Source organism: Ammodytes marinus, assembly GCF_949987685.1.
Source record: "Ammodytes marinus genome assembly, chromosome: 11".
Lineage (NCBI taxonomy): Eukaryota > Metazoa > Chordata > Actinopteri > Uranoscopiformes > Ammodytidae > Ammodytes > Ammodytes marinus.
In genome coordinates this window covers 30,482,343-30,554,431 of record NC_137215.1, presented here as the reverse complement: position 1 = coordinate 30,554,431, position 72,089 = coordinate 30,482,343, and the positions used below count along the sequence as shown (strand labels likewise).

Below are 72,089 nucleotides of genomic sequence, written 5' to 3'. Positions count from 1 at the left end.
CTTGGACTTAAAAGGTCAGCAAAACTACCCCAACAAGTAGCACTTACTGCATTCAACAGGTAAGTCAATGCTGCTGTTTGGGTGATTTTAGTGACTATCATATGCATTTAGCTAGGAACACAAAGATGTTGATTCATATCTGTGTTGAACATGTCATAATTAAGACAACCCCAAAGAGAAGCACTTATGAACTAAACAATCATCAGTGGCTCCATTTGAGGTGATCTGAATTGGATTCAAACTAAAAATGAGTCCACCGATATGCTCCTTGGTCGTAAAAGGTCAGCAAAACTACCCCAACAAGTAGCACTTACTACATTCAAACGGTAAGTCAATGCTGCTGTTTGGGTGATTTTAGTGACTATCATATGCATTTAGCTAGGAACACAAAGATGTTGATTCATATCTGTGTTGAACAAGTCATAATTAAGACAACCCCAAAGAGAAGCACTTATGAACTAAACAATCATCAGTGGCTCCATTTGAGGTGATCTGAATTTGATTCCAACTAAAAATGAGTCCACCAATATGCTCCTTGGTCGTAAAAGGTCAGCAAAACTACCCCAACAAGTAGCACTTACTACATTCAAACGGTAAGTCAATGCTGCTGTTTGGGTGATTTTAGTGACTATCATATGCATTTAGCTAGGAACACAAAGATGTTGATTCATATCTGTGTTGAACAAGTCATAATTAAGACAACCCCAAAGAGAAGCACTTATGAACTAAACAATCATCAGTGGCTCCATTTGAGGTGATCTGAATTTGATTCCAACTAAAAATGAGTCCACCGATATGCTCCTTGGTCGTAAAAGGTCAGCAAAACTACCCCAACAAGTAGCACTTACTACATTCAAACGGTAAGTCAATGCTGCTGTTTGGGTGATTTTAGTGACTATCATATGCATTTAGCTAGGAACACAAAGATGTTGATTCATATCTGTGTTGAACAAGTCATAATTAAGACAACCCCAAAGAGAAGCACTTATGAACTAAACAATCATCAGTAGCTCCATTTGGCGTGATCTGAATTGGATTCAAACTACATGTGTTTTCAGCTACAGTCTGTAGAAATTGTCATACAACACTGCCCCAACAAGTAGCACTTACTGAATTCTAGAGACAAGTTAGTACTAAAGTCAGGGGAATACAGATGACATATATGAAAATAAAAGAACATTCTTAAGACAGTTATGTATAAAATGGTTCTCAATGAGTCCACCCATATGCCCCTTGGACTTAAAAGGTCAGCAAAACTACCCCAACAAGTAGCACTTACTGCATTCAACAGGTAAGTCAATGCTGCTGTTTGGGTGATTTTAGTGACTATCATATGCATTTAGCTAGGAACACAAAGATGTTGATTCATATCTGTGTTGAACAAGTCATAATTAAGACAACTCCAAAGAGAAGCACTTATGAACTAAACAATCATCAGTGGCTCCATTTGAGGTGATCTGAATTTGATTCCAACTAAAAATGAGTCCACCAATATGCTCCTTGGTTGTAAAAGGTCAGCAAAACTACCCCAACAAGTAGCACTTACTACATTCAAACGGTAAGTCAATGCTGCTGTTTGGGTGATTTTAGTGACTATCATATGCATTTAGCTAGGAACACAAAGATGTTGATTCATATCTGTGTTGAACAAGTCATAATTAAGACAACCCCAAAGAGAAGCACTTATGAACTAAACAATCATCAGTGGCTCCATTTGAGGTGATCTGAATTTGATTCCAACTACATCGGTTTTCAGGTTCATTTTGCAGCACATTTCAAGTACGCCTACAAAGACAAATAGCACCTACAGAGAGAAAACACAGGTTAGTGCTGTAGTTGTGCTAATATCAAAAACATGCAAAGAGAAATCTTCTTTCTTGTGGAGAGCCTCTGTCACCAGATGTACTGTATCTCTCAAGGAACTTCTGCCATGTGTCCTAATAGCAGAAGATATGCTGTTCCTGGCATATATTTGCCCATCTTAAATACAGAGTCCAGCCATTTCCACCAAACTCCGCCTTCTTTTCAGTATCAATGGTCTGGAAAAGGGTGATGGACAATAGCTCCAGTTGTACTTGATGATGCCCATCTTCTTGAATTCATGCATACCATTAGTAGAAGTGGTCAATCAGACAGCAGTAAGTGTTCTTGATGAGCTGATTTAGCTTGGCAGGAAATACTGATGTGAAGAAAAACATAAAACTACATTATTCAGCCAGTTGCTCATAGTATAGAATGTATTTGCTAATAAATTCATCCAGATATTAATTTGTCTTAAAGGTCAACTAAAACTACCCCAACAAGTAGCACTTACTGCTTTCACAACTAAAGTCAGTTCATTTGTTAGGGTGATTTGAGTGACAAACGTATGAATTAGTTAGGCACACAAAAATAAGTTGATTCATATCTGTGTTGAAGAAGTCAAAATTAAGAATACCCCAAAGAGAAGCACTTATGAACTAAACAATCATCAGTGGCTCCATTTGAGGTGATCTGAATTTGATTCCAACTAAAAATGAGTCCACCAATATGCTCCTTGGTTGTAAAAGGTCAGCAAAACTACCCCAACAAGTAGCACTTACTACATTCAAACGGTAAGTCAATGCTGCTGTTTGGGTGATTTTAGTGACTATCATATGCATTTAGCTAGGAACACAAAGATGTTGATTCATATCTGTGTTGAACAAGTCATAATTAAGACAACCCCAAAGAGAAGCACTTATGAACTAAACAATAATCAGTGGCTCCATTTGAGGTGATCTGAATTGGATTCAAACTAAAAATGAGTCCACCGATATGCTCCTTGGTCGTAAAAGGTCAGCAAAACTACCCCAACAAGTAGCACTTACTACATTCCAACGGTAAGTCAATGCTGCTGTTTGGGTGATTTTAGTGACTATCATATGCATTTAGCTAGGAACACAAAGATGTTGATTCATATCTGTGTTGAACAAGTCATAATTAAGACAACCCCAAAGAGAAGCACTTATGAACTAAACAATCATCAGTGGCTCCATTTGAGGTGATCTGAATTTGATTCCAACTAAAAATGAGTCCACCGATATGCTCCTTGGTCGTAAAAGGTCAGCAAAACTACCCCAACAAGTAGCACTTACTACATTCAAACGGTAAGTCAATGCTGCTGTTTGGGTGATTTTAGTGACTATCATATGCATTTAGCTAGGAACACAAAGATGTTGATTCATATCTGTGTTGAACAAGTCATAATTAAGACAACCCCAAAGAGAAGCACTTATGAACTAAACAATCATCAGTGGCTCCATTTGAGGTGATCTGAATTTGATTCCAACTACATCGGTTTTCAGGTTCAGTTTGCAGCACATTTCAAGTACGCCTACAAAGACAAATAGCACCTACAGAGAGAAAACACAGGTTAGTGCTGTAGTTGTGCTAATATCAAAAACATGCAAAGAGAAATCTTCTTTCTTGTGGAGAGCCTCTCTCACCAGATGTACTGTATCTCTCAAGGAACTTCTGCCATGTGTCCTAATAGCAGAAGATATGCTGTTCCTGGCATATATTTGACAATCTTAAATACAGAGTCCAGCCATTTCCACCTAACTCCGCCTTCTTTTCAGTATCAATGGTCTGAAAAAAGGTGATGGACAATAGCTCCAGTTGTACTTGATGATGCCCATCTTCTTGAATTCATGCATACCATTAGTAGAAGTGGTCAATCAGACAGCAGTAAGTGTTCTTGATGAGCTGATTTAGCTTGGCAGGAAATACTGATGTGAACAAAAACATAAAACTACATTATTCAGCCAGTTGCTCATAGCATAGAATGTATTTGCTAATAAATTCATCCAGATATTAATTTGTCTTAAAGGTCAACTAAAACTACCCCCACAAGTAGCACTTACTGCTTTCACAACTAAAGTCAGTTCATTTGTTAGGGTGATTTGAGTGACAAACGTATGAATTAGTTAGGCACACAAAAATAAGTTGATTCATATCTGTGTTGAAGAAGTCAAAATTAAGAATACCCCAAAGAGAAGCACTTATGAACTAAACAATCATCAGTGGCTCCATTTGAGGTGATCTGAATTGGATTCAAACTAAAAATGAGTCCACCGATATGCTCCTTGGTCATAAAAGGTCAGCAAAACTACCCCAACAAGTAGCACTTACTACATTCAAACGGTAAGTCAATGCTGCTGTTTGGGTGATTTTAGTGACTATCATATGCATTTAGCTAGGAACACAAAGATGTTGATTCATATCTGTGTTGAACAAGTCATAATTAAGACAACCCCAAAGAGAAGCACTTATGAACTAAACAATCATCAGTGGCTCCATTTGAGGTGATCTGAATTTGATTCCAACTAAAAATGAGTCCACCAATATGCTCCTTGGTCGTAAAAGGTCAGCAAAACTACCCCAACAAGTAGCACTTACTACATTCAAACGGTAAGTCAATGCTGCTGTTTGGGTGATTTTAGTGACTATCATATGCATTTAGCTAGGAACACAAAGATGTTGATTCATATCTGTGTTGAACAAGTCATAATTAAGACAACCCCAAAGAGAAGCACTTATGAACTAAACAATCATCAGTGGCTCCATTTGAGGTGATCTGAATTTGATTCCAACTAAAAATGAGTCCACCGATATGCTCCTTGGTCGTAAAAGGTCAGCAAAACTACCCCAACAAGTAGCACTTACTACATTCCAACGGTAAGTCAATGCTGCTGTTTGGGTGATTTTAGTGACTATCATATGCATTTAGCTAGGAACACAAAGATGTTGATTCATATCTGTGTTGAACAAGTCATAATTAAGACAACCCCAAAGAGAAGCACTTATGAACTAAACAATCATCAGTAGCTCCATTTGGCGTGATCTGAATTGGATTCAAACTACATGTGTTTTCAGCTACAGTCTGTAGAAATTGTCATACAACACTGCCCCAACAAGTAGCACTTACTGAATTCTAGAGACAAGTTAGTACTAAAGTCAGGGGAATACAGATGACATATATGAAAATAAAAGAACATTCTTAAGACAGTTATGTATAAAATGGTTCTCAATGAGTCCACCCATATGCCCCTTGGACTTAAAAGGTCAGCAAAACTACCCCAACATGTAGCACTTACTGCATTCAACAGGTAAGTCAATGCTGCTGTTTGGGTGATTTTAGTGACTATCATATGCATTTAGCTAGGAACACAAAGATGTTGATTCATATCTGTGTTGAACAAGTCATAATTAAGACAACTCCAAAGAGAAGCACTTATGAACTAAACAATCATCAGTGGCTCCATTTGAGGTGATCTGAATTTGATTCCAACTAAAAATGAGTCCACCAATATGCTCCTTGGTTGTAAAAGGTCAGCAAAACTACCCCAACAAGTAGCACTTACTACATTCAAACGGTAAGTCAATGCTGCTGTTTGGGTGATTTTAGTGACTATCATATGCATTTAGCTAGGAACACAAAGATGTTGATTCATATCTGTGTTGAACAAGTCATAATTAAGACAACCCCAAAGAGAAGCACTTATGAACTAAACAATCATCAGTGGCTCCATTTGAGGTGATCTGAATTTGATTCCAACTACATCGGTTTTCAGGTTCATTTTGCAGCACATTTCAAGTACGCCTACAAAGACAAATAGCACCTACAGAGAGAAAACACAGGTTAGTGCTGTAGTTGTGCTAATATCAAAAACATGCAAAGAGAAATCTTCTTTCTTGTGGAGAGCCTCTGTCACCAGATGTACTGTATCTCTCAAGGAACTTCTGCCATGTGTCCTAATAGCAGAAGATATGCTGTTCCTGGCATATATTTGACAATCTTAAATACAGAGTCCAGCCATTTCCACCAAACTCCGCCTTCTTTTCAGTATCAATGGTCTGGAAAAGGGTGATGGACAATAGCTCCAGTTGTACTTGATGATGCCCATCTTCTTGAATTCATGCATACCATTAGTAGAAGTGGTCAATCAGACAGCAGTAAGTGTTCTTGATGAGCTGATTTAGCTTGGCAGGAAATACTGATGTGAACAAAAACATAAAACTACATTATTCAGCCAGTTGCTCATAGTATAGAATGTATTTGCTAATAAATTCATCCAGATATTAATTTGTCTTAAAGGTCAACTAAAACTACCCCAACAAGTAGCACTTACTGCTTTCACAACTAAAGTCAGTTCATTTGTTAGGGTGATTTGAGTGACAAACGTATGAATTAGTTAGGCACACAAAAATAAGTTGATTCATATCTGTGTTGAAGAAGTCAAAATTAAGAATACCCCAAAGAGAAGCACTTATGAACTAAACAATCATCAGTGGCTCCATTTGAGGTGATCTGAATTTGATTCCAACTAAAAATGAGTCCACCAATATGCTCCTTGGTTGTAAAAGGTCAGCAAAACTACCCCAACAAGTAGCACTTACTACATTCAAACGGTAAGTCAATGCTGCTGTTTGGGTGATTTTAGTGACTATCATATGCATTTAGCTAGGAACACAAAGATGTTGATTCATATCTGTGTTGAACAAGTCATAATTAAGACAACCCCAAAGAGAAGCACTTATGAACTAAACAATAATCAGTGGCTCCATTTGAGGTGATCTGAATTGGATTCAAACTAAAAATGAGTCCACCGATATGCTCCTTGGTCGTAAAAGGTCAGCAAAACTACCCCAACAAGTAGCACTTACTACATTCCAACGGTAAGTCAATGCTGCTGTTTGGGTGATTTTAGTGACTATCATATGCATTTAGCTAGGAACACAAAGATGTTGATTCATATCTGTGTTGAACAAGTCATAATTAAGACAACCCCAAAGAGAAGCACTTATGAACTAAACAATCATCAGTGGCTCCATTTGAGGTGATCTGAATTTGATTCCAACTAAAAATGAGTCCACCGATATGCTCCTTGGTCGTAAAAGGTCAGCAAAACTACCCCAACAAGTAGCACTTACTACATTCAAACGGTAAGTCAATGCTGCTGTTTGGGTGATTTTAGTGACTATCATATGCATTTAGCTAGGAACACAAAGATGTTGATTCATATCTGTGTTGAACAAGTCATAATTAAGACAACCCCAAAGAGAAGCACTTATGAACTAAACAATCATCAGTGGCTCCATTTGAGGTGATCTGAATTTGATTCCAACTACATCGGTTTTCAGGTTCAGTTTGCAGCACATTTCAAGTACGCCTACAAAGACAAATAGCACCTACAGAGAGAAAACACAGGTTAGTGCTGTAGTTGTGCTAATATCAAAAACATGCAAAGAGAAATCTTCTTTCTTGTGGAGAGCCTCTCTCACCAGATGTACTGTATCTCTCAAGGAACTTCTGCCATGTGTCCTAATAGCAGAAGATATGCTGTTCCTGGCATATATTTGACAATCTTAAATACAGAGTCCAGCCATTTCCACCTAACTCCGCCTTCTTTTCAGTATCAATGGTCTGAAAAAAGGTGATGGACAATAGCTCCAGTTGTACTTGATGATGCCCATCTTCTTGAATTCATGCATACCATTAGTAGAAGTGGTCAATCAGACAGCAGTAAGTGTTCTTGATGAGCTGATTTAGCTTGGCAGGAAATACTGATGTGAACAAAAACATAAAACTACATTATTCAGCCAGTTGCTCATAGCATAGAATGTATTTGCTAATAAATTCATCCAGATATTAATTTGTCTTAAAGGTCAACTAAAACTACCCCCACAAGTAGCACTTACTGCTTTCACAACTAAAGTCAGTTCATTTGTTAGGGTGATTTGAGTGACAAACGTATGAATTAGTTAGGCACACAAAAATAAGTTGATTCATATCTGTGTTGAAGAAGTCAAAATTAAGAATACCCCAAAGAGAAGCACTTATGAACTAAACAATCATCAGTGGCTCCATTTGAGGTGATCTGAATTGGATTCAAACTAAAAATGAGTCCACCGATATGCTCCTTGGTCATAAAAGGTCAGCAAAACTACCCCAACAAGTAGCACTTACTACATTCAAACGGTAAGTCAATGCTGCTGTTTGGGTGATTTTAGTGACTATCATATGCATTTAGCTAGGAACACAAAGATGTTGATTCATATCTGTGTTGAACAAGTCATAATTAAGACAACCCCAAAGAGAAGCACTTATGAACTAAACAATCATCAGTGGCTCCATTTGAGGTGATCTGAATTTGATTCCAACTAAAAATGAGTCCACCAATATGCTCCTTGGTCGTAAAAGGTCAGCAAAACTACCCCAACAAGTAGCACTTACTACATTCAAACGGTAAGTCAATGCTGCTGTTTGGGTGATTTTAGTGACTATCATATGCATTTAGCTAGGAACACAAAGATGTTGATTCATATCTGTGTTGAACAAGTCATAATTAAGACAACCCCAAAGAGAAGCACTTATGAACTAAACAATCATCAGTGGCTCCATTTGAGGTGATCTGAATTTGATTCCAACTAAAAATGAGTCCACCGATATGCTCCTTGGTCGTAAAAGGTCAGCAAAACTACCCCAACAAGTAGCACTTACTACATTCCAACGGTAAGTCAATGCTGCTGTTTGGGTGATTTTAGTGACTATCATATGCATTTAGCTAGGAACACAAAGATGTTGATTCATATCTGTGTTGAACAAGTCATAATTAAGACAACCCCAAAGAGAAGCACTTATGAACTAAACAATCATCAGTAGCTCCATTTGGCGTGATCTGAATTGGATTCAAACTACATGTGTTTTCAGCTACAGTCTGTAGAAATTGTCATACAACACTGCCCCAACAAGTAGCACTTACTGAATTCTAGAGACAAGTTAGTACTAAAGTCAGGGGAATACAGATGACATATGAAAATAAAAGAACATTCTTAAGACAGTTATGTATAAAATGGTTCTCAATGAGTCCACCCATATGCCCCTTGGACTTAAAAGGTCAGCAAAACTACCCCAACATGTAGCACTTACTGCATTCAACAGGTAAGTCAATGCTGCTGTTTGGGTGATTTTAGTGACTATCATATGCATTTAGCTAGGAACACAAAGATGTTGATTCATATCTGTGTTGAACAAGTCATAATTAAGACAACTCCAAAGAGAAGCACTTATGAACTAAACAATCATCAGTGGCTCCATTTGAGGTGATCTGAATTTGATTCCAACTAAAAATGAGTCCACCAATATGCTCCTTGGTTGTAAAAGGTCAGCAAAACTACCCCAACAAGTAGCACTTACTACATTCAAACGGTAAGTCAATGCTGCTGTTTGGGTGATTTTAGTGACTATCATATGCATTTAGCTAGGAACACAAAGATGTTGATTCATATCTGTGTTGAACAAGTCATAATTAAGACAACCCCAAAGAGAAGCACTTATGAACTAAACAATCATCAGTGGCTCCATTTGAGGTGATCTGAATTTGATTCCAACTACATCGGTTTTCAGGTTCATTTTGCAGCACATTTCAAGTACGCCTACAAAGACAAATAGCACCTACAGAGAGAAAACACAGGTTAGTGCTGTAGTTGTGCTAATATCAAAAACATGCAAAGAGAAATCTTCTTTCTTGTGGAGAGCCTCTGTCACCAGATGTACTGTATCTCTCAAGGAACTTCTGCCATGTGTCCTAATAGCAGAAGATATGCTGTTCCTGGCATATATTTGCCCATCTTAAATACAGAGTCCAGCCATTTCCACCAAACTCCGCCTTCTTTTCAGTATCAATGGTCTGGAAAAGGGTGATGGACAATAGCTCCAGTTGTACTTGATGATGCCCATCTTCTTGAATTCATGCATACCATTAGTAGAAGTGGTCAATCAGACAGCAGTAAGTGTTCTTGATGAGCTGATTTAGCTTGGCAGGAAATACTGATGTGAAGAAAAACATAAAACTACATTATTCAGCCAGTTGCTCATAGTATAGAATGTATTTGCTAATAAATTCATCCAGATATTAATTTGTCTTAAAGGTCAACTAAAACTACCCCAACAAGTAGCACTTACTGCTTTCACAACTAAAGTCAGTTCATTTGTTAGGGTGATTTGAGTGACAAACGTATGAATTAGTTAGGCACACAAAAATAAGTTGATTCATATCTGTGTTGAAGAAGTCAAAATTAAGAATACCCCAAAGAGAAGCACTTATGAACTAAACAATCATCAGTGGCTCCATTTGAGGTGATCTGAATTTGATTCCAACTAAAAATGAGTCCACCAATATGCTCCTTGGTTGTAAAAGGTCAGCAAAACTACCCCAACAAGTAGCACTTACTACATTCAAACGGTAAGTCAATGCTGCTGTTTGGGTGATTTTAGTGACTATCATATGCATTTAGCTAGGAACACAAAGATGTTGATTCATATCTGTGTTGAACAAGTCATAATTAAGACAACCCCAAAGAGAAGCACTTATGAACTAAACAATAATCAGTGGCTCCATTTGAGGTGATCTGAATTGGATTCAAACTAAAAATGAGTCCACCGATATGCTCCTTGGTCGTAAAAGGTCAGCAAAACTACCCCAACAAGTAGCACTTACTACATTCAAACGGTAAGTCAATGCTGCTGTTTGGGTGATTTTAGTGACTATCATATGCATTTAGCTAGGAACACAAAGATGTTGATTCATATCTGTGTTGAACAAGTCATAATTAAGACAACCCCAAAGAGAAGCACTTATGAACTAAACAATCATCAGTGGCTCCATTTGAGGTGATCTGAATTTGATTCCAACTAAAAATGAGTCCACCGATATGCTCCTTGGTCGTAAAAGGTCAGCAAAACTACCCCAACAAGTAGCACTTACTACATTCAAACGGTAAGTCAATGCTGCTGTTTGGGTGATTTTAGTGACTATCATATGCATTTAGCTAGGAACACAAAGATGTTGATTCATATCTGTGTTGAACAAGTCATAATTAAGACAACCCCAAAGAGAAGCACTTATGAACTAAACAATCATCAGTGGCTCCATTTGAGGTGATCTGAATTTGATTCCAACTACATCGGTTTTCAGGTTCAGTTTGCAGCACATTTCAAGTACGCCTACAAAGACAAATAGCACCTACAGAGAGAAAACACAGGTTAGTGCTGTAGTTGTGCTAATATCAAAAACATGCAAAGAGAAATCTTCTTTCTTGTGGAGAGCCTCTCTCACCAGATGTACTGTATCTCTCAAGGAACTTCTGCCATGTGTCCTAATAGCAGAAGATATGCTGTTCCTGGCATATATTTGACAATCTTAAATACAGAGTCCAGCCATTTCCACCTAACTCCGCCTTCTTTTCAGTATCAATGGTCTGAAAAAAGGTGATGGACAATAGCTCCAGTTGTACTTGATGATGCCCATCTTCTTGAATTCATGCATACCATTAGTAGAAGTGGTCAATCAGACAGCAGTAAGTGTTCTTGATGAGCTGATTTAGCTTGGCAGGAAATACTGATGTGAACAAAAACATAAAACTACATTATTCAGCCAGTTGCTCATAGCATAGAATGTATTTGCTAATAAATTCATCCAGATATTAATTTGTCTTAAAGGTCAACTAAAACTACCCCCACAAGTAGCACTTACTGCTTTCACAACTAAAGTCAGTTCATTTGTTAGGGTGATTTGAGTGACAAACGTATGAATTAGTTAGGCACACAAAAATAAGTTGATTCATATCTGTGTTGAAGAAGTCAAAATTAAGAATACCCCAAAGAGAAGCACTTATGAACTAAACAATCATCAGTGGCTCCATTTGAGGTGATCTGAATTGGATTCAAACTAAAAATGAGTCCACCGATATGCTCCTTGGTCATAAAAGGTCAGCAAAACTACCCCAACAAGTAGCACTTACTACATTCCAACGGTAAGTCAATGCTGCTGTTTGGGTGATTTTAGTGACTATCATATGCATTAAGCTAGGAACACAAAGATGTTGATTCATATCTGTGTTGAACAAGTCATAATTAAGACAACCCCAAAGAGAAGCACTTATGAACTAAACAATCATCAGTAGCTCCATTTGGCGTGATCTGAATTGGATTCAAACTACATGTGTTTTCAGCTACAGTCTGTAGAAATTGTCATACAACACTGCCCCAACAAGTAGCACTTACTGAATTCTAGAGACAAGTTAGTACTAAAGTCAGGGGAATACAGATGACATATATGAAAATAAAAGAACATTCTTAAGACAGTTATGTATAAAATGGTTCTCAATGAGTCCACCCATATGCCCCTTGGACTTAAAAGGTCAGCAAAACTACCCCAACAAGTAGCACTTACTGCATTCAACAGGTAAGTCAATGCTGCTGTTTGGGTGATTTTAGTGACTATCATATGCATTTAGCTAGGAACACAAAGATGTTGATTCATATCTGTGTTGAACAAGTCATAATTAAGACAACTCCAAAGAGAAGCACTTATGAACTAAACAATCATCAGTGGCTCCATTTGAGGTGATCTGAATTTGATTCCAACTAAAAATGAGTCCACCAATATGCTCCTTGGTTGTAAAAGGTCAGCAAAACTACCCCAACAAGTAGCACTTACTACATTCAAACGGTAAGTCAATGCTGCTGTTTGGGTGATTTTAGTGACTATCATATGCATTTAGCTAGGAACACAAAGATGTTGATTCATATCTGTGTTGAACAAGTCATAATTAAGACAACCCCAAAGAGAAGCACTTATGAACTAAACAATCATCAGTGGCTCCATTTGAGGTGATCTGAATTTGATTCCAACTACATCGGTTTTCAGGTTCATTTTGCAGCACATTTCAAGTACGCCTACAAAGACAAATAGCACCTACAGAGAGAAAACACAGGTTAGTGCTGTAGTTGTGCTAATATCAAAAACATGCAAAGAGAAATCTTCTTTCTTGTGGAGAGCCTCTGTCACCAGATGTACTGTATCTCTCAAGGAACTTCTGCCATGTGTCCTAATAGCAGAAGATATGCTGTTCCTGGCATATATTTGACAATCTTAAATACAGAGTCCAGCCATTTCCACCTAACTCCGCCTTCTTTTCAGTATCAATGGTCTGAAAAAAGGTGATGGACAATAGCTCCAGTTGTACTTGATGATGCCCATCTTCTTGAATTCATGCATACCATTAGTAGAAGTGGTCAATCAGACAGCAGTAAGTGTTCTTGATGAGCTGATTTAGCTTGGCAGGAAATACTGATGTGAACAAAAACATAAAACTACATTATTCAGCCAGTTGCTCATAGCATAGAATGTATTTGCTAATAAATTCATCCAGATATTAATTTGTCTTAAAGGTCAACTAAAACTACCCCCACAAGTAGCACTTACTGCTTTCACAACTAAAGTCAGTTCATTTGTTAGGGTGATTTGAGTGACAAACGTATGAATTAGTTAGGCACACAAAAATAAGTTGATTCATATCTGTGTTGAAGAAGTCAAAATTAAGAATACCCCAAAGAGAAGCACTTATGAACTAAACAATCATCAGTGGCTCCATTTGAGGTGATCTGAATTGGATTCAAACTAAAAATGAGTCCACCGATATGCTCCTTGGTCATAAAAGGTCAGCAAAACTACCCCAACAAGTAGCACTTACTACATTCAAACGGTAAGTCAATGCTGCTGTTTGGGTGATTTTAGTGACTATCATATGCATTTAGCTAGGAACACAAAGATGTTGATTCATATCTGTGTTGAACAAGTCATAATTAAGACAACCCCAAAGAGAAGCACTTATGAACTAAACAATCATCAGTGGCTCCATTTGAGGTGATCTGAATTTGATTCCAACTAAAAATGAGTCCACCAATATGCTCCTTGGTCGTAAAAGGTCAGCAAAACTACCCCAACAAGTAGCACTTACTACATTCAAACGGTAAGTCAATGCTGCTGTTTGGGTGATTTTAGTGACTATCATATGCATTTAGCTAGGAACACAAAGATGTTGATTCATATCTGTGTTGAACAAGTCTTAATTAAGACAACCCCAAAGAGAAGCACTTATGAACTAAACAATCATCAGTGGCTCCATTTGAGGTGATCTGAATTTGATTCCAACTAAAAATGAGTCCACCGATATGCTCCTTGGTCGTAAAAGGTCAGCAAAACTACCCCAACAAGTAGCACTTACTACATTCCAACGGTAAGTCAATGCTGCTGTTTGGGTGATTTTAGTGACTATCATATGCATTTAGCTAGGAACACAAAGATGTTGATTCATATCTGTGTTGAACAAGTCATAATTAAGACAACCCCAAAGAGAAGCACTTATGAACTAAACAATCATCAGTAGCTCCATTTGGCGTGATCTGAATTGGATTCAAACTACATGTGTTTTCAGCTACAGTCTGTAGAAATTGTCATACAACACTGCCCCAACAAGTAGCACTTACTGAATTCTAGAGACAAGTTAGTACTAAAGTCAGGGGAATACAGATGACATATATGAAAATAAAAGAACATTCTTAAGACAGTTATGTATAAAATGGTTCTCAATGAGTCCACCCATATGCCCCTTGGACTTAAAAGGTCAGCAAAACTACCCCAACAAGTAGCACTTACTGCATTCAACAGGTAAGTCAATGCTGCTGTTTGGGTGATTTTAGTGACTATCATATGCATTTAGCTAGGAACACAAAGATGTTGATTCATATCTGTGTTGAACAAGTCATAATTAAGACAACTCCAAAGAGAAGCACTTATGAACTAAACAATCATCAGTGGCTCCATTTGAGGTGATCTGAATTTGATTCCAACTAAAAATGAGTCCACCAATATGCTCCTTGGTTGTAAAAGGTCAGCAAAACTACCCCAACAAGTAGCACTTACTACATTCAAACGGTAAGTCAATGCTGCTGTTTGGGTGATTTTAGTGACTATCATATGCATTTAGCTAGGAACACAAAGATGTTGATTCATATCTGTGTTGAACAAGTCATAATTAAGACAACCCCAAAGAGAAGCACTTATGAACTAAACAATCATCAGTGGCTCCATTTGAGGTGATCTGAATTTGATTCCAACTACATCGGTTTTCAGGTTCATTTTGCAGCACATTTCAAGTACGCCTACAAAGACAAATAGCACCTACAGAGAGAAAACACAGGTTAGTGCTGTAGTTGTGCTAATATCAAAAACATGCAAAGAGAAATCTTCTTTCTTGTGGAGAGCCTCTGTCACCAGATGTACTGTATCTCTCAAGGAACTTCTGCCATGTGTCCTAATAGCAGAAGATATGCTGTTCCTGGCATATATTTGCCCATCTTAAATACAGAGTCCAGCCATTTCCACCAAACTCCGCCTTCTTTTCAGTATCAATGGTCTGGAAAAGGGTGATGGACAATAGCTCCAGTTGTACTTGATGATGCCCATCTTCTTGAATTCATGCATACCATTAGTAGAAGTGGTCAATCAGACAGCAGTAAGTGTTCTTGATGAGCTGATTTAGCTTGGCAGGAAATACTGATGTGAAGAAAAACATAAAACTACATTATTCAGCCAGTTGCTCATAGTATAGAATGTATTTGCTAATAAATTCATCCAGATATTAATTTGTCTTAAAGGTCAACTAAAACTACCCCAACAAGTAGCACTTACTGCTTTCACAACTAAAGTCAGTTCATTTGTTAGGGTGATTTGAGTGACAAACGTATGAATTAGTTAGGCACACAAAAATAAGTTGATTCATATCTGTGTTGAAGAAGTCAAAATTAAGAATACCCCAAAGAGAAGCACTTATGAACTAAACAATCATCAGTGGCTCCATTTGAGGTGATCTGAATTTGATTCCAACTAAAAATGAGTCCACCAATATGCTCCTTGGTTGTAAAAGGTCAGCAAAACTACCCCAACAAGTAGCACTTACTACATTCAAACGGTAAGTCAATGCTGCTGTTTGGGTGATTTTAGTGACTATCATATGCATTTAGCTAGGAACACAAAGATGTTGATTCATATCTGTGTTGAACAAGTCATAATTAAGACAACCCCAAAGAGAAGCACTTATGAACTAAACAATAATCAGTGGCTCCATTTGAGGTGATCTGAATTGGATTCAAACTAAAAATGAGTCCACCGATATGCTCCTTGGTCGTAAAAGGTCAGCAAAACTACCCCAACAAGTAGCACTTACTACATTCAAACGGTAAGTCAATGCTGCTGTTTGGGTGATTTTAGTGACTATCATATGCATTTAGCTAGGAACACAAAGATGTTGATTCATATCTGTGTTGAACAAGTCATAATTAAGACAACCCCAAAGAGAAGCACTTATGAACTAAACAATCATCAGTGGCTCCATTTGAGGTGATCTGAATTTGATTCCAACTAAAAATGAGTCCACCGATATGCTCTTTGGTCGTAAAAGGTCAGCAAAACTACCCCAACAAGTAGCACTTACTACATTCAAACGGTAAGTCAATGCTGCTGTTTGGGTGATTTTAGTGACTATCATATGCATTTAGCTAGGAACACAAAGATGTTGATTCATATCTGTGTTGAACAAGTCATAATTAAGACAACCCCAAAGAGAAGCACTTATGAACTAAACAATCATCAGTGGCTCCATTTGAGGTGATCTGAATTTGATTCCAACTACATCGGTTTTCAGGTTCAGTTTGCAGCACATTTCAAGTACGCCTACAAAGACAAATAGCACCTACAGAGAGAAAACACAGGTTAGTGCTGTAGTTGTGCTAATATCAAAAACATGCAAAGAGAAATCTTCTTTCTTGTGGAGAGCCTCTCTCACCAGATGTACTGTATCTCTCAAGGAACTTCTGCCATGTGTCCTAATAGCAGAAGATATGCTGTTCCTGGCATATATTTGACAATCTTAAATACAGAGTCCAGCCATTTCCACCTAACTCCGCCTTCTTTTCAGTATCAATGGTCTGAAAAAAGGTGATGGACAATAGCTCCAGTTGTACTTGATGATGCCCATCTTCTTGAATTCATGCATACCATTAGTAGAAGTGGTCAATCAGACAGCAGTAAGTGTTCTTGATGAGCTGATTTAGCTTGGCAGGAAATACTGATGTGAACAAAAACATAAAACTACATTATTCAGCCAGTTGCTCATAGCATAGAATGTATTTGCTAATAAATTCATCCAGATATTAATTTGTCTTAAAGGTCAACTAAAACTACCCCCACAAGTAGCACTTACTGCTTTCACAACTAAAGTCAGTTCATTTGTTAGGGTGATTTGAGTGACAAACGTATGAATTAGTTAGGCACACAAAAATAAGTTGATTCATATCTGTGTTGAAGAAGTCAAAATTAAGAATACCCCAAAGAGAAGCACTTATGAACTAAACAATCATCAGTGGCTCCATTTGAGGTGATCTGAATTGGATTCAAACTAAAAATGAGTCCACCGATATGCTCCTTGGTCATAAAAGGTCAGCAAAACTACCCCAACAAGTAGCACTTACTACATTCCAACGGTAAGTCAATGCTGCTGTTTGGGCGATTTTAGTGACTATCATATGCATTAAGCTAGGAACACAAAGTTGTTGATTCATATCTGTGTTGAACAAGTCATAATTAAGACAACCCCAAAGAGAAGCACTTATGAACTAAACAATCATCAGTAGCTCCATTTGGCGTGATCTGAATTGGATTCAAACTACATGTGTTTTCAGCTACAGTCTGTAGAAATTGTCATACAACACTGCCCCAACAAGTAGCACTTACTGAATTCTAGAGACAAGTTAGTACTAAAGTCAGGGGAATACAGATGACATATATGAAAATAAAAGAACATTCTTAAGACAGTTATGTATAAAATGGTTCTCAATGAGTCCACCCATATGCCCCTTGGACTTAAAAGGTCAGCAAAACTACCCCAACAAGTAGCACTTACTGCATTCAACAGGTAAGTCAATGCTGCTGTTTGGGTGATTTTAGTGACTATCATATGCATTTAGCTAGGAACACAAAGATGTTGATTCATATCTGTGTTGAACAAGTCATAATTAAGACAACTCCAAAGAGAAGCACTTATGAACTAAACAATCATCAGTGGCTCCATTTGAGGTGATCTGAATTTGATTCCAACTAAAAATGAGTCCACCAATATGCTCCTTGGTTGTAAAAGGTCAGCAAAACTACCCCAACAAGTAGCACTTACTACATTCAAACGGTAAGTCAATGCTGCTGTTTGGGTGATTTTAGTGACTATCATATGCATTTAGCTAGGAACACAAAGATGTTGATTCATATCTGTGTTGAACAAGTCATAATTAAGACAACCCCAAAGAGAAGCACTTATGAACTAAACAATCATCAGTGGCTCCATTTGAGGTGATCTGAATTTGATTCCAACTACATCGGTTTTCAGGTTCATTTTGCAGCACATTTCAAGTACGCCTACAAAGACAAATAGCACCTACAGAGAGAAACCACAGGTTAGTGCTGTAGTTGTGCTAATATCAAAAACATGCAAAGAGAAATCTTCTTTCTTGTGGAGAGCCTCTGTCACCAGATGTACTGTATCTCTCAAGGAACTTCTGCCATGTGTCCTAATAGCAGAAGATATGCTGTTCCTGGCATATATTTGACAATCTTAAATACAGAGTCCAGCCATTTCCACCAAACTCCGCCTTCTTTTCAGTATCAATGGTCTGGAAAAGGGTGATGGACAATAGCTCCAGTTGTACTTGATGATGCCCATCTTCTTGAATTCATGCATACCATTAGTAGAAGTGGTCAATCAGACAGCAGTAAGTGTTCTTGATGAGCTGATTTAGCTTGGCAGGAAATACTGATGTGAAGAAAAACATAAAACTACATTATTCAGCCAGTTGCTCATAGTATAGAATGTATTTGCCAATAAATTCATCCAGATATTAATTTGTCTTAAAGGTCAACTAAAACTACCCCCACAAGTAGCACTTACTGCTTTCACAACTAAAGTCAGTTCATTTGTTAGGGTGATTTGAGTGACAAACGTATGAATTAGTTAGGCACACAAAAATAAGTTGATTCATATCTGTGTTGAAGAAGTCAAAATTAAGAATACCCCAAAGAGAAGCACTTATGAACTAAACAATCATCAGTGGCTCCATTTGAGGTGATCTGAATTGGATTCAAACTAAAAATGAGTCCACCAATATGCTCCTTGGTTGTAAAAGGTCAGCAAAACTACCCCAACAAGTAGCACTTACTACATTCAAACGGTAAGTCAATGCTGCTGTTTGGGTGATTTTAGTGACTATCATATGCATTTAGCTAGGAACACAAAGATGTTGATTCATATCTGTGTTGAACAAGTCATAATTAAGACAACTACAAAGAGAAGCACTTATGAACTAAACAATCATCAGTGGCTCCATTTGAGGTGATCTGAATTGGATTCAAACTAAAAATGAGTCCACCGATATGCTCCTTGGTCGTAAAAGGTCAGCAAAACTACCCCAACAAGTAGCACTTACTACATTCAAACGGTAAGTCAATGCTGCTGTTTGGGTGATTTTAGTGACTATCATATGCATTTAGCTAGGAACGCAAAGATGTTGATTCATATCTGTGTTGAACAAGTCATAATTAAGACAACCCCAAAGAGAAGCACTTATGAACTAAACAATCATCAGTGGCTCCATTTGAGGTGACCTGAATTTGATTCCAACTACATCGGTTTTCAGGTTCAGTTTGCAGCACATTTCAAGTACGCCTACAAAGACAAATAGCACCTACAGAGAGAAAACACAGGTTAGTGCTGTAGTTGTGCTAATATCAAAAACATGCAAAGAGAAATCTTCTTTCTTGTGGAGAGCCTCTCTCACCAGATGTACTGTATCTCTCAAGGAACTTCTGCCATGTGTCCTAATAGCAGAAGATATGCTGTTCCTGGCATATATTTGACAATCTTAAATACAGAGTCCAGCCATTTCCACCTAACTCCGCCTTCTTTTCAGTATCAATGGTCTGAAAAAAGGTGATGGACAATAGCTCCAGTTGTACTTGATGATGCCCATCTTCTTGAATTCATGCATACCATTAGTAGAAGTGGTCAATCAGACAGCAGTAAGTGTTCTTGATGAGCTGATTTAGCTTGGCAGGAAATACTGATGTGAACAAAAACATAAAACTACATTATTCAGCCAGTTGCTCATAGCATAGAATGTATTTGCTAATAAATTCATCCAGATATTAATTTGTCTTAAAGGTCAACTAAAACTACCCCCACAAGTAGCACTTACTGCTTTCACAACTAAAGTCAGTTAATTTGTTAGGGTGATTTGAGTGACAAACGTATGAATTAGTTAGGCACACAAAAATAAGTTGATTCATATCTGTGTTGAAGAAGTCAAAATTAAGAATACCCCAAAGAGAAGCACTTATGAACTAAACAATCATCAGTGGCTCCATTTGAGGTGATCTGAATTGGATTCAAACTAAAAATGAGTCCACCGATATGCTCCTTGGTCATAAAAGGTCAGCAAAACTACCCCAACAAGTAGCACTTACTACATTCCAACGGTAAGTCAATGCTGCTGTTTGGGTGATTTTAGTGACTATCATATGCATTAAGCTAGGAACACAAAGATGTTGATTCATATCTGTGTTGAACAAGTCATAATTAAGACAACCCCAAAGAGAAGCACTTATGAACTAAACAATCATCAGTAGCTCCATTTGGCGTGATCTGAATTGGATTCAAACTACATGTGTTTTCAGCTACAGTCTGTAGAAATTGTCATACAACACTGCCCCAACAAGTAGCACTTACTGAATTCTAGAGACAAGTTAGTACTAAAGTCAGGGGAATACAGATGACATATATGAAAATAAAAGAACATTCTTAAGACAGTTATGTATAAAATGGTTCTCAATGAGTCCACCCATATGCCCCTTGGACTTAAAAGGTCAGCAAAACTACCCCAACAAGTAGCACTTACTGCATTCAACAGGTAAGTCAATGCTGCTGTTTGGGTGATTTTAGTGACTATCATATGCATTTAGCTAGGAACACAAAGATGTTGATTCATATCTGTGTTGAACAAGTCATAATTAAGACAATTCCAAAGAGAAGCACTTATGAACTAAACAATCATCAGTGGCTCCATTTGAGGTGATCTGAATTTGATTCCAACTAAAAATGAGTCCACCAATATGCTCCTTGGTTGTAAAAGGTCAGCAAAACTACCCCAACAAGTAGCACTTACTACATTCAAACGGTAAGTCAATGCTGCTGTTTGGGTGATTTTAGTGACTATCATATGCATTTAGCTAGGAACACAAAGATGTTGATTCATATCTGTGTTGAACAAGTCATAATTAAGACAACCCCAAAGAGAAGCACTTATGAACTAAACAATCATCAGTGGCTCCATTTGAGGTGATCTGAATTTGATTCCAACTAAAAATGAGTCCACCGATATGCTCCTTGGTCGTAAAAGGTCAGCAAAACTACCCCAACAAGTAGCACTTACTACATTCAAACGGTAAGTCAATGCTGCTGTTTGGGTGATTTTAGTGACTATCATATGCATTTAGCTAGGAACACAAAGATGTTGATTCATATCTGTGTTGAACAAGTCATAATTAAGACAATTCCAAAGAGAAGCACTTATGAACTAAACAATCATCAGTGGCTCCATTTGAGGTGATCTGAATTTGATTCCAACTAAAAATGAGTCCACCAATATGCTCCTTGGTTGTAAAAGGTCAGCAAAACTACCCCAACAAGTAGCACTTACTACATTCAAACGGTAAGTCAATGCTGCTGTTTGGGTGATTTTAGTGACTATCATATGCATTTAGCTAGGAACACAAAGATGTTGATTCATATCTGTGTTGAACAAGTCATAATTAAGACAACCCCAAGGAGAAGCACTTATGAACTAAACAATCATCAGTGGCTCCATTTGAGGTGATCTGAATTTGATTCCAACTACATCGGTTTTCAGGTTCAGTTTGCAGCACATTTCAAGTACGCCTACAAAGACAAATAGCACCTACAGAGAGAAAACACAGGTTAGTGCTGTAGTTGTGCTAATATCAAAAACATGAAAAGAGAAATCTTCTTTCTTGTGGAGAGCCTCTGTCACCAGATGTACTGTATCTCTAAAGGAACTTCTGCCATGTGTCCTAATAGCAGAAGATATGCTGTTCCTGGCATATATTTGCCCATCTTAAATACAGAGTCCAGCCATTTCCAGCAAACTCCGCCTTCTTTTCAGTATCAATTGTCTGGAAAAGGGTGATGGACAATAGCTCCAGTTGTACTTGATGATGCCCATCTTCTTGAATTCATGCATACCATTAGTAGAAGTGGTCAATCAGACAGCAGTAAGTGTTCTTGATGAGCTGATTTAGCTTGGCAGGAAATACTGATGTGAAGAAAAACATAAAACTACATTATTCAGCCAGTTGCTCATAGTATAGAATGTATTTGCTAATAAATTCATCCAGATATTAATTTGTCTTAAAGGTCAACTAAAACTACCCCAACAAGTAGCACTTACTGCTTTCACAACTTAAGTCAGTTCATTTGTTAGGGTGATTTGAGTGACAAACGTATGAATTAGTTAGGCACACAAAAATAAGTTGATTCATATCTGTGTTGAAGAAGTCAAAATTAAGAATACCCCAAAGAGAAGCACTTATGAACTAAACAATCATCAGTGGCTCCATTTGAGGTGATCTGAATTTGATTCCAACTAAAAATGAGTCCACCGATATGCTCCTTGGTCGTAAAAGGTTAGCAAAACTACCCCAACAAGTAGCACTTACTACATTCCAACGGTAAGTCAATGCTGCTGTTTGGGTGATTTTAGTGACTATCATATGCATTTAGCTAGGAACACAAAGATGTTGATTCATATCTGTGTTGAACAAGTCATAATTAAGACAACCCCAAAGAGAAGCACTTATGAACTAAACAATCATCAGTAGCTCCATTTGGCGTGATCTGAATTGGATTCAAACTACATGTGTTTTCAGCTACAGTCTGTAGAAATTGTCATACAACACTGCCCCAACAAGTAGCACTTACTGAATTCTAGAGACAAGTTAGTACTAAAGTCAGGGGAATACAGATGACATATATGAAAATAAAAGAACATTCTTAAGACAGTTATGTATAAAATGGTTCTCAATGAGTCCACCCATATGCCCCTTGGACTTAAAAGGTCAGCAAAACTACCCCAACAAGTAGCACTTACTGCATTCAACAGGTAAGTCAATGCTGCTGTTTGGGTGATTTTAGTGACTATCATATGCATTTAGCTAGGAACACAAATATGTTGATTCATATCTGTGTTGAACAAGTCATAATTAAGACAACCCCAAAGAGAAGCACTTATGAACTAAACAATCATCAGTGGCTCCATTTGAGGTGATCTGAATTTGATTCCAACTAAAAATGAGTCCACCGATATGCTCCTTGGTCGTAAAAGGTCAGCAAAACTACCCCAACAAGTAGCACTTACTACATTCAAACGGTAAGTCAATGCTGCTGTTTGGGTGATTTTAGTGACTATCATATGCATTTAGCTAGGAACACAAAGATGTTGATTTATATCTGTGTTGAACAAGTCATAATTAAGACAACCCCAAAGAGAAGCACTTATGAACTAAACAATCATCAGTGGCTCCATTTGAGGTGATCTGAATTTGATTCCAACTAAAAATGAGTCCACCGATATGCTCCTTGGTCGTAAAAGGTCAGCAAAACTACCCCAACAAGTAGCACTTACTACATTCAAACGGTAAGTCAATGCTGCTGTTTGGGTGATTTTAGTGACTATCATATGCATTTAGCTAGGAACACAAAGATGTTGATTCATATCTGTGTTGAACAAGTCATAATTAAGACAATTCCAAAGAGAAGCACTTATGAACTAAACAATCATCAGTGGCTCCATTTGAGGTGATCTGAATTTGATTCCAACTAAAAATGAGTCCACCAATATGCTCCTTGGTTGTAAAAGGTCAGCAAAACTACCCCAACAAGTAGCACTTACTACATTCAAACGGTAAGTCAATGCTGCTGTTTGGGTGATTTTAGTGACTATCATATGCATTTAGCTAGGAACACAAAGATGTTGATTCATATCTGTGTTGAACAAGTCATAATTAAGACAACCCCAAAGAGAAGCACTTATGAACTAAACAATCATCAGTGGCTCCATTTGAGGTGATCTGAATTTGATTCCAACTACATCGGTTTTCAGGTTCAGTTTGCAGCACATTTCAAGTACGCCTACAAAGACAAATAGCACCTACAGAGAGAAAACACAGGTTAGTGCTGTAGTTGTGCTAATATCAAAAACAGGCAAAGAGAAATCTTCTTTCTTGTGGAGAGCCTCTGTCACCAGATGTACTGTATCTCTCAAGGAACTTCTGCCATGTGTCCTAATAGCAGAAGATATGCTGTTCCTGGAATATATTTGCCCATCTTAAATACAGAGTCCAGCCATTTCCACCTAACTCCGCCTTCTTTTCAGTATCAATGGTCTGGAAAAAGGTGATGGACAATAGCTCCAGTTGTACTTGATGATGCCCATCTTCTTGAATTCATGCATACCATTAGTAGAAGTGGTCAATCAGACAGCAGTAAGTGTTCTTGATGAGCTGATTTAGCTTGGCAGGAAATACTGATGTGAAAAAAAACATAAAACTACATTATTCAGCCAGTTGCTCATAGTATAGAATGTATTTGCTAATAAATTCATCCAGATATTCATTTGTCTTAAAGGTCAACTAAAACTACCCCAACAAGTAGCACTTACTGCTTTCACAACTAAAGTCAGTTCATTTGTTAGGGTGATTTGAGTGACAAACGTATGAATTAGTTGGGCACACAAAAATAAGTTGATTCATATCTGTGTTGAAGAAGTCAAAATTAAGAATACCCCAAAGAGAAGCACTTATGAACTAAACAATCATCAGTGGCTCCATTTGAGGTGATCTGAATTGGATTCAAACTAAAAATGAGTCCACCGATATGCTCCTTGGTCGTAAAAGGTCAGCAAAACTACCCCAACAAGTAGCACTTACTACATTCCAACGGTAAGTCAATGCTGCTGTTTGGGTGATTTTAGTGACTATCATATGCATTTAGCTAGGAACACAAATATGTTGATTCATATCTGTGTTGAACAAGTCATAATTAAGACAACCCCAAAGAGAAGCACTTATGAACTAAACAATCATCAGTAGCTCCATTTGGCGTGATCTGAATTGGATTCAAACTACATGTGTTTTCCGCTACAGTCTGTAGAAATTGTCATACAACACTGCCCCAACAAGTAGCACTTACTGAATTCTAGAGACAAGTTAGTACTAAAGTCAGGGGAATACAGATGACATATATGAAAATAAAATAACATTCTTAAGACAGTTATGTATAAAATGGTTCTCAATGAGTCCACCCATATGCCCCTTGGACTTAAAAGGTCAGCAAAACTACCCCAACAAGTAGCACTTACTACATTCAAACGGTAAGTCAATGCTGCTGTTTGGGTGATTTTAGTGACTATCATATGCATTTAGCTAGGAACACAAAGATGTTGATTCATATCTGTGTTGAACAAGTCATAATTAAGACAACCCCAAAGAGAAGCACTTATGAACTAAACAATCATCAGTCGCTCCATTTGAGGTGATCTGAATTTGATTCCAACTAAAAATGAGTCCACCAATATGCTCCTTGGTTGTAAAAGGTCAGCAAAACTACCCCAACAAGTAGCACTTACTACATTCAAACGGTAAGTCAATGCTGCTGTTTGGGTGATTTTAGTGACTATCATATGCATTTAGCTAGGAACACAAAGATGTTGATTCATATCTGTGTTGAACAAGTCATAATTAAGACAACCCCAAAGAGAAGCACTTATGAACTAAACAATCATCAGTGGCTCCATTTGAGGTGATCTGAATTTGATTCCAACTACATCGGTTTTCAGGTTCAGTTTGCAGCACATTTCAAGTACGCCTACAAAGACAAATAGCATCTACAGAGAGAAAACACAGGTTAGTGCTGTAGTTGTGCTAATATCAAAAACATGCAAAGAGAAATCTTCTTTCTTGTGGAGAGCCTCTGTCACCAGATGTACTGTATCTCTCAAGGAACTTCTGCCATGTGTCCTAATAGCAGAAGATATGCTGTTCCTGGCATAAATTTGCCCATCTTAAATACAGAGTCCAGCCATTTCCACCTAACTCCGCCTTCTTTTCAGTATCAATGGTCTGGAAAAAGGTGATGGACAATAGCTCCAGTTGTACTTGATGATGCCCATCTTCTTGAATTCATGCATACCATTAGTAGAAGTGGTCAATCAGACAGCAGTAAGTGTTCTTGATGAGCTGATTTAGCTTGGCAGGAAATACTGATGTGAACAAAAACATAAAACTACATTATTCAGCCAGTTGCTCATAGTATAGAATGTATTTGCTAATAAATTCATCCAGATATTAATTTGTCTTAAAGGTCAACTAAAACTACCCCAACAAGTAGCACTTACTGCTTTCACAACTAAAGTCAGTTCATTTGTTAGGGTGATTTGAGTGACAAACGTATGAATTAGTTGGGCACACAAAAATAAGTTGATTCATATCTGTGTTGAAGAATTCAAAATTAAGAATACCCCAAAGAGAAGCACTTATGAACTAAACAATCATCAGTGGCTCCATTTGAGGTGATCTGAATTGGATTCAAACTAAAAATGAGTCCACCGATATGCTCCTTGGACGTAAAAGGTCAGCAAAACTACCCCAACAAGTAGCACTTACTACATTCCAACGGTAAGTCAATGCTGCTGTTTGGGTGATTTTAGTGACTATCATATGCATTTAGCTAGGAACACAAATATGTTGATTCATATCTGTGTTGAACAAGTCATAATTAAGACAACCCCAAAGAGAAGCACTTATGAACTAAACAATCATCAGTAGCTCCATTTGGCTTGATCTGAATTGGATTCAAACTACATGTGTTTTCCGCTACAGTCTGTAGAAATTGTCATACAACACTGCCCCAACAAGTAGCACTTACTGAATTCTAGAGACAAGTTAGTACTAAAGTCAGGGGAATACAGATGACATATATGAAAATAAAATAACATTCTTAAGACAGTTATGTATAAAATGGTTCTCAATGAGTCCACCCATATGCCCCTTGGACTTAAAAGGTCAGCAAAACTACCCCAACAAGTAGCACTTACTACATTCAAACGGTAAGTCAATGCTGCTGTTTGGGTGATTTTAGTGACTATCATATGCATTTAGCTAGGAACACAAAGATGTTGATTCATATCTGTGTTGAACAAGTCATAATTAAGACAACCCCAAAGAGAAGCACTTATGAACTAAACAATCATCAGTGGCTCCATTTGAGGTGATCTGAATTTGATTCCAACTACATCGGTTTTCAGGTTCAGTTTGCAGCACATTTCAAGTACGCCTACAAAGACAAATAGCACCTACAGAGAGAAAACACAGGTTAGTGCTGTAGTTGTGCTAATATCAAAAACATGCAAAGAGAAATCTTCTTTCTTGTGGAGAGCCTCTGTCACCAGATGTACTGTATCTCTCAAGGAACTTCTGCCATGTGTCCTAATAGCAGAAGATATGCTGTTCCTGGCATAAATTTGCCCATCTTAAATACAGAGTCCAGCCATTTCCACCTAACTCCGCCTTCTTTTCAGTATCAATGGTCTGGAAAAAGGTGATGGACAATAGCTCCAGTTGTACTTGATGATGCCCATCTTCTTGAATTCATGCATACCATTAGTAGAAGTGGTCAATCAGACAGCAGTAAGTGTTCTTGATGAGCTGATTTAGCTTGGCAGGAAATACTGATGTGAACAAAAACATAAAACTACATTATTCAGCCAGTTGCTCATAGTATAGAATGTATTTGCTAATAAATTCATCCAGATATTCATTTGTCTTAAAGGTCAACTAAAACTACCCCAACAAGTAGCACTTACTGCTTTCACAACTAAAGTCAGTTCATTTGTTAGGGTGATTTGAGTGACAAACGTATGAATTAGTTAGGCACACAAAAATAAGTTGATTCATATCTGTGTTGAAGAAGTCAAAATTAAGAATACCCCAAAGAGAAGCACTTATGAACTAAACAATCATCAGTGGCTCCATTTGAGGTGATCTGAATTGGATTCAAACTAAAAATGAGTCCACCGATATGCTCCTTGGTTGTAAAAGGTCAGCAAAACTACCCCAACAAGTAGCACTTACTACATTCCAACGGTAAGTCAATGCTGCTGTTTGGGTGATTTTAGTGACTATCATATGCATTTAGCTAGGAACACAAATATGTTGATTCATATCTGTGTTGAACAAGTCATAATTAAGACAACCCCAAAGAGAAGCACTTATGAACTAAACAATCATCAGTAGCTCCATTTGGCATGATCTGAATTGGATTCAAACTACATGTGTTTTCAGCTACAGTCTGTAGAAATTGTCATACAACACTGCCCCAACAAGTAGCACTTACTGAATTCTAGAGACAAGTTAGTACTAAAGTTAGGGGAATACAGATGACATATATGAAAATAAAAGAACATTCTTAAGACAGTTATGTATAAAATGGTTCTCAATGAGTCCACCCATATGCCCCTTGGACTTAAAAGGTCAGCAAAACTACCCCAACAAGTAGCACTTACTACATTCAAACGGTAAGTCAATGCTGCTGTTTGGGTGATTTTAGTGACTATCATATGCATTTAGCTAGGAACACAAAGATGTTGATTCATATCTGTGTTGAACAAGTCATAATTAAGACAACCCCAAAGAGAAGCACTTATGAACTAAACAATCATCAGTGGCTCCATTTGAGGTGATCTGAATTTGATTCCAACTAAAAATGAGTCCACCGATATGCTCCTTGGTCGTAAAAGGTCAGCAAAACTACCCCAACAAGTAGCACTTACTACATTCAGACGGTAAGTCAATGCTGCTGTTTGGGTGATTTTAGTGACTATCATATGCATTTAGCTAGGAACACAAAGATGTTGATTCAAATCTGTGTTGAACAAGTCATAATTAAGACAACCCCAAAGAGAAGCACTTATGAACTAAACAATCATCAGTGGCTCCATTTGAGGTGATCTGAATTTGATTCCAACTACATCGGTTTTCAGGTTCAGTTTGCAGCACATTTCAAGTATGCATACAAAGACAAATAGCACCTACAGAGAGAAAACACAGGTTAGTGCTGTAGTTGTGCTAATATCAAAAACATGCAAAGAGAAATCTTCTTTCTTGTGGAGAGCCTCTGTCACCAGATGTACTGTCTCTCTCAGGGAACTTCTGCCATGTGTCCTAATAGCAGAAGATATGCTGTTCCTGGCATATATTTGCCCATCTTAAATACAGAGTCCAGCCATTTCCACCTAACTCCGCCTTCTTTTCAGTATCAATGGTCTGGAAAAAGGTGATGGACAATAGCTCCAGTTGTACTTGATGATGCCCATCTTCTTGAATTCATGCATACCATTAGTAGAAGTGGTCAATCAGACAGCAGTAAGTGTTCTTGATGAGCTGATTTAGCTTGGCAGGAAATACTGATGTTAACAAAAACATAAAACTACATTATTCAGCCAGTTGCTCATAGTATAGAATGTATTTGCTAATAAATTCATCCAGATATTCATTTGTCTTAAAGGTCAACTGTTGAGTGAGGTGATCTTGATGCAACTTATTACTTGTGCATATCTTGTGACATTTGTATATCTTTTTGTCATAGGTAAAAGTAGGATAATTTTAATGAAACAGAATAGAGTGTGACTGCTCATCAGGGTAAAAGCTGACCAGAGGAAGGGGAAGGACCTTATATGGCCATAGGAAGGGGGTTACCGGGGTTCACCCGTGCAGGTGTTCTGGGATCATAGGAAGGAGTAGAGGAAGGGGAGAGGATTATATGGCCATAGGAAGGGGGCTACCTGGTCCCCCCGTGCAGCTGTGCCTTTTTCACTCCTCCCTCTCTTCCAAGTCTCATTGGTCCTCAGATTACTATATAACAGCTCGTTCTGAGCAGGACAAGGCCTTTTTGGGCCGCTTTTTGCAGGTACTACTATATACTCTATAGTTAGTCACGCTCTGTTCCAGCACACTCTATCTGTCCCTTTAACCATGGAGGCAGAAGAAAAACTTAGAAAAACTTTGTGAGTCCAAAATACTCTGAAAGAATTTTGACTTCGAAGAACTTAGAGGCAGAGTCTTTTAAAACACTTCTTTAAAACTCTTGAAACACAGATGACTTGGTAAAAATCTCTAAAACTTTAGATGGGGATTATTAGAACAGGGGTCTGATAGAATGGTGATTGGAATTAATGGAGATTGGGTTGAGACAAGATCTCCCATTTACTGACTGGTGTCGTTAACAATCTTCCTTAAGTCCTTATCATTTTTACAGATTCAGTGGGATGTTAGATAGGGCTAGAGCGCAAGTTTAAAATCGGAGAGCATGCAATTACTCTGGTCTTGTGCTTTGACAAATTGTGACAAATACCAAGAAAACATCTACTAGGGGATAATGAGAAAAAACTCCGTTTTGATGAGTTTATAGGCAAATAACCTCTTTTCATTTCCTTTCTTGTCCATTTTATGTAATATTTCTATACTCTCTTGTATTTTGTAAATAAAATCCCTTAAAATGTTGTAAAGCCTCAGTTTGAATTAGTTTATAGCTGGAACAGAAGGACTTTAGGTATAGGTTTTTTCTACAAAGAGATCGTTTCCCCCCCGGGGAGGTAAGTACATTGACTCCACACTACGGCACATTACTGATTTAAAACAAACACAACCTCATAACAAATACCTTTTTTATCAAAGAAAGACAATTGTTTTTAATGGCTTCCCAGGTTTAACGCGTGTAGTTGAATGCTGAAAATAGTATATCTGTTCTATTTTATAGGAGGTGGAATTAATAAACATCGGGTACATAAAAATTACGGTAAATAACTTGTGAAAGATATCCTTTGCCTAAAATAGGGGAGTGATCATCAGGAGCAAATAGAAAGTGTTACATTTCACACCTAAACGAGATTCCTGAAATAGACGAATACGTTTAGAAGAATTGAAACGCTGAACACAGTGGGTTTAAGTAGGACACTTTTATTTATCTAAGAGAATCCCAAGGCAGTCTAGTAGTTAAGATCCCGCGCGCTCACCTCCTGGAGCCCGGGTGAGACGCTCAGCGGAAGCCGTGAGAGTAGGGGAGCTCTTTGATGGTAATAAGGGTTGTAGTTAAAGCATTGGGTTACAGGTTAGTTAATGCAGGGTTAATAGGACATAACTAATAAACTTAGATACTAGCTTTTCATTACAGATCAGACTTTGGAAGTCGAGATCGTAACACAACTAAAACTACCCCAACAAGTAGCACTTACTGCTTTCACAACTAAAGTCAGTGCATCTGTTAGGGTGATTTGAGTGACAAACGTATGAATTAGTTAGGCACACAAAAATAAGTTGATTCATATCTGTGTTGAAGAAGTCAAAATTAAGAATACCCCAAAGAGAAGCACTTATGAACTAAACAATCATCAGTGGCTCCATTTGAGGTGATCTGAATTGGATTCAAACTAGAAATGAGTCCACCGATATGCTCCTTGGTCGTAAAAGGTCAGCAAAACTACCCCAACAAGTAGCACTTACTACATTCCAACGGTAAGTCAATGCTGCTGTTTGGGTGATTTTAGTGACTATCATATGCATTTAGCTAGGAACACAAAGATGTTGATTCATATCTGTGTTGAACAAGTCATAATTAAGACAACCCCAAAGAGAAGCACTTATGAACTAAACAATCATCAGTAGCTCCATTTGGCGTGATCTGAATTGGATTCAAACTACATGTGTTTTCAGCTACAGTCTGTAGAAATTGTCATACAACACTGCCCCAACAAGTAGCACTTACTGAATTCTAGAGACAAGTTAGTACTAAAGTTAGGGGAATACAGATGACATATATGAAAATAAAATAACATTTTTAAGACAGTTATGTATAAAATTGTTCTCAATGAGTCCACCCATATGCCCCTTGGACTTAAAAGGTCAGCAAAACTACCCCAACAAGTAGCACTTACTACATTCAAACGGTAAGTCAATGCTGCTGTTTGGGTGATTTTAGTGACTATCATATGCATTTAGCTAGGAACACAAAGATGTTGATTCAAATCTGTGTTGAACAAGTCATAATTAAGACAACCCCAAAGAGAAGCACTTATGAACTAAACAATCATCAGTGGCTCCATTTGAGGTGATCTGAATTTGATTCCAACTACATCGGTTTTCAGGTTCAGTTTGCAGCACATTTCAAGTATGCATACAAAGACAAATAGCACCTACAGAGAGAAAACACAGGTTAGTGCTGTAGTTGTGCTAATATCAAAAACATACAAAGAGAAATCTTCTTTCTTGTGGAGAGCCTCTGTCACCAGATGTACTGTATCTCTCAAGGAACTTCTGCCATGTGTCCTAATAGCAGAAGATATGCTGTTCCTGGCATATATTTGCCCATCTTAAATACAGAGTCCAGCCATTTCCACCTAACTCCGCCTTCTTTTCAGTATCAATGGTCTGGAAAAGGGTGATGGACAATAGCTCCAGTTGTACTTGATGATGCCCATCTTCTTGAATTCATGCATACCATTAGTAGAAGTGGTCAATCAGACAGCAGTATGTGTTCTTGATGAGCTGATTTAGCTTGGCAGGAAATACTGATGTGAACAAAAACATAAAACTACATTATTCAGCCAGTTGCTCATAGTATAGAATGTATTTGCTAATAAATTCATCCAGATATTAATTTGTCTTAAAGGTCAACTAAAACTACCCCAACAAGTAGCACTTACTGCTTTCACAACTAAAGTCAGTTCATTTGTTAGGGTGATTTGAGTGACAAACGTATGAATTAGTTAGGCACACAAAAATAAGTTGATTCATATCTGTGTTGAAGAAGTCAAAATTAAGAATACCCCAAAGAGAAGCACTTATGAACTAAACAATCATCAGTGGCTCCATTTGAGGTGATCTTAATTTGATTCCAACTAAAAATGAGTCCACCGATATGCTCCTTGGTCGTAAAAGGTCAGCAAAACTACCCCAACAAGTAGCACTTACTACATTCAAACGGTAAGTCAATGCTGCTGTTTGGGTGATTTTAGTGACTATCATATGCATTTAGCTAGGAACACAAAGATGTTGATTCATATTTGTGTTGAACAAGTCATAATTAAGACAACCCCAAAGAGAAGCACACATGAACTAAACAATCATCAGTAGCTCCATTTGGCGTGATCTGAATTGGATTCAAACTACATGTGTTTTCCGCTACAGTCTGTAGAAATTGTCATACAACACTGCCCCAACAAGTAGCACTTACTGAATTCTAGAGACAAGTTAGTACTAAAGTCAGGGGAATACAGATGACATATATGAAAATAAAATAACATTCTTAAGACAGTTATGTATAAAATGGTTCTCAATGAGTCCACCCATATGCCCCTTGGACTTAAAAGGTCAGCAAAACTACCCCAACAAGTAGCACTTACTGCATTCAACAGGTAAGTCAATGCTGCTGTTTGGGTGATTTTAGTGACTATCATATGCATTTAGCTAGGAACACAAAGATGTTGATTCATATCTGTGTTGAACAAGTCATAATTAAGGCAACCCCAAAGAGAAGCACTTATGAACTAAACAATCATCAGTGGCTCCATTTGAGGTGATCTGAATTTGATTCCAACTACATCGGTTTTCAGGTTCAGTTTGCAGCACATTTCAAGTACGCCTACAAAGACAAATAGCACCTACAGAGAGAAAACACAGGTTAGTGCTGTAGTTGTGCTAATATCAAAAACATGCAAAGAGAAATCTTCTTTCTTGTGGAGAGCCTCTGTCACCAGATGTACTGTATCTCTCAGGGAACTTCTGCCATGTGTCCTAATAGCAGAAGATATGCTGTTCCTGGCATATATTTGCCCATCTTAAATACAGAGTCCAGCCATTTCCACCTAACTCCGCCTTCTTTTCAGTATCAATGGTCTGGAAAAAGGTGATGGACAATAGCTCCAGTTGTAATTGATGATGCCCATCTTCTTGAATTCATGCATACCATTAGTAGAAGTGGTCAATCAGACAGCAGTAAGTGTTCTTGATGAGCTGATTTAGCTTGGCAGGAAATACTGATGTTAACAAAAACATAAAACTACATTATTCAGCCAGTTGCTCATAGTATAGAATGTATTTGCTAATAAATTCATCCAGATATTAATTTGTCTTAAAGGTCAACTAAAACTACCCCAACAAGTAGCACTTACTGCTTTCACAACTAAAGTCAGTTCATTTGTTAGGGTGATTTGAGTGACAAACGTATGAATTAGTTAGGCACACAAAAATAAGTTGATTCATATCTGTGTTGAAGAAGTCAAAATTAAGAATACCCCAAAGAGAAGCACTTATGAACTAAACAATCATCAGTGGCTCCATTTGAGGTGATCTGAATTGGATTCAAACTAAAAATGAGTCCACCAATATGCTCCTTGGTCGTAAAAGGTCAGCAAAACTACCCCAACAAGTAGCACTTAATACATTCCAACGGTATGTCAATGCTGCTGTTTGGGTGATTTTAGTGACTATCATATGCATTTAGCTAGGAACACAAAGATGTTGATTCATATCTGTGTTGAACAAGTCATAATTAAGACAACCCCAAAGAGAAGCACTTACGAACTAAACAATCATCAGTAGCTCCATTTGGCGTGATCTGAATTGGATTCAAACTACATGTGTTTTCAGCTACAGTCTGTAGAAATTGTCATACAACACTGCCCCAACAAGTAGCACTTGCTGAATTCTAGAGACAAGTTAGTACTAAAGTCAGGGGAATACAGATGACATATATGAAAATAAAATAACATTCTTAAGACAGTTATGTATAAAATGGTTCTCAATGAGTCCACCGATATGCCCCTTGGACTTAAAAGGTCAGCAAAACTACCCCAACAAGTAGCACTTACTACATTCAAACGGTAAGTCAATGCTGCTGTTTGGGTGATTTTAGTGACTATCATATGCATTTAGCTAGGAACACAAAGATGTCGATTCATATCTGTGTTGAACAAGTCATAATTAAGACAACCCCAAAGAGAAGCACTTATGAACTAAACAATCATCAGTGGCTCCATTTGAGGTGATCTGAATTTGATTCCAACTAAAAATGAGTCCACCGATATGCTCCTTGGTCGTAAAAGGTCAGCAAAACTACCCCAACAAGTAGCACTTACTACATTCAAACGGTAAGTCAATGCTGCTGTTTGGGTGATTTTAGTGACTATCATATGCATTTAGCTAGGAACACAAAGATGTTGATTCATATCTGTGTTGAACAAGTCATAATTAAGACAACCCCAAAGAGAAGCACTTATGAACTAAACAATCATCAGTGGCTCCATTTGAGGTGATCTGAATTTGATTCCAACTACATCGGTTTTCAGGTTCAGTTTGCAGCACATTTCAAGTACGCCTACAAAGACAAATAGCACCTACAGAGAGAAAACACAGGTTAGTGCTGTAGTTGTGCTAATATCAAAAACATACAAAGAGAAATCTTCTTTCTTGTGGAGAGCCTCTGTCACCAGATGTACTGTATCTCTCAAGGAACTTCTGCCATGTGTCCTAATAGCAGAAGATATGCTGTTCCTGGCATATATTTGCCCATCTTAAATACAGAGTCCAGCCATTTCCACCTAACTCCGCCTTCTTTTCAGTATCAATGGTCTGGAAAAGGGTGATGGACAATAGCTCCAGTTGTACTTGATGATGCCCATCTTCTTGAATTCATGCATACCATTAGTAGAAGTGGTCAATCAGACAGCAGTAAGTGTTCTTGATGAGCTGATTTAGCTTGGCAGGAAATACTGATGTGAACAAAAACATAAAACTACATTATTCAGCCAGTTGCTCATAGTATAGAATGTATTTGCTAATAAATTCATCCAGATATTAATTTGTCTTAAAGGTCAACTAAAACTACCCCAACAAGTAGCACTTACTGCTTTCACAACTAAAGTCAGTTCATTTGTTAGGGTGATTTGAGTGACAAACGTATGAATTAGTTAGGCACACAAAAATAAGTTGATTCATATCTGTGTTGAAGAAGTCAAAATTAAGAATACCCCAAAGAGAAGCACTTATGAACTAAACAATCATCAGTGGCTCCATTTGAGGTGATCTTAATTTGATTCCAACTAAAAATGAGTCCACCGATATGCTCCTTGGTCGTAAAAGGTCAGCAAAACTACCCCAACAAGTAGCACTTACTACATTCAAACGGTAAGTCAATGCTGCTGTTTGGGTGATTTTAGTGACTATCATATGCATTTAGCTAGGAACACAAAGATGTTGATTCATATTTGTGTTGAACAAGTCATAATTAAGACAACCCCAAAGAGAAGCACACATGAACTAAACAATCATCAGTAGCTCCATTTGGCGTGATCTGAATTGGATTCAAACTACATGTGTTTTCCGCTACAGTCTGTAGAAATTGTCATACAACACTGCCCCAACAAGTAGCACTTACTGAATTCTAGAGACAAGTTAGTACTAAAGTCAGGGGAATACAGATGACATATATGAAAATAAAATAACATTCTTAAGACAGTTATGTATAAAATGGTTCTCAATGAGTCCACCCATATGCCCCTTGGACTTAAAAGGTCAGCAAAACTACCCCAACAAGTAGCACTTACTACATTCAAACGGTAAGTCAATGCTGCTGTTTGGGTGATTTTAGTGACTATCATATGCATTTAGCTAGGAACACAAAGATGTTGATTCATATCTGTGTTGAACAAGTCATAATTAAGACAACCCCAAAGAGAAGCACTTATGAACTAAACAATCATCAGTAGCTCCATTTGAGGTGACCTGAATTTGATTCCAACTACATCGGTTTTCAGGTTCAGTTTGCAGCACATTTCAAGTACGCCTACAAAGACAAATAGCACCTACAGAGAGAAAACACAGGTTAGTGCTGTAGTTGTGCTAATATCAAAAACATGCAAAGAGAAATCTTCTTTCTTGTGGAGAGCCTCTGTCACCAGATGTACTGTATCTCTCAGGGAACTTCTGCCATGTGTCCTAATAGCAGAAGATATGCTGTTCCTGGCATATATTTGCCCATCTTAAATACAGAGTCCAGCCATTTCCACCTAACTCCGCCTTCTTTTCAGTATCAATGGTCTGGAAAAAGGTGATGGACAATAGCTCCAGTTGTACTTGATGATGCCCATCTTCTTGAATTCATGCATACCATTAGTAGAAGTGGTCAATCAGACAGCAGTAAGTGTTCTTGATGAGCTGATTTAGCTTGGCAGGAAATACTGATGTGAACAAAAACATAAAACTACATTCTTCAGCCAGTTGCTCATATTATTATTATTATTATTATTATTATTATTATTATTATTATTATTATTATTATTATTATTATTATTATTATTATTATTATTATTATTATTATTATTATTATTATTATTATTATTATTATTATTATTACTTTGCAGCTCTTGGTGCTTCGGGCCTAGAATTCACTTAAAAATCGACAGCCCTGTCTTGTTGCTGCTGTTGTCCGCTAGGTGGAGGTAAAGCCTCGCCAAGCTGGTTCGCCAGCCGTAATTGAATTGAATCCAAAGAAGAAGTAAACGAAGTAAAACGTGTATCAGCTGAGCTGGCTGATGTGAAATCTCTGTCTCATAGTACTTGGTTTTAAAGCATATCGATCGATTACTGGGATGGAGAATGACATTCTCGTCTCTCTTGAAGATTTAGGGTAAGTATGCCACAGTTGATAGATCATATTTTGCATGAGCCGACATTCCAATAATCAGCCCTCTCTGTGTTATGTAGTTTAACCAGCGTATTACTAGCTTGCCATAGCGAAATGGCTAGCTTGCTTTTGTTGCTAGTGTTGGTCTGATGGTTTGTTTTAAATAGTTATTTATATACATCATAGCTATCCATGTGCGCACCGGTATTAATAGACCTACAGACTGAGTTGACATGTTGGCCGAGAAGTGTCAGCAGAAAGCGGCCCCGTCATGATTCATAGCAGTAAAGCAACACGGCTCTTTCTAACAACCAATTGTAATCTATTATAATACACATTTATATTTATATATTATGATGTGGTTTGTCTTCATTGGCCCTGACTGTCAAACCTGGCTTTGCTCACTAAACCTCAATGTTTCTTATCATCACTGCCATGGTGTAGCCTAGTCTACTGATAAAGAAATCAAATAGTTAATTTTAAATGTGGATTTGTGTGTGTTCATCTGAGCTATGTGTGTGTGTCCTTCCAGGTACCAAGGCCCTCTGTTGGAGGAAGGGCTTTTTGATTCTGCTGTAAACGTCGGAGCAGCTTCGCCTGAGTACACTAAGCTGTGTTCCTGGGTCGTCTCAGAGCTCAGACTCTACTGCAAGCTGGAAGAGAATGTCCACGCTACTAACTGTGAGACACATTTCACCGCCAGTTAATAGAGCTGCCCCCGGTGCAGAGTGAAGAGAATAGATTAATTGTGACAGAGGGGTTGCTTATCAAGCACGCTTCTACTAGTGTCCGTTCCTTTTCTTGCTAGCAGAAGGCTGATGATGACAGTGCCAAAGAAATGAAAAAGGGAAATGTTCTTATGTGGGGGAAAGTAATTGGGTTGGTTTAGTTAACTGATTATATTTATAAGTGGGAAAAAATCGACATGTTGACTATGACTCACATTTATTCCTAATTCAGCAAAGAGGGTTTCTGTTTGGGGTCGGCCAAGTGGCTGCTTAGAAACATAATGGCTGTATTGCTTGTACATTGTTTCCACTGAGCAACATAGTTTGGTTCTGCAGGGCACGGTCACCCTAGATCTGTCTTGCGTTTTCACTGCAGACAGTACCCTTACTTGGTAGGCGAGGTGATAGACGTGGTTAGATACAGTCTATGGCTCAGAGCCTTTTGAACAGCGCTGGCCTCTGCAGCTAGGCTACTATGGTGACATCATAGCAGAGGGACACGGTGTAGCCCGCTGATTAATTCAATGAAGAGGATAAACGCCACACAATAAGAAAAAATTAATTTCTCTTGTTTGTGTGCAATAAATTGATTCTCCTCTGCTAGGCGTGGTAATGTTGTAGAAAAGATAGGTCTCCTTGGAAACAATTAACCCCCTGTCTAGAGTTTCAGTGTTCTTAAAGAGGACCTATGATGCTTTTTGACTTTTATGACCTATAAACGTTTTTATGATGATTTATAGTCATGCTTAACCATACTAAATTATCAAATAATGACTTACATGCATTTCGACGTATTCCCTGCTGACCGTCTAGGGTGTCTGTGCAGAGCACTAAACACTATTCTAGCCAGTCGAGAAGTCACGTGTTCAAAGCGGCTTGACACTTTGTAACTTCGTGACGTCGCATGTAACTTGGTGTCGTCACCACGCGGATGTTTCCATGTATGGTAATGCTGTCACTTCCTTGCTCGCGTCTGCCTCGCGCCCTTATAGGTCCATGCTCGCGCTTCCCGCCACTGAAAGTGTTCCGGAAGGAAGGTAACCAATCACAACGGAGTGGGGTTTGCAGGAGGGGGCGGGGAGATGGCCGAAGCACAGGCGGAGCACAGGCGGAGGGAGCGAAGATGGCCGAAGCACAGGCATGCTGGATCGCCAAAATAAGAGAAAGAGCTTCCCGAAAATCTACATAGTTTTTTGTGATGTGTTTCGTGTCAGGTTGCTCTATAGCAGTGTAAAACAAGAAATTAAGATCAGAAAAGTAGTATAATGGGTCCTCTTTAAGTCCATTTTCCACCGTTTTCGGGCTCGACGGGAGGCCAAATATCTAACTCCAATTCACTTTTCTGATTGACAAATTAAAATCAAGAATAGTCCAATCTCTGGATTGAACAGGGAGAAAGGGGACGGATATAGATATGGGAGGTTTCTTTTATTTTGGTTCACTTCACAACTGAGCCGTACCAAACCGAACCGCTCAGTGGAAACAAGGCTTTAGACTGGTGACGTGAGATTTAACCCGACCTATTTGCCTGTCACATGACATCATGTTTGTAATGTTGGTCCTTCTCCTCTCCCCAGGTCCGAGCGAGGCGGAGAGCTTCCAGGTGGAGATGAGTGGCCTGCTGGCCGAGCTGGCCTGTCCTTACGCTGTCCTCACCAATGGAGACCTCACCCAGAGGTTCCTCAGCCGCACCGACTGTCTGCTGCTCCTCAGTAAGAGAACACAACTTTGCAACATCTTAAGTTAAAGAGATAAAACATGTATAATGGAAAATAGTTGCTGCATTGACATGTGGGCTGAAAGGTTCAAGTCTTTTGCATTTTATGTGCACTGTTGTACCGCACCCACCTGTTGGGTGTTATACAGTCATATACTGAGAAACACTGCGCTGCACAGGGTGCCGACAATGCATTTGGCCACCACTAGACATGAGAATGGGGGGGGTGTGTGTGTGTGTGTGTGTGTGTGTGTGTGTGTGTGTGTGTTGGACGGAGATGTGCTTAAATTACTTGATAAAACAAAAACTTTGGCAACAGGAAATTCAGTCAGTTAATCTAACACAGGGCTTACATTTTTATAATCAGGCCTAAGGAGCTTTAAAGGTCCCACACCTGTGGCACATTATTTGTTTAGTGTCAGTGTCATTCTTGGCTGTTAAGTTTGACTGGGTGGAGTACCTTTGCTACTTTATTCACAAGCCTATGTGAATCCTGCAAGCCTCGATAATGAGCACACCCATTTGTACTACAGTATAGTTAAGTTACTTTATTAGTCAATGGTAACATTGAAATTTGTCTGCGGATTTGTCTGCGGAAAGTTCTACAGCTCAGGATTTTAAGCCATGAATTGATGAACTTGCATCAAAGAAAATATGTCAGTTTTCTAAAGGGCTTTAAATAGGCCAATTTATGTGGCTAAATAGCATGCTAATATTGATGTTAGATTGTGTCAAGTGTCTAAGGATTCATGCTAAAATTATCTGGATATGTGTTATGTAGCTAACGTTAGGTAGCTACTGATAGCCCATCCCTTTTGTTTCCAGTGGTGGCTTTGCAATTCATTACCAATGTAAACTGTCATAAATAGTTTACACCGGTGCTGGGTCATGATTCCTAAAAAAATTATATTCACTTATAGCTCTTTCTCAATGAACCTGAATGTTGTCTTCTCCTTCACAGAAAAAAATACATTTCCACTAAATTATTGTAGAAAAGGCACAGATCGGTGGATTTTTATCCACCAGAATGCAGGAAATTAAGTGTTAAGTTCAAAATTTTCTGGGGGGTGCCCCCATAACCCCTACCTATAATTTGTACCCCCAAATGTTGATACAAAACCTAGCCTATATGCCCTGTATGCAGGTTGTTTTACAATATATTCATAGGTATGTTGTTTTTACTTTTTGGATTAAAAAGAAGGCATGACGGTAAACTACATGTCTGGCCCTTAGTGTGATTATCATATCGTAGAGTGGCCCTTTGTGAAAAATGAGTTTGACACCCTTGGTCTAATTGATATTTCCTACATTCAAACGACATCACTGCAGCACACATATTCTTATAGTCCAGGTTGTGGCCCAAATAAATGATGTTCATAGCTTGACTGCTGTGCGTTAAAAGGGTGATGAATGCAATCTTAATAAGAGAATAAATCCAGGCGAACCAAAACATCTCAAAAATAGCTTAGGGGCTAGGGTTAAACTTGTTTAAGAGTCAGCATCAATTATCCCATCTATAGTAATACACAAGACTCCTTGAATGGGATTTAAGTGCATATTCTCCTCTCAAAGTGCAACAGATTCATGCATTCAAATTTAAAGGGTACAAAAACCTTCGGCCGAGGGGGCATGCCCCCAGACCCCCCTAGTGGGTTCGGGGGACCACACCACCGCTGCTGAAAAAATTCCTGCGGGAAACACTGCTAGTAATATCTGCATCCTCTACCCATTGGATCTATTCTGAGCCAACACAACAACACAAGAAAGTTGCCATGTTTAACATATTAGCAGGAAAAACACTGATGCAGCTAATAATGTATCTAATAGCACTGTTTAATTTAAATATTCCAATGACCTGACCCTGGAACTGACAAATGTCAGTGGAATTAAAAAAATCCAATGTTAATACATGAGACAATCTCACTTTCTTAGGAGATATTGGTGTCACCTTCTATCATAACTATAGCCTGGTCCAACCAGACCATCGTACTTCATTTCATTTGTACAGAAGGTCTGGAAGTGCTGTAATTGGCAAACGTTCACTCACTTGGAGGCGGGTGTCTGTCGAAGTTTAAAACTATTGGATCTGCCCAGTGCCACTCTGGATCAGCAAACCAATCGCATCACGTTTGGTCATCACGTGTGTCATGAGCCGGCTTTTGATGGTGCGTTCCAGTTGGACAGGGAACTCGGAAATTTCCGACTTCACTACATATTGTAGTCTATGAATCTACCGATACCTGGCAACAGTAACTTGTTAGAGCCTAACGTTTAGTTATTTGGACGAGAAAGGTTTTAGGCGTCCATACTTTCGCGAGCAGATGCACTGGAACACAGACAGGTCGGAACTCGGAACTACCAAGTCGGAAATCTCCTTCTTCCGAGCATAAAGGAACGCAGCATTCAACTGAAACTGGAGCGTTCTCAGCCACTCGCTCTGTTTGCTGATTGGACGATTGTAGATTCTCCGGAGAATCTGGGAAATGCGCTGTACACCCAGACTGACTACTGAAGGGAAAATGAAATTTGGCCGGAAGTAGGCGGGCGGGCGGAGCCAGGCTATCATAACTACTGTGCTTCTGAAAAAAAAATTGTGATTATGATAACAATGTTTATTATTAACTTCTGTATTCAAGACGTTTTTTAATTTCATTTAATTGAACCAAACTATTTTTATTTTTTTCAGCCTTTCTGGTGTCTGAGTTGGAGGCGTCGAGGATGATCCTGGTTAATAAGCCAGAGAAGAAAGCCCAGGAGTCTGGCAGCGTAGTGTTCATGGAACTGAAGGGAATCTGCATGTCCCTGGGCATGTCCAAGCCTCCAGCCAACATCACCATGTTCCAGTTTTTCAGTGGGATTGAGAAGAAGGTCAGTTGGTCTAGTGACAGAGGAGAGGTGGTGTGGACCCACCAGAGAAACTGAGCAGCATGTGGGGATTTCACCTTTCAATTCCAGATACAATTCAGATTTCTTTGGGCCTTTTTTTTCGTTGGCTTTGTTATTAGACAGTTTTGGAGAGACATAGATGCAATGGGGCAGATAGGGAAATGATAGGAGAACGACCCAGGCCGGATTCCAACCCGGCTCTGCTGCGACTGAGGACTGAGCCTCTTGTTGGGGGGGGGAGCGCTCTTACCACTACACCATGTCTGCCCCCCAACTTTCAATTCCTTTTAATAGCCTGTTGCTTTTGTCATTATGGTTTAATGTGTTGTCTCTGCTGTTCCAGCTTCATTTTTGTGTGTGTCCATTCATACACTCATACTTCACACTCTTGGTCCTTTTTCATAGCTGAAAGAAGCCATGTGTAGAGTACCACCAAATCATGTGGGAGAGCCATTGATGAAGAAGGCCTTAGGACCTGTGCACTTGGTAAATACTGGAAAACAATTAAAGAAATACAACATAACTAGGGGAACACTGTAGAATTGAACCAAATAATTTTTATTTTTTATTTTCCAGGAAAAAATTGAAGCCATAAACCAAGCACTTGTAAACGAGTATGAAGTGAGAAGGAAAATGTTGTTGAAACGTCTGGATGTGACGGTGCAGTCGTTCGGCTGGTCTGACAAAGCAAAGGTAGGTGGAAACCTGGAATCTTCACGTGGCTCTGCTCTTTGCTCTGTGAGAGAAAGGACACTTTATTAAAGGTTCAGTAAGCGGAATGGTCAGTTTAGCTAACTTCCTGTCACTAACTGCAGTTAGCAGTCCTCTCCGTCGTCTCCACATCACCACATTAATGCAGCAAGTTATCTAGCATCATCTCAGATCCATAAGTGTGATAAAACATGATAAAAACCATCAAAAAAGACAGTGGGAAGGATTTTTACCTGCTCCGCTGGTAAAGCACATAAACATTCACCCATCTGTCGCTCTGCATGTGCACCGGCAGTGAGACGGGTGCCGGTGTGTAGCGTTCTCTCTTCTGGTTGGATCAGTAGTGGGATCCCCGAAAAGTTTATTTGATGATTACATGCAGAGCTGGTGACAGAGAGATCGACTTTATGAGACGCTCACACTATATAAGTGATCACTGTACGAATAAAGAGCGATTTAACACTTATATTAACATAAATAAATCTCCTACTTCACCTTTTAAGGAAGAAGAGTTTAACAAAGAATGTGGCAGAAGTGAACATTTTAAAAAGGCCAAACGTGAATATTGAAAGGCCACACAATTATCACAGGAAGGGGGGGGGGGCAGCACTGTATAAGGGAATTTAGCTACATTGAACATTGTCCCTAATTTTGTCATAGTCCTTGTTATTCCTGCTTAAATTGATTTGAATCTGACTTTTTTTTGTTACATTTTCTATTTCTTACACATTTAAAATTTCTGCGTCAGTATTGTGGAAGGGGCTGCAACTTTCATCAGCTGGAACGCCTCATTGATGGTAATAGAGACAAAATGTAGTGTCTGCTCCCTGTAAAAAAAAATTCTCCAATATGACTTTTTGACGAAAGCATTATAAATATCTCAAAATAATGCATACAGAAAAGCAAAAAAAAAAATGCTCACATTTTCCCTTTTATCCTGCTTTTTTCATTGTTACTCATTTTATTGTGTCTTGAACTTTTTACAATATGAATTGATCAAGGATTTTTGTCATATTATTAAAATGGTCTGTCGCAAATTGTTGCCTACTTCATACTACACATTCAATACAATATATGGCTGATATTCTTGATGTGCTCCTTTCCAGAAATGAATACGTTTTTGATTTTTACACATTTGATAACAGACTCACGCTGATAAGTTGGCCAAGGTGTACCAGCCCCTGCGTTCTGCTCTCGGCACAAAAAGTCAAATGTCTGTTGCCCATCTTCTTGCTGCTCGACAAGACTTCTCCAAGATCTTACGTACAAGCAGTGGAAGGATCAGAGAGAAGACTGCTTGTGCCATTAACAAGGTGGGCTAAACACGGTTTAGTCACAACAGTGTTTTAATCATTCCCGGTGTCATACTATTACATGCACTGTTTTTCCTGTTTGGCTAAATGCCTGTTCAGTGTGTTGTTTAAAAAGATGCTAGGCTGTTTAATGTGGGAACTGAACTTTGCTTAAGCATTCAATGAAGGACGCCCTCAATGATCACGTTTACATGCACAGCAATATTCCGATACTAACCCGGTTAAGTTCCTATTCCAGCTAGTACATTGCCATGTAAACAGCTTATCAAAATAAGGTCATAGTAGGACTATGAATAAGGTCATAGAAGGGGTGAGCAGTTATCATATTAAGACTAGAGTATTTTACACCCTATTCGCACTAAATATTCCCACACGAGTTTTCGCTGCATTTTTTGGGCATTTGCTAGCCTGGCACCGCCCGCCTACCTACTTCCGCTCAATTTTTATTTCCCTTCAGTGGTCAGTCTGGGTCCACGGTATATGCGCGGGTTTTCTCCTGTAGATTTTTTTAGCGGTCCAATCAGCTAACAGAGGGAGTGGCTGAGAATAATGACTTGCGCCAGTTTCAGTTGCAGAAGCCGGCGCATAACATACGTCCCGACCAAACGTTACGCGATTGGTTGGCAGATCCAGAGTGGCACTTGGCAGATCCAATAGTTTTAAACTTCAACAGACACCCGCCTTCAAGTGAGTTTACGTTTGTCAATTGAACGATTCCAGACCTTCTGTACAAATTAAATGAAGTACGATGGTCTGGTAGGACCAGGCTACATGAAGTACGATGGTCTGGTAGGACCAGGCTGGGCATTTGCTGCAGTTTGACACTCATTTCCTGATTTACAGTGTGTAAACCTCATTGAAAGAACAGGTGCCATTTTTGGATGAAAATACAATACAATGCAATACAAAAATAATGTCATAACGAGCATTCCTTTTCCTTGGATGAGATGGGAATTATTGCCTGAGAAGAACTCACTAATGTCTGACTTCATGATGTTTCTACTAGTGAACGTCGCTGGTTTATTTTAGATATGCTGATTGACATGTAAACGGGAATGTTTTCGTAGCTGCATCACATGGAAATACCTTATTTCTATTGTCTTAACCACAGTATGGATCTTTTTTTTTTGTGGTTTTATGTTTACATATGGACAAAAAAAACAGAATAATGCCTCGTTTCCACCGAGTAGAGCGGGTCGGATCGGAGCGGTTCGGTCCGGGTAGTTTGGCTTTTCATTTGGCAAAAGTTGGGTAGGGTACGGTTTAAGCGCACCTAACCGCTCTGAGCCGCTCCTAATCTCAGTACTCCTCCGTAGGGGTACTAGCCACCTGAAAGGGTGCCTAAAAGGCGGCGCTACACACTGCCGTCATTTGATTGGTCGAAAGAATCATTTCCGCCATGTGTAGTCATCTCGGCAAGAGTGAAGAGAGTCTTGTGTTTTGGCGAAAATTAGCACAGCACTGTTTATTGTGGTGTTTTTCCTCGTCAATAAATTAATCAGTTGGTTACACTTTGTCCCACTGCGTAGCTGCCGCAGCCAGCACTGTTCGCTCACTGTCTCTATGAGTTGCACCGAGCCGTCTCAGTGTGTTTACGCCATAGATAGTAGTAAATACACGCTCACAACAACACGGGGGGAATAAATAAAGAAGCGGCTGGTTTGACCAAGCAAAAACGAGAGACCGCTGGCTTGACCAAAGTTGGTCGAAAGAATCATTTCTGCCGTGTGTAGTGACCTCGGCTAGAGTGAAGAGAGTCTTGTGTTTTGGCGAACATGTGAGCGCAGCACTGTTTATTGTGTGGTGTTTTTCCTCGTCATTAAATGAATCAGTTGGCTACACTGTGTCCCACTGCTACGATGTCACGTAGCTGCCGCAGCCAGCGCTGTTCGCTCACTGTCTCTATCAGTTTCACTGAGCCGTCTCTGTGCTCACAAGAACACGGGGGAATAAATAAAGAAGCGGCTGGTTAGACCAAGCAAAAACGAGAGACCGCTGGCTTGACCACAGTTGTTCCACAGCCCGATAGTTTGACCCACATTCTGGCGCCGGCTATCGCAGTCCAGCCTAAACCCCGCCCTATACCAGTAAGGGTAGGGTCGGCGGTGGAAACACCACCGAGATTCTTAAAAGTGAGCTGTCCCGCTCTGAGCCGCTCCGACCCAACCCGCTCTACTCGGTGGAAACGAGGCATAAGTGAACACATACAATACATACACAACACCCATTCCCCTCCCCCCTGCCTCACATAAACTCAGTATGGATCTTAATCGAAATCTGCTGTGCCTGTAAACGTGGTCACTGACTGAAGAACCAGCATCTTGTTAGTTTACTTAATTTGTTTTAAGTCCCTTTCCTTAGCACATCATGTGCAGTCAAACCGACAGAAACTTCTTACGAACAAATAAAAGCGGGCTCAAATCGGCCCAGCAGGCTACCTTTTGAACCACTTGCTTTCAACGTGCGTCCTTCTCCTCAGGTCCTAATGGGGCGAGTACCGGACAGGGGAGGCCGACCCTGCGAGATCGAGGCTCCACCTCCAGAGATGCCGTCCTGGCAGAAACGTCAGGACGCTCCCCAAGGCGGAGGACACTACGGCGGGGGCGGCGGCAGGGGCGGAGGCTACGACCATTACAACCAGGGAGGCCGCGGAGGATATGAGAGAGGGGGAGGAGGACACGCAGACAGGGGAGGCAGAGGAGGCAGGGGGGGGAAGGTTCAGGGAGGGTGGGGGGAAGGAGGTGGTGGAGGGGGGGGAGGAGGAGGAGGGAGAGGTGGGTACAACCAGGGCCACTATCAGGAGTCAGGAGGGAGGGGTGGGTACGGAGGGGGAGGGAACCACCAAGGAGCCAACCAGGACTCTGGTTACAACGGAGGAGGCAGCGGTCACAATAACAATCACCAGCAAGATGGAGGCTGGCACCAGGAGAGAGGCGGGGGGCGAGGAGGTCGGGGGGGCAGGGGAAGAGGAGGCCGAGGGGGAGGGGGTTGGGGAGGGAGAGGGGCCCAAAATGTTAACCAAGGTGGACAGTTTGAACAGTTCTTCCAACAAGGCGGGCAGCACTACAACCAGGCCGGCTTTAGCCAAGGCAAACACTACACTAGTTGAGGCGAGGACATGGGGGCATCGCAGCAGAGTCCAGTCAAAAGATTGAAGGCTTGTTAACGTGCGTAAACACATTTGAAATGCCTTTTTAAAGGTGGAGCCAGCGATTCTGGAGAATGCTTTTTGTCAAAATCAGTGAATATCTCCTCACTGGATTATTTTCCAGCACACAAGCAGTACAGACAGGTAGCGGATTTTGAGAAGATATTCACTGATTATGATTACAAGAGATTTTGACAACAAACGTTGTCCAGAATCGCTGACTCCACCTTTTAACATTTGATCTTGAATTTTTAGCATGGTTAAAAGTTGACTAAAATGTTAAATGAGGACTTAGGACATGTACACATACAGACATTGTACACTCACTACACGCTGTTTATGGAATATTGCAGTTTTAATGTAGTCCTATGCTCTTTCATACTGGTGTGTTAATGTTTTTATCTGCCTCAATACAAGCATTCAAGGCAAACAGCTCTGCTATAAATGGTTAATTTATTAGTTGGACTCTGCAGTTTTGACCTCATTTTGATGAATAATTAGCCTTACATTTGACACTTTTTTTGGGAAAGGAAATGTTTCTAAGTTTTCAGTGTTGGTGCACCTACTGTGTATCTGGCATTCAAAGTGCACATCTTTATTACATTGTGAAGGATTTTTTAAATCCTTAATAGTTTCATTGAATTTAATGATTACTTGAAAATAGCTTCATTTTTCCAGTCTACATTTTGTTTCAGTAGATTTGACTGGTATCTCCTTTGCTACTTATTTAAAAGATGTCATCTTGTTCCGCTCGTGGAAGAGTGTGTGCATACAAATATGGATGTAAGGAGGTTTGCATGGATGTGTGAATGAGCAATAAAATCTTAAATGAGAACATTATCGTTTTTTTATTCAGTAATCGGATTACTCAATTGAAATAACTCGAAAGGTATTGATAATGCAGGATTGGATTTTTGACAATTTACTAACAATGCAAGTCTGTGGGCTATAACTAAATGCAGTAATGTATCAAATCAAAATTCATAAAGGGAACACATTGTATTTGACCTTAGGATGCACCAGATGACTTATTCTCTATTGGGATTGATTCATGGCTCCTTGCATTCATACGAACAACATAGGCCTATACTAGCTTAAAGTAAATACACGATGTCAGTGAATCAATAGTGCAGGATACATGCAAGGGAAAACTTGGAGCTTTTATTTTGAATGAACGGGCTTTTGCTTTCTGGATTTTTTAATCAATATTTTAAGACCAGTTGCCAATGCATTATGATCTGTCATATGAATGTTCATATTATAGCATGTATAAAGTGATTTAAAATATAATTAACTACTGTCCGAATGTGAGCCTTTATTTTGAAAGAACAACCTCGGACTGCTTCCGGTGTCACTGTTCTGATTTCCTTGGCATCCACCGTCTCTTCGAACAGTGGAGTCAAATGCACAATAGTGTAAATCAATAGCACACCTACTGTGAAACGGTTAATTATTTCTCTTTGTTTTTCGCGCGGCTGTGTTGTAGCTAGCATGCCCGCCTGAACACCATCATGTATCGTCCACGTAACGTTAAACCGACACACGGGCCGCCGTTCGGACATCCACCGCCTCATGGCCCTCCTTTCAGACTCTCTGGGCCCTGCGGTGTACCTCCTCCTGGACACCTGCCCCCTGGACCACACGGGACATATTCGGCCGCGGATAGCCCTTTCCTCCCCAACAGGCCACCAAGAGGAAATTTCATGACTGTACGTACCTAACAGGCTAATAGCTAATGTTGCTCAGCTAATAACACATGATTCAGATGGGGGGTTGGCTAGCATAACAATAACAGAGTAAGCAGGTTGATGGACTAGTGGCTACAAATGTAGCTGGCTATGTTGTTTATCTTTTGTGCATTCATCTTTACAAATAAAATACATACATTGCTATACGATCTCAAGCCTGTTTGGGACAGAGGAGTCACGTGACCGATGACGGTAAACGAAATCATCTCGGACGTTTACAGCTCCGTCTCATTGTGGTGTATTGTTTGTACATGACGATACATTTACATTGTATTCACTACATTAGAAACCCATGCCTAAATGTCCATGTCTGAAGCTTTGAGCCCTCTACTGCAAGTTCTGCAACTACACCATATACGTGCGAGATAGTGGTCAAACACAGCACTAGCTCCATGTCCAGTAGACAAAGATGTCACATTTGAAAATACAAGTGTGAACACACAGACTGAGAGCTGTCCACTTGTAACCGGATTCGAAAAGTCAGATGTTAATCCCAGGTGGAAACAGGGTTTTAGAGCTCTGCATTTGTAGATCATTTGCCTCATGGTGGACCGATTGAGCTCAAACCTTTTTTTAATTAATTTATAGCTGTCCCCAGACAAATGTGCAACATCACAACTATCCTGAGATCCTCTGAAATTTTATTTCCCTTTTGGCATGTCTGACCTGCACTTTGGTGAGCCTAATCTGACTTGGTTTTATCTCTGTTTTGTCTAGTGCTGCCCAATTTCTTCCCTAAAGATCTCTCATTACGTTGGTCCATTCCATCAATCAATTTGGCCCACCTGATTGTGTTTACCTGCTCGATTTAAGTAATGCAGCTCAGGGTTCATAAACTTTTGCACATACAAAAATTGGTAAATCATTCGTTTTTTCTGTTTTAACAATTGAAAAGAAAAAGAAAAGAAAAGAAAAATGTTGAATTGATAAACAAACATCTGTTATTTCATATAAAATACTGGTATTGATAAAAATGAATTAATAATGGTTAAAATAAATAAATTCAAAAAGGCTCAAGGGATTCACATACTTTCAAGCAGCACTGTAAGTAACCCCATAAAAGCATTTAAAATTGTATCCAGCAATTAACACATTTTGGATCACACAACCATTTATTATGCACATGACTTCATCTTGGCATCCTAGCTAACATTCAGTTACTGTGTACAAACTTCCTGTTCTCCCGACAACCATAATGCAGAGGCCATTTCAGGCGTGACGACAGACAGTGCGGCCAAATTTGTGAGTGCAATACGGAAAGGCAACCCGTATTTGCTGAAGAGTTTTAAGCGCCTGCCTTTTATGAAAATGGGTAAGTCAGAAGATTTTTTTGTTCCTTATAAAATTAAATAGACTAGTTAGGCTGAGTTTTTACCTGTGCCGTTTAGAGAGATAGTTATGACACTCCCATAAAACACTGGATAGTTACAGGTTTGACCGCCATTTTATTTATTTATTTATCTTTCCATTTTAAGGTTGTTCAAGCTTTCGTTAACGTTGATTGTAAAATAACATATAACGTTAGTTCGATTATCATTGCAGTAAGGTAGTGAAGTGTTGATTACGATAGCTAACGTTACCATAACTAGATGGTAAATGACAAACATTTGATATAGTACCACCTCAAATTAATTGCAGATATTGACATTCATTGGCATGAAAAGCTTATCTTTGGTAAGTTAATTAGATGAATTGTTAAAATGAGCAATTATTCAGTTGTGATGATAATAGTAGATCTAGATCTGTTTAACATTACATTTAATTTAAACTTTCTCAATTCTATAACACTTGTATCTAGAAAGGGTGTGTCTTGGTTTATTCAGTCGTTACACACATGGTGTGTTTGACTGTGCATCAATGACAGGTAATGAATTCAGCGGCATAAATATGGATGATCACAGTAAAAATAAAGTTTAACTAAATGTAGCTAATTAAGGTTATTTATCTTTTCTGTTGAAGAGCCGACATGTGAAAGCATGGGAGACTGACTATTGACAAAGCAAGAAGGCTATCTACAAAAAAGATAAGGACTTATTTGGTGGTATTCCAAATCCTGAGGAACCTATGAAAGCATTTGGCGCAGGACTCTCGCTTGGTGTTCAATGGAAATATTACTGACGGAGCAGATAGAAAGATGTGTGTGTTCGTAGAGAGCATGATCAACTCCTTAACTCGCTATATCCCTGTGCTGTTCTCTCAGAAAATGATAATGGAAAAGCAGTGGTAATACTGTCCTATAGTGTATTCATATTATACTTCTGTGTTATATCTATAAAATGTATGCTATCTTTTATCATACCACCAGCTGTTATTCTGTTTTATAATTTCTTGCTATAGTATAAGCAGTTGTTGTACTTAGACCTGCAATTTGCATGAATATTCTTTACTTATATTTTAAACTTCACTACCTACTGTAATTTCTGTATTGTTAGCATATTCATTATGCTGTTATTATACTGTAATTACTTATTCGTATCTTCTCCTTAACGTAAATTCTACATATATATTTATCAAATATATTGCTGTTCATTCTGTACATTACTCTGCACTTGACTGCCGTTTTCCCTTCTGGTTGATGCTTAACTGCATTTTGTTGTTTCTACACCTGTACTCTCTGCAATGGCAATAAAGTTGAATCTTATTTTCACTTGTTGCACAGAACTGTTTGCTGTCTGTCTTTAAAGAGGACCTATTATACTTTTATGACCTATAAACGTTGTTATAATGATTTATAGTCATGTTTAACCATACTAGCGTATCAAATAATGATGTACATGCATTTAGACGTATTCCCTGCTGACCGTCTGGGGTGGCTGTGCAGAGCACTAAACACTAGGGCAGCCGGTCAAGAAATCACGTGTTCAAATCGGTTCAGAATTTCCTGCATTCTTGTCGTCACAAATCCGGATCTTTCCATGTATGGTAATGCTGCAACGTGCTCACATGCCCCCACCTTCCTGCTCATATCTGCCCGCGTGCTGCTGAAAGTGTTCCGGAAGGAAGGTAACCAATCACAACGGAGTGGGGTTTGCGGGAGGGGGCGGAGAAGCACAAAGCCGAGTGTGGACAGAGACTGGAGCATGTTTTTTTGTGATGTGATTCGTGTCAGGTTGCTCCATAGGAGTCATAAATGAGACATTAAGACCAGAAAAGTAGTATAATAGGAGATCTTTAAGCTGGTTCATTTTGTCTTTTGATCCCTGGTCTCAGCACCGGCGCATGTAATCTTTTTGGTAATTCACAATACACATGTAGGCAGCCGCTGCGTCGTCAGCCAGCACGTGCCCAATACATCCATGACAATGCTGCTAGATCCCGTGTCATTCACAAAAATAAATTGTAGTAGAGGAAACTGGTGGATGTAACTAATTTACCTCGCTGATCGGCTAATATCACTAGTTTTACTTCAGAAGTGTCGGCCAAATGTCAGAATATGAAGGATGAGACAAGGAGTAAGGATTTATCTGCTGTTTATTTCCTTCTTTAACATGCACAGCAGCATACAGATCCCGGGAAAAGAACAATAGCAATACGCTCCTGATGAGACATTAAACAGCTGTTGCGACCGGCGAATCGCGGCCGTTTAAAACGTGCATAAATTATAACTTAGGCTATTAAAGCGATCGGGAAACTCCATGTAGCCTACTTACGTTTCAACCGTGGAATGATAGTTTACTGTGGCAACTTGCTCGCTCACACACCAGAGAGAGAAAGAAAAGGAAACTTCACTAAACAGAGGCTCCGGCTGACTGACGTCACGGCCGCTAGCTGACAGTTATCCGCACTGAACTCGCATCTTAAAACTAGGGCTGTCAAACGATAAACATTTTTAATCAGATTAATCACAGGATTCTGTGGATTAATCACGATTAATTCTACCATTCGAAATAGGCCCAAAGAATTACCATTTTTTCTGTATATTGTTATATGAATTGAAAGATAAAGGACAGAAGGTGAATATATATATATATACATTTAAATGTAATTTTTTATTCATTGAAAATCCAAATGATGGTGTAAATACTGCAAATAAATTATAATCAACTAAAACATATGCTACCACACCACACTTCAATTTGCCTGTCTCTATTCCTATGTCTTTAAGCAAATATAGCATAGGCTATAATGGCATGTATTTGGTGACTCCATGGTTTTTCACTCCTGAATACAACCTGATTGCAGTTTGTGTGTGTGTGTGTAGAAAAGGCTCCAAAGTTCATAAGTTAGTGTTTGATATTTCTTAAAGTGTGTTAAGATGTGTTTTATTCAGTGTAACTGTCAGTTAGGGCTGTGACGTCAGTCGGCCGGAGTGTCTGTTTAGTAAGTTTCCTTTCTCTTCTCCCTCGGTCAGATGTGTGAGCGTGCATGTTGCTGCAGTAATCGATCATCCCACATGTGAAACGTGTTTATTTGAGTTTATGTGAATCACCCGTGTGTGAGTAAGTAGCCTACATGCAGTCCCGATCGCTGTTATAAGTTAGGCTATAGTTTATGCCACGATTCGCGGGTCGCAACAGCTGTTGTAACGTCTCCTCACGAGCGGAGTTTAAGCCTTTGTTTCTTTTCCTGCGATCTATGCTGCTGTGTCTGTAAAGAAGAAAAATAAAGAGCGGATAAACCATACTCCTCCTCTCCTAGTCTCATGCTTATAGTCTGACGTTTTTGGCCATAAGTGGTGTTCTGGCCGACACCTCTGAAGTGAAACCAGTGATACAAGCAGATCAGCGCGGTACCGGTTAGGGGTGTACACGTGTAACCGTTTAGTAAATCATAACCGTTTAGGAAAAATCAATAAACGAAAACCGTTTTTTTTTTTCAAATTTCAAAGTTTTTAAATATGTTCTGGAGACACGCGTTTATTGATTTTACATCACTAATAAACTAATTGGGGAGGATAAAAGCTAGTCTGCCGAGAATCTGTCTGTCCCTCGGCGAGTGTGTGTGAGTGAGTGTGTGTATCGGCGCACACACACACACGGGGAGTCGCCGTGCTGGGGCTCGACTCACAGCCGCGGAAGAGTGATGAAAGATAACCTAAAGATTAAAGTTACCCGGATGACGTGAACTACGCTCGTAAGTAGCCCGAACTTTATAACACCTGTTCAACATGCATTTAACGTGGACATGTAGAAAGCGATAGGCTATATTAATCAGGATATGAATGAAGCGCGATTATGACGGCGAACGTGTGTGTGTGTGTGTGTGTGTGTACCATGGACCTATTATAAGAGGTGTGTAAACGAGCGTAGTTCATGTCAATTGTGTGTTTACAGGCGAACGAACGCGTGTGTGTGTGTGTGTGTATGTGTGTGTGTGTGTGTGCGCGCGCACGCCTACAAGACGGCGGGGGCACGAGGACAATGACGTCACGGTTAACCGTGTACACGAAAAAAAAGGGGTCATGTAACCGTTTACAATTTTTTGTAACCGTTCACACCCCTAGTACCGGTACATCCACCAGTTTCCTCCGCTACAGTGTGTGTGTGTAGCCGACGTTATGTTGATTGCACGTATTAATCACACACACCTCTGAAAACTGCAGAAGTTTGTTTCCTCCCGTGAACGGAGCAGAATGTTTCTCCTTTTGCTTCCGAGAGCAACTGCAAGCCGCGACACAGACGTGGCCGTTAGCAGCAGTTATAGGTCCGTGGTTAGTAGTTTAAAACACAGACTAGCTGCTGCTATGTTTGGCCGCGCGCAGCTACTGATCCTGGGTCAGCCACAACGTTAGAGTGACTGTAGTGTAGAGCGGGTGGGATGCACGGGGGGAACATTCTGCACATGCGTTAAATGCGTTAAAAAAATTAACGCGTTAATTCCAGAAATGAATCACCCTGCGTTAATTTTGACAGCCCTACTTAAAACACTATAAGAAAATAACAAACACTGTAACCTATACACTTTGGGGCCTTTTCTACAGAAATGCATTGCATTGCCATTCAAAAAGAAAAGTCTTAAATAAAGAGCGATCAATTTTTCATACTGCGTGTTGAACACTCGTTTACGCGCGCCTCAAGATGGTGAGAAATGCTCCTTGCGGTGTACACAGAACAGCATCTGCGAGGGGAAAAGCTTCATCCAGTCATGACATGAAGAGCGATCAGTCTGTTCAACTACAAACGTAAAGTTTTTTCAGTCGGAGCTTAATAACAGCGCCACCTTGTGGAAAATAAAGATGAATAATAGCACAGCCCGTGGAGTGGGGACGCACTTAAGATTTTTGCATTCCTAAGTGTAACGGTGTGGGAGGAGATAGAGCTAGAAAATGTGGCGGAAGAAATAATAAGATGAACTAGAACTGCGAGCAGTTGTGAACGGGGGCCAAGCCTCCCACGCGACTCGGGATCGGGCGTCGTCGTCCGCGGCACCGGCCCCTCGCTTCACGGAATCCGGGGATGTAAAGTTTTTGAATGTGGGATGTTTGGTTTGGGAGTTATAGACCAAAAGGCAAAAAAATCGCAGAGAAAGATGCTCAAGTGTGTTTTTGGCGACCCCTTTTGGAGCAATTTAATGAAAAAGTAGAACCAACCTGAGAACCATAGGACAAACACATGTGTGAAGTTTGGTGTTAATAGGATGAATCGTTTTGGATTTAGGAGCAGTTTGGTACAAGGTAGCTAATGTGCAAATCTTTAAAGCGCTACCACTTGGTCTTCTTATGGTCGTAGAAAAATTCTTTACACAGCTTTTGCTCGTGGGAGTCGGTAGAGCATAATGCTTTTGGTTTCGTCCAAATCGGGCGAAAACTGTAGGAGGAGTGTGTTTTGGTGACTGACACAGTTTTTGCGATGTAGCGAAAAAAAATCCCATATGCAAATGGGCGTGGCCTATGTAAAATGATGCAGCTGACTTGTGTGAATCTATGGATAAAGAGTTCTTGACTGTGGGATGTTCGGTGTGGAAGTTATAGCCCCAAACGCGTTTTCTTTGCTTTTTGTGGTTTTGACGCCCCCTATGGATGAAATTCGCAAAACTACGTTAGATAGAAAGATGCAGCTCAATGTACCAAACAAGTGGATGTCAAGTTTTTGAATGTGCGATGTTCAGTTGGGGAGTTATAGCAAAATTAAATTGTCAACCTCTCCATTGTAAAGACACTTTTTTGAATTTCCCGCCTAAACACTTAGGAAATGGCGAAAACAGGCCAAAAAATTGAAAAACTCTTTTTTTTAATAAGTCCCGCCCAGAAAGGAATTTCTTGCCCATATCTTTGCCATAGGCTCAGGTATGCCCCATGATAGTCTCCCTTGAGTTTCAAGAAAATCCCTCTTTTTTTATTTTTTTACGGATTTTCGCAAATATTTAAAGCGCTAGCGTTTGGTCTTCCGATGGTCGTAGAAAAATTATTTGACCAACTTTTGCTCGTGGGAGTCGGTAGAGTATAATGCTTTTGGTTTCGTCCAAATCGGGCGAAAACTCTAGGAGTAGTCTGTTTTGGTGACTGACACAGTTTTTGCGATGTAGCAAAAAATGTATATATACGCAAATGGACGTGGCCTATCTCAAAAGATGCAGCTGACTTGTGGGCATATGTGGATATAAAGTTTTTGACTGTCGGACTTTCGGTGCGGAAGTTATAGCCCAAAACGCCTTTTCCTTTGTTGTAGCGCCACCTAGTGGCCGGGATGTCTGAATTTTTTTGTCTGCATACGGGGTACGGACCTGAATATGCCCTGGAAGTGTCATGTCCCAACCCTTTACGGTTTGGGCTGCAGCACCACTTTTACGCGGAGAAGAATAATAGGAACTAGAACTGCAAGCAGTTGTGAACGGGGGCCAAGCCTCCCACGCGACTCGGGATCGGGCGTCGTCGTCCGCTGCGCCGGCTCCTCGCTTCACGGAATCCGGGGATGTAAAGTTTTTGAATGTGGGATGTTCGGTGTGGGAGTTATAGCCCCAAACGCGTTTTCTTTGCTTTTTGTGGTTTTGGTTCCCCCTATGGATGACATTCGCAAAACTGTTATATAGAAAGATGCAGCGCAATGTACCGAACAAGTGGATGTCAAGTTTTTGAATGTGTGATGTTTGGTGTGGGAGTTATAGCCCCACACGCGTTTTCTTTGCTTTTTGTGGTTTTGGCGCCCCCTATGGATGACATCCGCAAAACTATGTTAGATGGAAAGATGCAGCTCAATGTACCGAACAAGTGGATGTCAAGTTTTTGAATGTGGGATGTTCGGTTTGGGAGTTAGAGACCAAAAGGCAAAGAAATTGCAGAGAAAGATGCTCAAGTGGATAAGGAGATGTATACTTTTTGTGTTTTTGGCGCCCCCTTTTGGCGAAATTTTCCATTTTTTTTTTAGTATGTTCATTAGGACAGTACGACCATATTTCTAAAATATTGTCTTGATACGATGTATGGTTTTGTATTTATGATCACTTACGTACAAGGTATTACAAGGAAGCTAATCGGCGAATCTTTAAAGCGCTACCGTTTGGTCGTCCGATGGTCGTAGAAAAATGATTTGACCAACTTTTGCTCGTGGGAGTCGGTGGAGCATAATGCTTTTGGTTTCGTCCAAATCGGGCAAAAACTGTAGGAGGAGTATGTTTTGGTGACTGACACAGTTTTTGCGATGTAGCGAAAAATCTATAATACGCAAATGGGCGTGGCCTATCTCAAAAGATGCAACTGACTTGTGTGCATCTGTGGATATAAAGTGTTTGACTGTCGGACTTTCGGTGCGGAAGTTATAGCCCCAAACGCGTTTTCCTTTGTTGTAGCGCCACCTAGTGGCCGGGATCTCTGAATGTTTTCGTCTGTGTACCAGGCACGGACCTGGATCTAGTCATGCAAGTGGCATGTCCCAGCCCTTTACGGTTTTGGCTGCAGCACCATTTTAAATAAAAAGAAGGAGAAATGTTCAATATCGAAAAATTGAATCTTTAAAGCGCTAGCATTTGGTCTTCCGATGGTCGTAGAAAAATTATTTGACCAACTTTTGCTCGTGGGAGTCGGTAGAGCATAATGCTTTTGGTTTGGTCCAAATCGGGCAAAAACTGTAGGAGGAGTGTGTTTTGGTGACTGACACAGTTTTTGCGATGTAGCGAAAAATGTATATATACGCAAATGGGCGTGGCCTATCTCAAAAGATGCAACTGACTTGTGGGCATCTGTGGATATAAAGTTTTTGACTGTCGGACTTTCGGTGTGGAAGTTATACACGTTTTCCTTTTTTTGTAGCGCCACCTAGTGGCCGGCATGTCTGAATTTTTTTGTCTGCGTACCAGGCACGGACCTGGATCTAGTCATGCAAATGGCATGTCCCAACCCTTTACGGCTTGGGCTGCAGCACCACTTTTAGGTAAGGAAAAATAATAATCCCTACAAGAACAATAGGGTTCCCTGCCCCGCAGGGCTTGGGAACCGCGTTGCTTTGCAAAACGCGGTCCCAGCCCTACTCGGGCTTGGCCCCCTAACTAGAACTGCGAGCAGTTGTGAACGGGGGCCAAGCCTCCCACGCGACTCGGGATCTGGCGTCGTCGTCCGCGGCGCCGGCCCCTCGCTTCACGGAATCCGGGGATGTAAAGTTTTTGAATGTGGGATGTTTGGTTTGGGAGTTATAGACCAAAACGCAAAGAAAACGCAGAGAAAGATGCTCAAGGGTGTTTTTGGCGCCCCCTTTTGGAGCACTTTAAGGAAAAAGTAGAAACAACCTGAGAACTATAGGATAAACACATTTGTGAAGTTTGGTGTTAATAGGATGAATCGTTTTGGATTTAGGAGCAGTTTGGTACAAGGTAGCTAATGTGCAAATCTTTAAAGCGCTACCGTTTGGTCTTCTGATGGTCGTAGAAAAATTCTTTATACAACTTTTGCTCGTGGGAGTCGGTAGAGCATAATGCTTTTGGTTTCGTCCAAATCGGGCAAAAACTGTAGGAGGAGTGTGTTTTGGTGACTGACACAGTTTTTGCGATGTAGGGAAAAAAAATCCCATAGGCAAATGGGCGTGGCCTATCTGAAAAGATGCAGCTGACTTGTGGGCATCTGTGGATATAAAGTTTTTGACTGTGGGATGTTCGGTGTGGAAGTTATAGCCCCAAACGAGTTTTCTTTGCTTTTTGTGGTTTTGGCGCCCCCTATGGATGACATTCACAAAACAACGTTAGATAGAAAGATGCAGCTTAATGTACCAAACAAGTAGATGTCAAGTTTTTGAATGTGCGATGTTCGGTTGGGGAGTTATAGCAAAATCCAATTGTCAACCTCTCCATTGTAAAGACACTTTTTTGAATTTCCCGCCAAAACACTTAGGAAATGGCGAAAACAGGCAAAAAAATTGAAAAACTCTTTTTTTTAATAAGTCCCGCCCAGAAAGGAATTTCTTGCCCATATTTTTGCCATAGACTCAGGTATGCCCCATGATAGTCTCCCTTGAGTTTCAAGAAAATCCCTTTTTTTTTTTTTTTTAACGGATTTTCGCAAATCTTTAAAGCGCTACCGTTTAGTCTTCCGATGGTCGTAGAGAAATTATTTGACCAACTTTTGCTCGTGGGAGTTGGTAGAGCATAATGCTTTTGGTTTCGTCCAAATCGGGCGAAAACTGTAGGAGGAGTATGTTTTGGTGACTGACACAGTTTTTGCGATGTAGCAAAAAATCTATCCTATCGCAAATGGGCGTGGCCTATCTCAAAAGATGCAGCTGACTTGTGGGCATCTGTGGATATAAAGTTTTTGACTGTCGGACTTTCGGTGCGGATGTTATAGCCCAAAACGCATTTTCCTTTGTTGTAGCGCCACCTAGTGGCCGGCATGTCTGAATTTTTGTGTCTGCGTACCAGGCACGGACTTGGATAAGCCATGCAAGTGGCATGTCCCAAGCCTTTACGGTTTGGGCTGCAGCACCAGTTTTACGTAAGTCCAAAGAATAACTAGAACTGCAAGCAGTTGTGAACGGGGGCCAAGCCTCCCACGCGACTCGGGATCGGGCGCCGTCGTCCGCGGCGCCGGCCCCTCGCTTCACGGAATCCGGAGATGTAAAGTTTTTGAATGTGCGATGTTCGGTGTGGGAGTTATAGCCCCAAACGCGTTTTCTTTGCTTTTTGTGGTTTTGGCGCCCCCTATGGATGACATTCGCAAAACTACGTTAGATAGAAAGATGCAGCTCAATGTACCAAACAAGTGGATGTCAAGTTTTTGAATGTGCGATGTTCGGTTGGGGAGTTATAGCAAAATCAAATTGTCATCCTCTCCATTGTAAAGACACTTTTTTGAATTTTCCCATTTTCCCGCCGAAAGACTTAGAAAATGGCGAAAACAGGCAAAAAAATTGAAAAACTATTTTTTTTAATAAGTCCGGCCCACATAGGAATTTCTTGCCCATATTTTTGCCATAGACTCAGGTATGCCCCATGATAGTCTCCCTTGAGTTTCAAGAAAATCCCTTTTTTTTTTTTTTTTAAGGGATTTTCGCAAATCTTTAAAGCGCTACCGTTTGGTCTTCCGATGGTCGTAGAAAGATTATTTGACCAACTTTTGCTTGTGGCAGTCAGTAGAGCATGATGCTTTTGGTTTCGTCCAAATCGGGCGAGAACTGTAGGAGGAGTATGTTTTGGTAACTGACACAGTTTTTGCGATATAGCGAAAAATATATATATACGCAAATGGGCGTGGCCTATCTCAAAAGATGCAGCTGACTTGTGGGCATCTGAGGATATAAAGTTTTTGACTGTCGGACTTTCGGTGCGGAAGTTATAGCCCAAAACGCCTTTTCCTTTGTTGTAGCGCCACCTAGTGGCCGGCATGTCTGAATTTTTTTGTCTGCGTACCAGGCATGGACCTGGATAAGCCCTGCAAGTGGCATGTCCCAACCCTTTACGGTTTGGGCTGCAGCACCAGTTTTACGTAAGTCCAAAGAATAATAATAAAAGGCCCAACAAAAACAATAGGGTTCCCTGCCCCGCAGGGCTTGGGAACCGCGTTGCTCTGCAAAACGCGGTCCCAGCCCTACTCGGGCTTGGCCCCCTAATAATAATCCCTACAAGAACAATAGGGTTCCCTGCCCCGCAGGGCTTGGGAACCGCGTTGCTCTGCAAAACGCGGTCCCAGCCCTACTCGGGCTTGGCCCCCTAATAAGTAAGAAGAAAAAGTATGGTGGATAACAATAAGTTACAGGTCCCTCAATACTTGACGGCCTGTTCTTAACTATCGCCTGGCTGGGCTGACTTGAGGTGGATCAGCCAAATATAGCCTAAATTAATAAATATTGTTACTAAACAGAAGTAATGTGTTCTGTTGTGTGATTTTCGTCAGTAGCCTACAGATCTACAATCTAGACCTAGATTCTGCGCTCCGATCACCACTAACTGTTCTGTAATACACTATCGGCGATCAGGTGAACACACAGCCGGCCTCTTTTTTTTTTGATTGATGTGATTTTCGGCAAACCACACAACATTTGGGTGGTAACGTGGTTTTAACAAATCAACAAGACCCATCTCATGTGTATTTGAACCATGAAAATGACGACAAAACAACAATGCTGCGCCACGCATCAGCCGGCAGGAGTTACAATGTTGCGTCGCGCAGCATCCTGTATCAATGGGTTAATTCAAAGCGACTTACAATTAGTGCATCAGCATTAAATGAGCAGAATTGCTTCAAGTGCTACATTTTATTAACAATCCTTTTGTCTTCCATTTTCAAATGAGTGGGTATTACTTTTGAACTATTATCGTAAAACACAATTTCAGTTTTATTTTATGTGGTTTCTTCAGTTGAGATGATCTTACTGGTATACATATTTTGATTTATCTAATGTAGTAACCAAAGTTTTAATACAAAACCCCAAAGGTGCTCTCAAGATTTTTCTCCAAAAAGGCTATCATCAACTGTGATGCCTAGGTATTTACAGGGGGTCACAGTCTCAATTGGGTACAATTGTACTGTACAGATCTGATACAGGGAACTGCCGGCAGCTTCTTTTAGTGGGAACAGAACATGACCTTTGCTCCCTCTCATTTAACATCAACCTGATATGGAACAGTTGTGACAGTATTGTGTCAAATGCAAACATTTAGCTCATTGATTTGGTAATTCACAAGCCTTTCAAGTACCCTAGCTAAGGTAGAGAGCTTGTAAATGGGTATATAGTTATTTAACACTGAGGGATTAACGCTTTCCAATAAGGAGAGAACATAGGAATTTTTCATTTAACTGTCTGTGATAAATAATTATCACTTCTTGCTTTTTTTAATGGAAGCAGTACAGAGATTACACAGTTGACAGAAAAGTAGCCGGTCAGACTCAGAACCACGTTTCCTTGCAACAGTCCCAAGTGTGGTCAGGTCGGTCGCTAGTAGCAATACCACGCTGTGATTGGCTGCCGCAGCGTGACATAGGGCTGCTTTTCTCTAAAGGTTGAGCAGGCTTCCACTTTCTCACCAGATAAGACACTGCAGCGGGGCTCTACAAATGAATAAAAAAATCCTGCATTTTCACGCCACCGCACCGCCGATTTTGTGTGAATACAGCCTAGGAAGGGTGCCAGCGTAGAAGTGAAGAAGGGGCTATCACGGCTCTTCACCCTGAATAAAAAGGATTGTGTTTATTCATGAAATAACCAAACTCCCTTAAAGTATTAACACTGCCAGTCCCATTAATCAGACCAGGATGATGTCCTTACAATGTTAAAAATGTTATAGCATGTACAGCACTATAACCTAAATTCTGAATACTCTCAGCCCCCCTGTGGCAGCTTCTCCATAGACGGTAGTACAGGGATTGCTTTGGGAGGAAGGCAACCGATCGTCCCTCCTGCAGAACCACCGCACACACATCTCCAACAGTGGAATTGCACTCCTTCAGACAACAGGTATACATGTTCACTGTTCAAGTGTTGATTAATTTCAGTATTTTGTTTTGTATTTGTCTAAACTAGAACAGTTGCACTACTGTACTTTTTGTGTTTGACGTTTGTAAGAAATACATTGTTGATTTTCAGTGATCGAGCTAGTGAGGAATTCCTGAGATGCATTGCAGCCAACAAGCCTCTCCCAGCCTATCTCAAAAGGGACATGGCATACAACCTGGCTGACGCATTTAAGTCGGCTAAGGTCCTGAAAGAAGCTGTCCAATCAGACCAAGAGTTCCAGAAGCATGTGGCCAGGAGCAAAAGCCGTAGTCGAAGCCGGGGCAGAAGCCGGGGCAGATCTCGAGCCAAGAGTCGAGCGCGAAGCAAAAGCCGAGCACACAGTCGACCCAGAGAAAGGAGTAAAAGTCGTGCTCGTGGCAAAAGTCGAGCTAGGAGCAAAAGCAGGGCTCGGAGTAGGAGCCATAGCCGAAGCAAGAAGAGCCATGTACGAAGCAAAAGCCGGGTCAGGAAGTCCAAGTCACGAAGTAGCAGTGGGGAAAAGAGTTGTGGCAAAGACAAAAAGAGAAAGAGGAGCCCTAGCCCCAGCCGCAACAGCGGTAATAATCTGACAGGGAATAGTCTGTTTGAAGGACTGAAGATGGTCATGACCAGTAAAGATCTTGAAGAAAGGTTACCCACCCTTAAAGATGCCATCTTCACGATTCAGGTAGAGCTCATAATTTTTTCTACAAAATGTCTAGTTTAGTCAGTTTAGCTATCATCGTAAATCTCCACACAAGGTATTTCTTAAAGATGGCCTGTTTGGTTACACCAAGGTCACACCAATGGCATTTTCAAACATCTCTTAAATTCAAGAGTTCTATTTCAAGCAAAATGTTCTGTGTTGACTTCATTGGTCTACAGATTGCCTTTGTTGCCTACCAAAATATCACATTTTCTGTATTGCTACAATTCTATACTAATGAATAGTTGACCTCTTGCATGTAAATTGTTTTTATCCAGATAATATAGTGGTACAAGAAAATTAACTTGTGGCTTACTTAGTCATACTTGAACTTAACTTTAAATGAAGATAATTATTATTATTATATACAAAATATAGCTGCTATCTGTTAACAGGATGTCATTGTTTTGATCCCTCCTGTACAGCGCTCAGATGAAAGCCAAAAAGTGGAGTATGTTCGAGATGAACCCAGATATCAAAAGGATGACTGTCGAGAGATTCAGACGTCATTGGAAAACGACAGTATGCTCCTTCCCCATGACCGAGTAGGCATTGACTTCTCTTGGCTCCAGACGCAAAGTCAAGAGGACTCTGCTGTCAGAAAATTTAATGAGCTTGAAGATGAAGAGTCGTTCTTGTATGGGAATGAAGACATTGCATCTACTGCAGCGTTTTCCCAGATTAGAGAACATGACAAACTACGGGAAAAGGGTAGTCTTGCTTTTGGCCAATCCATGTTTAGTAGCTTTGGGGACATGTTTGATCCGAAACAACCCCTTCAAATTACTTCCTCTAGTTTAGCCTCAGCCAATCTGGACAGCAGTGAGTGTGACAAGATCAGGAACATATTAAAAAGTCTTGGTACAGCAGATATCAGTGAGGCCAAGGTGAAGATGCATGGGCAGGAGGGCAAGCAGCAGTCTCCTGCACCTATTGTTTCAGAGCAGACCGCAACAGGCTTGGCATTTCCAGATCTGGGTAACCCAAATGTACGGCAAGCTCTGGAGTCTCTACAGTCACTGATCAAAGGTGAGAATCCTATATTGAATGAAAGATTCAGTGTCATCATTCAACTTGTTGAACAACAGCTTTTTAAAATGTATATAAACTATCCATGCCTTCACACTGCCAATAACTTGACATTTTACTATTTCTTCTTCGCCTTTATTTATACCAAAGTTTGAACTGCATATTTTAAAATATTTGTTGTTTTTTTTGTTCCTCATTGAAACAGCAGGTGGACTTAAATATCTCTGAGCGATCCTTTTTAGCAACTCTAATGCTGTATGTTACACTTGACACTCTGCTTATATACAGTCTATGGAGGTGACAGTGCTTCGAATTCTAACCTAACAAACGAATAGTAAAATATATGGATTATTCGGGCCAGCCCTACCTATACTGGGTGACAGGTTTCTGTATTGAACACACTAGTTTATTTGAGTTGACACTAAATCAAATATAAAACAACTAATATACACACAATTAATTTGGACACTGGTTAATGAATGGTTTATTCAAGTGAGCATGTACTTGCCTAGTAGCAGTCATGTCGGTAAGGTATAAAATGTGTCAAGTTGATTTTAAATCTATTCCTCTGCAGTTTTCAGGATAAGCTTTTTTGACTGCTGAGTGTGATGGTACACCAAATAAGTTGACAGCTGATGCTACCTAGCCTCATCTCTCTTAGTTTCTTAATGCTATTGTTTAATTATTTGATGTCTCGTAAAGAATGATGTTGTTCTGTCTTTATTAAGCAACAAAGGAGAAGCAGGGCAGAAGAGATGGCAGTGGTACATCTCAGACATCATCTGTTAAACACAAGGTAAAGGATTTCTAAGCTGTGTCTGTGTATACTCAACTCAATTGGAATGGTAAAGTAGAAAACATTAAAGCATGTCTGTCAAAATCCCTAATTTTAAATTGTGTCTTGTCCAGGCAGGTGACGGTGAGGACAGGAAAAGTGATAAACAAGCCAGAATGAGTAAAATGGAATCCTTGATGAAAGAACTGGAGGGATTGTTGAAACAGGATGGTAAGGATTTTTCTCTTATGATCCTGTGATAACTGTTTTTTGTTGTTGTCTTCACACCCCTAATAACCCCATATATCCATGTCCATTTACAGGATTGAGTTTTCTGACACCGGTAATTGGGTTTTACTGCCAGAAGTGTGAGGAGTTCATTGGGGATTTAAATAGTGCTCAAAAGCATGCAGCCATCCACAGCCATAGTAACTCTAGCAGTGTAAGTATAATTCCTATTTTAGATAAGTCTGGGGATATGTTATATCCTGAAAAATAAATATCATGAAAAGATCAAAACCAACAAATAACTGATCCTTGCAACAAGATGTGTGCGTGTATCCAAAGCCTGATCTTAATAGTCTGTGCTACAGTGCTCGATTGTTGCCCAAAAACACACACAAAACATCAACTCAACAAAATTGTTATTTTTTTGTGTTTTTATCAGAAATTGCAAACGGACAAGAACGCTGGAGACCGCAAAGGGAACTTGAGCTATTCTAATAGCCGCAGTAACCCACGGCCACAGACGTCAGACAGGAGAGATCACAAGGACTACGATAGTCATAGAGATTCAGGAGACCACAGAAACCACAGAGACCACCAGCGAGACTGGAGGGAGGAGAGGGATCACCGGAGCAAACACGACCACCACAGAACCCAAAGGGCCAGCCCGGAGAACATCTCCCTCAAAGAGGAAATGAGAAATGAGAGGATTCTCATAACGGTTTCCCGTGGACTGACACCTCCTCCTCCCAACGTTAAGGTCAAGGAGGAGGTGAACAAGGAGCAGGCCGCAGGAAGCCATGGCAAAGTCAAAGTGGAGGACAAAGAGAGCAACGGAAAATCATCCAGGGACAACAGAGATAGAAATCTAGTCAAATATGAAAGCAGTGATAGTAGCAGTGACAGTGACAAAGAAAAAACACCGGAAGCAAAAACACATAAAAAGAAAAAGAAGAAGGACAAGGACAAGAAGAAGAAGAAGAAGAAGAAGGATAAGGGGGATAAGTCCTAATTTTATTATCCTTGTCAGTGTCCGTACCCGTGTTTGACTGATCCTTGAGATGAAGGTGGCAGCTTGAGTTTTATCATTATACTCCAGGTAGCCATGTTATTTGCCTTTCTCTTCCATGTTCATTATGTTTTGTTTTGTGATCAGAAAAGGAAATAAAACCTCACGGAGTTGGTCTACTCAAATGAGAATTATATACATTTTATTATTTTTGGTGTATCATACCTATGGTTAGTACTAACATTGGAAGCAGGGGGTGCGGGGGTTAAGACCTTGGTGGCATGACTTTCCACTCTTAATAAAGCTGCTTCCAGTGTTTGTGCCAACCACGGCAGAACCTATCACACACTGATCTCTGCTGGATGCACAAAGATTTTCAAACAAGTGCATTTTCCAAAATGCCAGCAGGATTATTTTGTTAAGTGGTTTCATACGGATTTTCACATGACAAATACTACGTTGTTGTATGGCGTATCTTAAGTATGATCCCATAACCTGTTGCCATCTTTTCATTAAATGTTTAAAAGATTAGACAGTGGATTATTTTTGTCTACCCACTCAACTTTCTCAATACCATTGCTACCGGGTGTATATTTTTCAAGGACCAACCACATTGTAGTATTAGAAATGTTAAATAAGTATTTTGTAGTTTAGTTAAATTTTACTCCTTGTCTGCATTTTTACCTGAAACACAAGAAGACTCATAGGTCTGTCTCATTTGGTGACATTTTGAAAAAAAGAAATACATATGTTTCCAATAAAGTATTCAAAATGTTAAGAAATTATCTTTAATTGATCGATCACATGAATGCTTTGTCTTTTACAGTGTTTGTAGGCAGAGTACTTGACAGCTAATGTGAAGAAAAGCAACTTTATGCTGAAAGGTGAGGGATGGGTGGTTGTTTCAGTTAACTTTGAATAAATACTGTTCTTAAAATCACAGCAGGCTGTTTCTTTATTAAACCTAATGGCATAATGTTTCCTTCAACATGTGTTTGCTTGAATGCTTTTGCAAATGAGGTATATAAAAATGATATTTGTACGTGACAGGCTGTTGTCACTTCCTTCCCACTTTTTTATGAAAAAATGTCTACAATATAGGCCTTTTTTCTAGCAAACATTTTGACATGTTACACTAGGATGACATGATTAACAGCTTTATATTGTGGAATATAAAGATTGTAATAGGCAATCAGACGGATGTATTCATTAAATTAGAAGTGACAAAGGTTTATGTGACAGCGTTCTGTATCCTTATACTGAACTGTGTCTGACTTTGTTTGGCCCTTAAAGATGATGAGAGAGGATAAATAGAACGTGAGAATATACTTTGTGCCAGCCCCCCTAGAAAAAAAATTCCCCATGAAGAGAGTGTAAAATGTAGTTTTGTGTAAATGAAGGACCTGTCTGTGCTGAGGTTATGCATCGACCAGCAACATTTGGAAACCTTCTAACCTTTTCTTACAGTGATCTCTGCCACATGAGCTGAACTTTCACGTGCTGCTGAAGAATGGATTACTAAACGGGCCTACTGTTCCAGAGGCTAAAGGGTTCAGGGGATCCTAAAGCCACAGCCTCTGTTTGAAGGTAACTTTTACCTTGGTAAGTTAAAGGGTTCAGTGCAAATACATGATGGTAGGGATGTCCCAGTAACATTAATCGTTCCAGATTGTTAAATATTAAAGAAAGTCTGTTGACAAATCACTTTTTGTCAAAATCAGTGAATATCTCCTGAAAAAGAAAGATGTGTGAATACACAGCCTAGGCTCTGTAATCTGGTATGTAAACAAAGCGGGCCCATTTTGTTTACATTCACCTTGTTTTCATACCAGTTAACAGAGCCTAGGCTGTGTATTGCACAGAATTCTTTTCTGGCGCACACTAAGTATGGACAGGTAGCAGATTGTGAGGAGATATTCACTGATTTGGACAAAAAGCGATTTGTCAACAAACATTCTCTTGTATTATCTAGTAGGCGTTAGACATTCACCGGCCACTTTTTTAGGTACACCTGTTCAATGGCTTATAAAAAGAAAAAGCTTATCAGCCAATCACATGGCAGCAATTTAATGCATTTAGGCATTTAGACGTGGTCAAGACAATGTACTGAAGTCAAACCGAGCATCAGAATGGGGAAGAAAGGAGGTTTAGGTGACTTTGAACATTTCATTTAACTTTTATTTATCCTCGAGAGACCAATTGAGGGGTGACCCTCATTTTCAATGGTGTCGAGTTCAAACAAATTCCAAGGAAAAACAACAATGCATACACAATACTCAATGCAAATACATCAAATACACAACAACAGGTGAAGAGAAGAAAAAACAAAAAAAACAATTGAAACATTTACATAGTGGTGAAGAGTGGCAGCAATTAAAATGAAATTAAATGGGTGAAAGTACAATATAGCCTAATTAAAACAGTTACAGGTAGAGTTTGGCAGATTTAAGATAGTTTGTTTAAATTGATTAAAGGATATGAAGGTATTTAGTTTAATTTGTTGCTGTAAGTTGTTCCAGGAGTCGGGGCACTGAAGCTAAAAGCTGTCTTTCCCAGCTCAGACCGGGCTTGTGGGACATAAAGCATGAGCATGTCAGTGGAGCGGGTCTGATAAAGCCATGGACATATAAAGAAATGGACACCGGACTGAAACACGGCGCTCATTCATTCCTATGAAACTGCTCATTGGCGCAGGGAAGCCACAAGGAAGTGATATGCGGAAATTCATGCGGTCCATGGTTCATGGCGATAGGTCCATGAGCATGACGTAGCGGCATTATGGACCTATCAAGAAAGAGGGCGGCAAGCGTAGCAATGACGTAGCGGACTGGTAGCGGATGTAGAATCATTCTCGTTCTGTAGCATCCGTAGCATCTAGCATTGTAAGCTAAAGGTCTTTATTATACTATCTATGGTCTTAGCGAGCAAAGTTGTATTGCTTACCGACCATGGTCGTATAAGTCACTAACCCCCCGATGAACCGCTATATGTGATCTTTGAATTACACTCCGTTTTTGTAAAGTAAAACAGTGGTGAATAAGTTCTAAACTACGACTCTGTTCAGCTGCCCACGGCTGCCCCCTCCCTCCTCCTCCCTCGAAAACAAACTGAAAGCCGTTAAAAGCCGTTGGGCTAATAAGACGCTTGAGGTGGCGTTTTGAAATGAAAAAACTTCAGTTTTAATAGTATATGGTCTAATGATAAGTATGAGCCTATGTTTGATATTCAGAAAAATTTTGCGGAGACACAATCTTGTTCGCCGCTTGTATTGTGTGGACGGGGAAATCTACCTCAGGACAGCATGAAAATAAGCTCCACCCCCCAGCCCCATTCACAGCATGCAGTACTAATGGTTTGGCCACTTGTCCATGCTGGTTGCTCGGAGAAGGCAGTGTCCTGGGGCCCTGGATAAAGCCCATCTGAAATTTGCAACATTTCTGTTAAATAACGAGGAAGCTTCCCGGTCAAGGCTTTGTAAATAAAAATATGCCAATGTGCATCACGTCTCTCTTTAAGGGAGTACCACCCAACCTTTTCATATAAAAGACAATGGTGTGTGTCATAACCATCTCCTGTGATGAACCTTAAAGCAGAGTGAAAAACAGAGTCTAGGAGTTTAAGACATGAATGAGATGCATGCCGGTAAACCATATCACCGTAATCAAGGACAGACATAAAAACTGCCTCAATAATCCTTTTCCTACTAAATAAAGGGAAGGTGGTTTTGTTCCTATAAAAATAGCCAATTTTTTGTCGTAGTCGACAAACAAGATTTTTTATATGGAAATTAAAAGTGAGTTTATTATCTAACCAGATGCCGAGATATTTGTACTCTGTGACTCTTTCAATTAAAAATCAATTCTTTGTAAAAATATTAAAATCATTAAAAGTTGTAGTTCTTGCTCTGGAGAAACACATATATTTGGTTTTGTCTGTATTAAGAACAAGCCTGAGGTCTACTAGACAGTCCTGCAGAGTATTAAAAGAGCTTTGTAGGTTCTCAATAGATTGGTGCACCGAATCGGAAATGCAATACAGTACTGTGTCGTCAGCGTATAGATGGGCGTGACAGTTTTTTAGCAATGAAACAATGTTATTTATATAAATTGTGAAAAGAACTGGACCTAAAATTGAGCCCTGTGGGACACCATTTGTAACAGTTAAGAATTCAGATTGGTATCTTCCCAGTTTAACTGACTGTTGTCTATCAGAGAGATAATCCCTAAACCAGCTACATGCAGACTGATCAAAGCCAATGTCATAAAGCCTCTGTAAAAGCAAATGGTGGTCAACAGTATCAAAGGCCTTTGAAAGATCAATAAAAAGTGCTGCACAGTGCTTTTTCTTGTCTAATGCTGCAACAATGTTATCTACAACCAACATGGCATGGTTGATGGTGCCTGGCAGGATGGATCCATACTTTCATGTTGTTTACGCCAAATTCTGAACCTGCCATCTGAATGTCGCAACTGAAATCGAGACTCAT

General features: G+C 39.7%; 2 protein-coding genes across 2 annotated transcripts; both read left to right on the top strand.

The window, feature by feature from the left end:
- The first annotated feature begins 37,649 nt into the window (after positions 1 to 37,649).
- On the top strand, positions 37,650 to 49,043 carry fam98a (family with sequence similarity 98 member A). Its single transcript, XM_080036529.1, has 8 exons — positions 37,650 to 37,779; positions 38,309 to 38,457; positions 40,082 to 40,216; positions 42,908 to 43,089; positions 43,513 to 43,593; positions 43,684 to 43,800; positions 44,964 to 45,131; positions 47,611 to 49,043. Exons 1-8 carry the CDS (start codon positions 37,742 to 37,744, stop codon positions 48,238 to 48,240), a joined length of 1,500 nt encoding a protein of 499 aa, XP_079892655.1. The 5' UTR covers positions 37,650 to 37,741; the 3' UTR covers positions 48,241 to 49,043.
- A 616-nt stretch (positions 49,044 to 49,659) lies between these two features.
- Positions 49,660 to 68,489, top strand: LOC307257932 (uncharacterized protein). The gene is made up of 8 exons (XM_080037297.1): positions 49,660 to 49,988; positions 63,711 to 63,841; positions 63,971 to 64,547; positions 64,991 to 65,594; positions 66,323 to 66,390; positions 66,504 to 66,600; positions 66,693 to 66,811; positions 67,037 to 68,489. Exons 1-8 carry the CDS (start codon positions 49,791 to 49,793, stop codon positions 67,604 to 67,606), a joined length of 2,364 nt encoding a protein of 787 aa, XP_079893423.1. The 5' UTR covers positions 49,660 to 49,790; the 3' UTR covers positions 67,607 to 68,489.
- Positions 68,490 to 72,089: the final 3,600 nt, after the last annotated feature.

Coding starts and splice junctions, on each gene's coding strand:
- fam98a (XM_080036529.1), top strand. CDS start 37,742: ATGGAGAATGACATTCTCGTCTCTCTTGAAGATTTAGG. Junction 37,780..38,308: donor GTCTCTCTTGAAGATTTAGG/GTAAGTATGCCA, acceptor GTGTCCTTCCAG/GTACCAAGGCCCTCTGTTGG. Junction 38,458..40,081: donor GAATGTCCACGCTACTAACT/GTGAGACACATT, acceptor TCCTCTCCCCAG/GTCCGAGCGAGGCGGAGAGC.
- LOC307257932 (XM_080037297.1), top strand. CDS start 49,791: ATGTATCGTCCACGTAACGTTAAACCGACACACGGGCCGCCGTTCGGA. Junction 49,989..63,710: donor CAAGAGGAAATTTCATGACT/GTACGTACCTAA, acceptor GAATACTCTCAG/CCCCCCTGTGGCAGCTTCTC. Junction 66,601..66,692: donor GGGATTGTTGAAACAGGATG/GTAAGGATTTTT, acceptor GTCCATTTACAG/GATTGAGTTTTCTGACACCG.